This window comes from Heteronotia binoei, chromosome 21, assembly GCF_032191835.1.
Source record: "Heteronotia binoei isolate CCM8104 ecotype False Entrance Well chromosome 21, APGP_CSIRO_Hbin_v1, whole genome shotgun sequence".
Classification (NCBI taxonomy): Eukaryota; Metazoa; Chordata; class Lepidosauria; order Squamata; family Gekkonidae; genus Heteronotia; species Heteronotia binoei.
This window is the reverse complement of record NC_083243.1, coordinates 26,605,233-26,676,940: the sequence shown is the minus strand read 5'-3', so window position 1 is coordinate 26,676,940 and position 71,708 is coordinate 26,605,233. Positions and strand designations below refer to the sequence as shown.

At 46.4% G+C, this 71,708-nt stretch overlaps 1 protein-coding gene across 1 annotated transcript; it reads left to right on the top strand.

Moving 5' to 3' along the window:
• Positions 1 to 31,695: 31,695 nt before the first annotated feature.
• On the top strand, positions 31,696 to 64,587 carry TNFAIP2 (TNF alpha induced protein 2). Its single transcript, XM_060262682.1, has 12 exons — positions 31,696 to 31,820; positions 46,533 to 46,926; positions 49,589 to 50,216; positions 51,084 to 51,198; positions 52,891 to 53,013; positions 54,298 to 54,398; positions 54,503 to 54,601; positions 56,447 to 56,573; positions 58,036 to 58,158; positions 60,784 to 60,939; positions 61,985 to 62,106; positions 64,355 to 64,587. The coding sequence occupies exons 2-12, from the start codon at positions 46,557 to 46,559 to the stop codon at positions 64,494 to 64,496; spliced, it is 2,106 nt and encodes a 701-aa protein (XP_060118665.1). The 5' UTR covers positions 31,696 to 31,820; positions 46,533 to 46,556; the 3' UTR covers positions 64,497 to 64,587.
• Positions 64,588 to 71,708: the final 7,121 nt, after the last annotated feature.

The window sequence follows — 71,708 nt, the reverse complement described above, 5'->3', positions numbered from 1 at the left end:
AGCTGGCTTGAGGTTGACTCAGCCTTCCATCCTTCCAAGGTCAGTAAAATGAGTACCCAGCTTGCTGGGGGGAAAGTGTAGATGACTGGGGAAGGCAATGGCAAACCACCCTGTAAAAAGTCTGCCGTGAAAAAGTTGTGATGCAACATCACCTCAGAGGTCAAAATGACTGGTGCTTGCACAGGGGACTACCTTTACCTTTTTATGATTACACAAAACTGTGCACAGACTTTTGAGCTCATTGGCACTCTTCCTCAGGCTGGATGTTACAAAGTTTTTAAAAGGAGGTGGGAAGAGAAATGGCTGTTTCTTTGCTTCTCTCACTGACATCTGGGTAGCCGTTTACCTGACTGTGGTGAGGAAAATAAAAGGGAAGGCAGTGTCGCAGATGTGATGACGCAACTTTTACAGAAAACCAAAGAGTGTTAGTGAATAGCTCTAGGAATTGCCAAGCACACTATGGTTCTATCATAGAGTTTCTGGCACTTCCTAGAGCCATCCATCCTCATGCCATGTAGCATAGTGGTTAGAGTGTGGGACTATGACCTGGGAAACCTAGGTTCATATCCCTGCTTTGCCATGGAAGGTTGCTGTGTGACCTTGCGCCAGTCACACAGTCTCAGGCAAACCTACCTCACAGCATTGTCATGAGGATAAAACAGAGGAGAGGATCCTGTGAATTTAGCGGGGAGGTGTTTGTGAGTTTCCTGCATTGTGCAGGGGGTTGGACTAGATGACCCTGGAGGTCCCTTCCAACTCTAGGATTCTAGGAGAACAATATATGCCGCTATGAATCTCCCTTGAGGATAAAGGTGGGATATAAATAAAGTAAATAAAGATGTCCAGGTTTTCCCTGCAAGTAACATCATTGCAACTGTGATGTCACATCCTACCACGTCCCTGCCTCTAACCCATCCACCCATTGCCAGTCTCTGACATCTCTCGTGGCAAGATTTTTCTTCATTGGAATTGCAAAGACTTCCACAGCTTACAGTTCCAAAGTTTAAAACGTTAAAGCGCAACAGCTCCAAAATCTTAGCTCCAGACTCTGCCTGCAATACTCTTTTCTTCATGTTGGATCACCTTGCCGGATATCCATTACCAGGGCTTTTTTTGTAGCAGGAACTCCTTTGCATATTAGGCCACACACCCCTGACATAGCCAGTCCTCCAAGAGCTTACAGTAGGCCTTGTAAGAAGAGCCCTGTAAGCTCTTGGAGGATTGGCTACATCGAGAGGGGGGATATGGCCTAATATGCAAAGGTGTTCCTGCTACAAAAAAAAGCCCTGCCCATTACACATACATCGCTATCCCAATGCACTGGAATTCTATATGGGCATGGCCAGGGCATGTCTTTGAAAAGAAAAGAACCCTGTGTTCAAATATGTGCTGTATATGCCGTCTAGAAGAACCCAAGCACATAGTTCAGAAGTATCTTCGCTTAAGAGAATCCTGTGATTTCTGCTGACCACCCCCCCCCCACCACCACCACCACACACACACTTCAGTCCACTGTGCCCCCTGGCATTTTGTTCCTGGAGTCAGCAAACCACCTGGAACAGTCGTGTGGGGATCTCCAGAGGGAAGGAGGAATCAGGGACAGGAACTGCTCCTCTTAAGGAAAGTGTCCTTAAACGTTTGTGGCTAGATATAGGCTGGTATTTCTCAACCTCCTCTGCAGCAGGTGTGAGACCTTCTGTGCAGGTCACCTGAAGTCGCACACTGGTAGCAAAAAACCTGGAATTGTTCACTTTTACACAAGGACCAGGGCATGGTTTATCACTTCCTTATTCCACCTTTTTGCACTGTTTATGCAGCATCTTTTTGCATCTGTATTGCTTTCATTTTTAATTGCATTTTTTTCTAATTTTAGTTTCAGAGGGTAACCATATTGGTCTGCAGTAGAATAGCCAGTTTTGAGTGCAGTAGCAACTTAGAGACCAAGAAGATTTTGGGGTCAGCAGCTAGTTTCAAGGGTCAAATCTCCCAAGGGAAAACTTATACTTTAAAAATAGAGACCAAGAAGATTTGGGGAGTGGGGGTTGTTTAACAATGAATATTGGCCAGGGCTCTTTTGGTAGAAAAAGCCCAGCAGAAACTCATTTGCATATTAGGCCACACCCCTTGATGCCAAGCCTGCTGGGGAGTGGTGAAAAGCCCTAATATTGGCTCTTGAAAGCGTAACTTTTTTTCCCCTGTTTTTAAAAAGTTGGTCTTCAGGTACTCCTGGACTTGAATCCCACTGTTTCCTGATTTTGGAATCCAATCTTCTTACACTGTTTATTTATGTTTCTTGCCTTGCTGAATTTTGTAATCTGCCTTGAGTGCCAGTGAAAAAAGACAGACTACAAATCAAGCAAGGAAATAAATAGAAAGGTGGAGTGTCAAGAAGAAGACTGTAGATTTATACCCCGCTCTTCTCTCTGAATCAGAGTCTCAGAGCGGCTTACAATCTCCTTTATCTTCTTCCCCAACAACAGGCACCCTGTGAGGACGGTGGGGCTGAGAGAGCTCTCCCAGAAGCTGATCTTTCAAGGACAACTCCTATGAGAGCTATGGCTGACCCAAGGCCATTCCAGCAGCTCAAGTGGAGGTGTGGGGAATCAAACCCGGTTCTCCCAGATAAGAGCCCATGCATTTAACCACTACACCAAACTGGCTCTCAAGGCAACGAATAAGAAATCGAAACTTCCCTGTGTCCCTGACAGTAGATGACGTCTCCTCACTGACAGCGATCTTGCAGGAGGATACAGTGTGTGCTCAGATCAGATCCCTACAGCACCCTCCTTCATGGATCCCAGCCCTAATTAAGTAATTGAAAGATCTCAATCCCCCACTCGCATGCAAAAAAAATTACACACAATCTCTCAGTCTGCATACACTCCATGCTATAATAAAGACAGGAACTTTGCTGCTGAATAATAAACTTTGCCCAGGGTGGTTTGCCATGTTTGTGCTTAATCCAAAACACCCTGCATTCTTCTCGCTCAATTAAACACCTGCCCACACAGCAATCCTTCACTTAACAAGAGGGCTGCCTGATGATTAAGTGTAAAAGCTTCTGCAACATGTTACGATCTCCCAGAATGACTCACTCACAGGCCATTCCAGCAGATTACAGTTGCTCAGGCAGCTGGTTATCAGTACTATCCCAAGTAGAGTTAACACCTTCTGAAGACCACTCAAGTCAGTGGGCTTAGAAGGGTAGAACTCTGTATAGGATTGCACAGGAAGTTATCTGCCCCACCCCCCTCACAGGGTCGGGGAATGGTGTTCATAACAACAATTTCCTTTCTTGGCTGGATTGGCCAACGCGACTCAAGAGACCCTTCTTAGGGTTGCCAGCTCTCTGTTCAGAATTTCCTGGCAATTGGGAGGCAGAGCCTGTGGAGGGTAGAGTTTGGGGAGGGGGAGAGACCACAGAGGGTCACAGTGCTATAGATGCAACCCTCCAAAGCTGCCGTGTCCTCCAGGAGAACTTATTAGGAATGGGCACAAATCGGCTCACAAGTTTGTCATGAGTTTTGCCCAGTTCATGGTTCACAAAGTGATATTTGCAAACTGAAGAACATCCATGCACTTCCATGAATTTTGATGCAGTGAAGAGCAGAAAGCAGGGGTTTAAAGGGCTCCAAGCTCCCTGCTCTTAGGGTTGCCAATCCTCAGGTGGGGGCAGGTTTGGAGTTCAGAGGCCCTCATTCCACTTCAGGGTCATCAGAAAGGGGGGGGGGTGGAGGGAAATGTCTGCTGGGCACTCCATTATTCCCTATGGAGACCAATTCCCATAGGGTATATTGGAGAATTGATCTGTGGGTATCTGGGGCTCTGGAGGGGCTGTTTTTGAGGTAGAGGTACCAAAAAGCACCCTCCAAGTTTCAAAAGGATTGGACCAGGAGAGCCAATTCTATGAGCCCCAAAAGAAGGTGCCCCTATCCTTCATTATTTCCAGTGGAGGGAAGGCATTTAAAAGGTGTGCAGTCCCTTTAAATGTGATGGCCAGAGCACCCTTTGGAGTTAAGTGATGCTTGTGACAACCTTTCTCCTGGCTCCATCCCCAAAGTCCCCAGATATTTCTTGAATTTGACCCGGCAACCCTATCTGCTCTTCATCAAAACAGTTGAGCAGCAATGTCCCTTCTAACCTCCACAGTGTTGGAAGCAGAAATTCTACCTTGCCTGAGTGAAAAAAGCTAGTAGCATTAAAGATAGGATTGCCAGATCTATGTTGGAAAATATCTGGAGACTTTGGAGAGGGTGGGGTTTGGGGATGGGAGGGGCCTCAGCATGGTGCAATACCATAGAGTCCACCCTTCCAAGCAGCCATTTCCCCCAGGGGAGCTGATCTCTGCCAGCTGGAGATCAGTGGCAAAAGAGGGAGATCTCCAGGCCCCACCTGGAGGCTGGCAATCCTAATTAAAATTGTGAGTGAGTTTACATTTGACTGTCACATAGATTAGTTTTTTAGAAGAATACTTCCATAACCTTGAAAAAAAACCTCAGAATAAATTACTTTAACATATTTAAACTATATTTTAAGAATAATTGTAAGAGAAAACAGAATTAAGTCAAATTTCACCCATCCCTTTCCACTTTCTCGGCAGACCTGTCCTCCAGTGGGGAGCTCCCCGCAACTCAGCTGTTCAGTTTAAATGGTTTGGAGCCATTTAAACCCCTGCCTTTTGCTCTCCGCCACCTTTGGTGGGGAGCAGAAAGTGGGGGTTTAAACTTTAAATGGCTCACAAACAATATGGACCAGTTCAGTCCATGAACCAGCAGATCAGTTCACAGTTCAGTTCATGGTTCAGCGAAGAAGCAGACCAAGACCTCTCTGTGGACCAAAACCTCTCTGCAGTGCTACTGACGCTTATTGCATGGTGCTCTCCTCCTGTTTACACCACAATGTCTCACCTTCTGCCGGCCCCTGCCCCTCGTCCTCCGCCCACTTAAATCCACTCATCCCGCTCCTTAAAGTGGCTGCCGCTTCCCTGCTTCTGCGTCACGACCTGTCTACCTTCGAGACCGTCTTTCCCATATGTATCCCAGAGAGCACTACATTAAGGGTCTCAAAATCTCCTTAAGATACCCGCACCAAAAGAAGCTCGATTATCCACCACCAGAGCTCGAGCGTTCTCGGTAATAGCCCCCACTTTGTGGAATGCCCTCCCCAAAAACATCAGGGCCTTGTGGGACCTGCTACAATTTTGCAGGGCCTGTAAGACCGAATTATTCAAACTCACTTTCAATGGTTAGGGGGAGGTGACTAATTACCTTACAGCACCAACAATCTCACTGAGTTAATATAATGGAATTCAGAAACGTGCCATCTTGGACTTTTAATGAATGGATTAATGATTGCTGATGTATCAAAATGTTTTATAATATTATTTTATTTTTAATATTGTTAATGTTTTTAAACTGGTGTTAGCCGCCCTTAGCCTGTCAGGGGAGGGCAGGATATAAATCTGATAGATAAATAAATAAACCACAAACTGAACCTCAAAAATGCAGTTCGTGTCCATCCCTAGAACTGATCTCTATAGTCTGAAGATCAGTTGTGGTTCCGGGAGAACTCCAAGTCCCCACCTGAAGGCTGATAGCCCTGCGTCCCCCTCTTGATCCCAAGGAAATCAGCACATGAGCATGGACAGAGCCAGGCACGGCTTCAGAATTTCCCAGCTGTTTTTCTGACAGGGTTTCTGGAACTTCCCTGAGCGGAAATGGATGGTACTGGCTTTTGAAGATGCACAGACATGTCTTAGAAGTCCTTACTTTTGTTTATGTATATGGAGTCGAGCAGACCCCCGAGTGATGTAAATAGTTTCCTGCTATTCAGGAAGAATAGTCTGCCTTCATATTCCTGATGCAGTTCAAACATCCCATATGGAAGGGCAGTCTCTCTGCCAGCATTCTCCCCATACATTGCGGCTCCATAGAATTTTAAAGTCTTTCATGAACTAGCCCCACGTACCAAATGGATGGTCTCTCCCACCTGGCCCTATGTGTCAGGTATGGACTTCAGAGGAAGCGGGGAGGGATGGTCAGGAGCAGTGGGTCCCACCAAGAGCCCCTCATAGCATTCATTGCCCATGGACTCCAGAGAAGAGGCAATATGGGGTGTTCTCATGCATGTGAAATAATGTAGTTTCAATCCACTTCGCTGACAGTTTGCGAGTGGATTTTGCCATTTCGCACAGTAAAATGCAATGGATTTGAAAGTGCATTATTTAGTGTGTGTGAATAGTATGTGTTTGCTCACTCCCTCCAGATTAGTGTTGCCAATCTCCTGGTGGAGCCTGGAGATCTCCTAGCATTACACATAATCAGACTAGAGAGATCAGATCCCTTGGAGAAAATGGCGGCTCAGGAGGGTGGATTCTGTGTCATAACACCCCTCCTGAGCTCCCCCTTTCCCAAACTCTACCCAACCCTGGCTCCACCCTCAAACCTCCAGGAATTCCCCAAACCCAGAGTTGGCAACCCTCCCTCCAGACATATAATGAATGCATTCACTGCAAGCCACAAGACTAGTGCACTTCACCCCCCACCCCCCATCTCTGGAAGCACTTTTTCTGAATTGTCCTCTCCCATTGCTAAGGAAAACTTTCTCATCTTTGCCAAGAACTTTTCAACACTTTTCACTGTCTTTGTATCCCTTTCCATTGTGACTCTGAAATCCCCAGGGAGGATAAGGGCATCAGTGCCTGGAACTCAGAGGTGGGATTCCCCGGCTGAGCCGCAACCCAAACAAGACCCAGAGGTTTGATTACCTTTCAGCATTCACACTCGGTCTAATTTGGTCTAAATGTAGTTCTATTCCCCACCCCCTCCATGCTGCCTAGAATAAGCACGCCAGGATGTGCTGCATACGTATCAAACAAGATTTTATTCCAGAAAGGAAGTTTAAAGGAAGTTGTGGATGTTAATAAGGGAGGGAAAATTCACCCCTTTAAAACGAGCATTTAATCTTTAATTTTTTCAACAGCCCCAGGGCGAGGGTGTGTGTGTGTGTGTGTCACCATTTGCCATAAATGGCCCGTGTTATGCAACTCATTTCAGCAGAGTAGGGGGGCATCGTAGCTGCCTTCGCCAGAGTTAATCAGTGCAAGCAGGGTAAATATTTTCGGAAAGGCGGTAAAAGGATCACATGAGTCAAAAGTGTAATAACGCTTAGGAAATACTTTGGAGGGCTTGTCACCTCTTGTACATAATTCTGCTAATCCTGACAGGAAAGGAAAGATCTCCTGTGCAAGCACCAGTCGTTTCCAACTCTGGGGTGATGTTGCTTTCACAACGTTTTCATGGCAGACTTTTTACGGGATGGTTTGCCATTGCCTTCCCCAGTCATCTACGCTTTCCCCCCAGCAAGTTGGGTACTCATTTTACTGACCTCAGAAGGATGGAAGGCTGAGTCAACCTCGAGCCGGCTACCTGAAAACCCAGCTTCAGCCAGGGATCGAACTCAGGTCGTGAGCAGTACTACAGCTTTAACACTCTGCGCCATGGAGCTGACAACAGCCTTATAAAATGGGCCATGAATGTTATCCCCATATTGGCACATAGGGTTGCCAGCTATGGCCTGGGAAATTCCTTGAGTGCAGTGTACAGCCTTGGGCTGCCAACCTCCAGGTGGTACCTGGAAATCTCGATCTTTACAATTGACCTTCGGATGATGACCAAGGTCAGTTTATCTGGAGAAAATGGCTGCTTTGGAGAATGGACTCTATGGCATTCTACCCTGCAGAGGTCCCTCTACTCCCCAAATCCCACTTTGCCCAGGCTCCAACCCCCCAAATCTCCAAGTATTTCACAACTAGGGTTGCCCAGGGTTTCAGTGGGAGATCTCCAGTTTCAAGGGCACCTCTATGCCATAGACCAGCTAGTTGGCAGGGGAAACCCCCTCCCCTAAACAGGGAGGTAGTGTGGCTTAAATTTAAGCCCAAGTTAACCATAGAGTTTGCCCCAAAACCAAAGCGCCTCCTGCAACATCCCCGGTGTGATGATATCATTTCTGGGTAGAAGAAGAAGACTGCAGATTTATACCCCACCCTTCTCTCTGAATCAGAGACTCAGAACAGCTTACAATCTCCTATATCTTCCTATATACCCCCCACAACAGACACCCCATGAAGTGGGTGGGGCGGAGAGGGCTCTCACAGCAGCTGCCCTTTCAAGGACAACCTCTGCCAGAGCTATGGCTGACCCCAGGCCATTCCATCAGCTGCGAGTGGAGGAGTGGGGAATCAAACCCGGTTCTCCCAGATAAGAGCCCACTCATTTAACCACTACACCAAACTGGTGATGTCATTATGTTGGGGTCATCACATGACATCCTGAGCCAACCCCGGAACACCCTACAACCCCCCCCCCCCCCACCGGATGGACAAGAGAACCTGGCAACCTTCTTCCCAACCCAGAGCAGGCACTCTAGTGTAGCACGCAGAGGGTAGTCTTTAGCGAGGGGAGGGGAGGGGAGGAGAGCTCAGCAGGGATGTGGTGCCAATGGGCCCACTGTTCAAATCTGCCATTTTTACCAGGGGAACTGATCTCTGTAGTCTGCACATCAGTTGTAATTGAGGGAGGACTCCAGACTCCTCCTGGAGTTTGGCAACCCTAACTGCCGGTAGTCCATTCACTTACACTCTCGATAAGCGGAACAGCCAGCCCGAGGAGGTCAGGATCCCCCACGCACACTTCTGTGCAGAACAGTAAATTCTAGGAAGGCATTTTTTAGAAGGGGATTAGAGTCTCTTATTTTGTACTATCTAGACCGTAGTTTCAGAAGAAAGGTTTATTACTTTGAGACTTAGAAGAGGCTCTGTGTAACTCTGTACCTTTGATAGCACACGCTCAGAACAAACACAGCTTCTTCTGTGTTAAGTCCTAGTGCACTCTGCTGTTTTGAGACAGATTCCTGGCTTACCATATCAGAGAATCTAACATATACTATACCAGCCTTAGGGTGGAGTTCAACGTGATGGCCTCGAGGGCCTGATAACGATCAGTCCCTCCGTGTACCAGTCAGGTTCTCTAGTTCCTCCCCCCCTTGCCTCTTTTCAAGTGCCAAAATGACCTCCACCTCCATCCCCATGTCATTCCATCCTCTTCCCGTCACTCTGAGACTACCTTGGGTAGTGAAGGGCAGGGTATAAAAACAACTCTTCTTCTCTGCCTGAGACTCAGGAAAGCCACTGCCAATCTGAGTAGACAGTATTGAGGGACCTAGGGCTGGGATGGCCAAACTTCGGCTCAGAAGCCACATGTGGCTCTTTCACACATATTGTGCGGCTCTCAGAAGCCTCCCTGAGCCTGCCTAGGCGGGGAGGGCGGGATACAAATAAAATTTAATAATAATAATAAATAATAAAAAAGAAGCCCCCACTGCCCCATTGGCCAGCTCGGAGAAGGCATTTAAAGTCTCTTTAAATCACTTTGCCAAGCCAGCCAAAGGCTCGGAGAATGTATTTAAAGTTAAAGTTGTTTTCTTTCTACTCTCTCTCCTTCCTCCTCCCCCCATCTGTTTGCCTCTCTTCCTCCCTTCCTTCCTTGTGGCTCTTGAACATCTGATGTTCACGACTTGTGGCTCTCAAACATCTGACACTTATTCTATGTGGCTCTTAGGCTAAGCAACTTTGGCCACCCCTGACCTAGTGTCTGATTCAGTAGAAGGCAGCGCCCATGTGGGAAATATAAACCTTTAAAAAAAATTAAAATGGCATGGGTACAGAATCAGAGGCACACATACCTCCTCCCTCAGCAGTGATTTCTGCGTCATGTCTGTAACACATGGGCATTCTATACCACATTCTTCGTAGGGATGGGTGGAAGCAAGTGGTTCCACTCTGAAATGTTTCAATGACAGCTGGAATGTTCCTACAAAATGCTCCAGGCTTTCTTAAATGCCTGAAGGCCTAAAATATAAAATGGTAGCACCACCTCCTTGCCACTCTGAAGGTCTTCAGAGTGTGTGAGTTGGCCTGGTTTGAACTTTGCTTCACATAGTCACTGTCTTCTGACTTCAGAGTAACCATCACGCCCACACATAGGCCTACATACATATACAACATGGGGTTTCGTCACACAAGTAAAGCCCACAGTTAAAGGAACACAAACTGCTTATATTTATTTACTTCTTTAGAAAAAAATTATGCCCAAAGCAGCCAACAAAACAGAATGAAAACATAAAATATTAGAAGTTATCGATCAAAATCTGGAATCCAGAGCATAAAAACACAATTATGGAGCAGCTTAAAACAACAGTTTTCAGATTAGAAAGTGCATTACAAAATTGTGTTAAAAAATCAGCTGCTTAATCACATGCCTAGATGAACAGAAACATTCTGGTCTGGGCCCTAAAAAATGCAATGTGGACATCAGGCAAGTCTCAAAGCCGTGGCTGGCAGCTGCAGGTTGGAAAATAACTGGAGATATGGGGGTGGAGGAGTCTGGGGAGAGCAAGGTGTGGGCAGAGGTATAATGACAAAGAGTCCAGCCTCCAAAGCAGCCAGGGTTGCCCAGCTCCTGGGCAGGGTGAGGGTTCTCCCAGGGTGAGGGATCCCCTCCCGACGTTGCAATGATGTCACTCGTAAGTGATGTTATCGCACTAGTGACATCACGCCCTGGTCACTCTAGGAGCTACTGGGAAAACTCTATGGTTTTCCTGGATGCTCTAGCAATTTGGGAGGAAAACTCTATGGCTGGAGGCCATGGGGGTACTTTGCAACCCTAAAAGCAGCAGCAGTAGAAGAGTTGGTTTTATAACTTGCTTTTCTCTTCCTTTAGGAGTCTCAAAGAGGCTTACAAACACTTCTTCTTCTGCCCACAACAGGCATCTTGTTTATGAGGCGGATGGGACTGAGAACTTAAGACTGGCCCAAGGTAATGCAATAGACCAGGGGTGGCCAATGGTAGCTCTCCAGATGTTTTTGCCTACAACTTCCATCCGCCCCAGCAAGCATGGCCAATGGCTGGGGATGATGGGAGTTTTAGGCAAAAAACATCTGGAGAGCTACTGTTGGCCACCCCTGCAATAGACATCATGTGGAGGAGTGAGGAATCAAACCCAGTTCTCCAGATTAGAATCCTTTGCTCTTAACCACTACACCATGCAGCCATTTTCTCCAGGGGGATGGATCTTGGTCATCTGGAGATCAACTAGGGATGCCAGACCTAGGGCTGCCAATCCCCAGGTGGGGGCAGGGGATCCCCCGGTTTGGAGGCCCTTCCCCCGCTTCAGGGTCGTCAGAAAGCAGGGGGAGTGGAGGGAAATGTCTGCTGGGAACTCTATTATTCCCTATGGAGATTTATTCCCATAGAAAATCATGGAGAATTGATCTGCGGGTATCTGGGGCTCTGGAGGAGGCTGTTATTTGGGGTAGAGGCACCAAATTTTCAGTATAGCATCTAGTGCCTCTCCCCAAAATAACCCCCAAGTTTCAAAATGATTGGACCACGGGGTCCAATTCTATGAGCCCCAAAAGAAGGTGCCCCTATCCTTCATTATTTCCTGTGGAAGGAAGGAATTGAAAAGGTGTGCCGTCTCTTTAAATGTGATGGCCAGAACTCCATTTGGAGTTCAGTTATGCTTGTCACAGCCTTGATCTTGGCTCCACCCCAATGTCTCCTGGCTCCACCCCCAGTCTTCTGGCTCCACCCCCAAAGTCCCCAGCTATTTCTTGAATTGGACTTGGCAACCCTAGCCAGACCACCTGGTGGGGGCTGGTGTCCCCCATTGCTAGGCCCTACCTCTCTACCACAGATCAGGTAGCCAGTGTGTGTGTCGGGGGGAGGGAATTACCATCAAAATTAGGGAAGAATGGCTGCCATTTCAGAGCTGGATTAAACCCTGGGGAGGTGCCTAGTCAAAATCTTGGGGCCCTCTTCACAAATTACCTCAGAGTCCAAGCGTCCGCCCCACTGCCCATTGCTCCTACTGCAGCCTGCAGGCACCTTCTTCAAAGCCCCTTTTACTAAGCTGTGGGGGAGAGGCAGAGAGAGGCAAACTTGGCAACGACGCCAGCAGCCACCGCACCAGGCAAGTTGGGCAAAGAGTGACTCAGTTGCTGGCTGTACGTGCAGGCTGGGAGGACTGTAAGCAGGGGGAAAACTGGGGTGGGAGCCAGCCCGGGGCCCCTAAAGGCGTGGGGGCCCATAGGCCAGTGCCTACTTGGCCTAATTGTTAATCTGGCCCTGTCAGTGATGTGCCTACATGACTTCAACATGACCTGGAAATGACATAGGTATGTCTACCATAGAGGTTTTGCCCCCCAAAACAGTATATTGCTCCGATATCCCTGATATGCCTACATCATTTCCAGATCATATCAGAAGTCACATACAGGCCTCTCTTGGCGCAGGAGCTCACAGGAAAGGAGCTCCGGAACCTCTAAATTTTATTCTGTTCTTTCTTTCTTATTCCCCCCCCCCCCAAAAAAAAACTTGCTTCTGGGCTTCATTGTTCAAACCCTCTGTGAGAACCTTGATGAACTCTAAGATTTGACAAACTTCCTAATATTTTTCCCCACAGAAAATGAGAAAATAACCAAAACTTATAAAGCAGACAGATGGAAATTTTCATCATGCCACTGCGGCCACATAGGAGAAGGTAATTTTAAAAGTATGATGGGGGTAAGGTTATAATTCAAGAAGCATTTTAAGGTAGATGCTGAGCTGATATAATTTAGTACACTTTCTGGTGATGTCAGGGGTGTGTGACATATGCAAATGAGTTATGCTAATGAGCTCCAGCACCTCTTTTTCTACAAAATGACCCCTGGTAATCTGGGCACATTTTTGCAATGTGTGAAGAAATGCCCTGCATCCAACACATTCACTTCCCATCCTCCAGGTGGCACCCATAAGATCAATTATAATTGTAGAGATCACCAGGTGCCACCTGGAAGTTGGCAACCCTACTCAAGAGGAAGGGCATTCCCATAACTGAGGTGCCGCTACTGAAAAAGCTGCCACATCTCTCTGTGGAGACAGTTACAAATAAAACCCAATGCAGGATACTGGTACGTCTCTAAAATCCAGGCTTTCCATTGTAATCACTTCCCTTTGCCATTAGCATTCGTCGTCTTTGCTCCACTCGTAAAAACTGTTTCTTCCTGTCAGATCATTAGCAGTCCAACTGAGGAGGAAGACATTAAATTCCATCCTTTGGTCTGCAGAAGTCTACTCACCCAGATTACCAAAGCAACCCCAGTCAGTTCCAGGCAAGCCAACAGCTTTTTGTCAGACGGAAGGCCACATTTCCACTTACAAAAGATGTTCTTTGTGTGAGGCTCTCCCTTTGACTCAGTCCAAACACTATTCAGAGTCTCCCATAATACTCAGAGACAGAACAAATGAGTGGTGTGTGGCCTAATATGCAAAGGAGTTCCTGTTATTTACTTATTTATTTGTTTTATTTTTTAGCCCACCCTTCCCATAGGAGAGGCTCAGGGCAGGTTACATCATAAATTACGAAATTTTGCAAAAAAATCCCACTAGTTACTGCATTACAGATTGTAGACTCTGGTGAATGGGATCTTCTGTATATGGCATTAGCTATAGAAGCTTTCCTAAAAACCATTCTTGCGGTAATTAGTGGCAGCACAGCAGCTATGGGAACCAGGCCACTAGTACAAAATTTTGCATAGGCTACTATGCAGATTTCAAGAGCCGTCTCAGTTTCTCTTTTTGCAGTTAACTGTGCTATGGAAGGAAAACAAGCACATTGGTTTCTTTGTTCATTCATTCATTTAGGGAATTAAAGCAGCTCACAGAAAATCCCCCCAAAGTACTCCTGTCATCGTATAGAATGCCAGTTAAATAAAGAAAACCAACAAAACACACAAACAGCCCGTTTTATTCCTGGTCCTATTCCTCAGGCTAAGACCAAGGGTGGAGAGCCCTTTCACTTGCCTTTTGACCTGTGAAGGGGGACCCCTGAATAATTAATGAATACCCCTATAATAATAAATGAAAATATGTTTTTGCCTTCAAAAGAGGGTGTCTGATGCAATGTTGCTAGAAGCAGACAGCCTTCAGTGGGTGTGGATTCACAGATGTGTATTGGATAACAAAGAGGTCTCAGAGAAGCTTCTTGCTAAAGCTGATAACACATGGAGAGCAGGGAGGGTGGAGAATGTTGAGTTATATAAGCTTGGGCGGCCTGCCTGCTTGTTTGGGGGTGTGAATAAAAACGGTCTGAATAAGAATAACTTTAACTTGTCAGTTTGGAGGCTTATGGCCGGCTAGGTTCTGCTTTGGTGCCAAAGTAAACACGTTTTCAACATAGTAAGAGTGTGGACCACGTTATTTCTCTGCTTCACCTGCACCCAAGGGTTCATGCCTCTGCTAAGGTTGCCAACCCCCAGGTGAAGCCTGGAGATCCTCTGGAATTATAACTGATCTCCAAATGGCAAGATGAGTTCCCCTGGAGAAAATGGATGCTTTGAAGGATGGACTGTATGGCATTATACCCTGCTGAGGTCCCTGCCCTCCTCAAACCCTGCCCTCACTAGGGTCCACCCACAAATCTCCCAGAATTTCCCAATCAAGAGTTGGCAATCATAACTCTGACCATACCCAGGCTAAACACTTGTAAAGAGAGAAGAAGAAGAAGAAGAAGAAGAAGAAGAAGAAGAAGAAGAAGAAGAAGAAGAAGAAGAAGAAGAAGAAGAAGAAGAAGAAGAAGATATTGGATTTATATCCCGCCCTTCACTCCGAAGAGTCTCAGAGCGGCTCACAATCTCCTTTACCTTCCTCCCCCACAACAGTCACCCTGTGAGGTGGGTAGGGCTGGAGAGGGCTCTTACAGCAGCTGCCCTTTCAAGGACAACCTCTGCCAGAACTATGGTTGACCCAAGGCCATTCTAGCAGGTGCAAGTGGAGGAGTGGGGAATCAAACCCGGTTCTCCCAGATAAGAGTCCGCACACTTAACCACTACACCAAACTGGCTCTCCACAGAATCATAGAGGTGGAACTCCAGGGTAGAGTTGCCAATCCCCAGACAAGAGACAACATGTTCTTGAAATACTATAAGATTAATCAAAACCTCTTAAAGAAAATTTACAAACATATTCATTATTTTTACAGAATGAATTTACTTAGAAATTAATCCACACTCTCAATGGAGCACTTTGCGTTTTTAGACATGCAAATAAAAATAACATTGCTAGCAAAGATAAGCTAACACATAGTAGACCAATGTAAGGTTTGAAAGTCCATCACATAAGAGTCCACAAGGACGTGCTACTCAAGTGTAGCAATGTTGACACACAGATCTCTTCATGAGGGAAACAAGATGAATGATGAAGAAAATTTTCAAAAATAATTTGAAGAAAGGATTCAGATGCTGAAAAGAAGTACAATTGATAACGTGGTTCCCAGGTAAAATTACGTGTTTCGATTCAAACTTCCTCTGATCAATATACTGGAGAGCCAGTTTGGTGTAGTGGTTAAGTGTGCGGACTCTTATCTGGGAGAACCAGGGTTGATTCCCCACTCCTCCACTTGCACCTGCTAGCATGGCCTTGGGTCAGCCATTGCCCTGGCAGAGGTTGTCCTTGAAAGGGCAGCTGCTGTGAGAGCCCTCTCCAGCCCCACCCACCTCACAGGGTGTCTGTTGTGGGGAAGGAAGGTAAAGGAGATTGTGAGCCGCTCTGAGACTCTTCGGAGTGGAGGGCGGGATATAAATCCAATATCTTCTATCTTCTTACTTCCATAGTCTGCAACCAATGCTCATACACAATTTACATGCAGTTAGTCAATTTCTTCAAGCGGCATTAAGGAAAAGGAAAGGTCCCCTGTGCAAGCACCAGTCGTTTCGGACTCTGGGGTGACGCTGCTTTCACAACGTTTTCACAGCAGACCTTTTTATGGGATGGTTTGCCATTGCCTTCCCCGGTCATTACAAAGTGGTTAGTCAATTTCTTCAAGCGGCATTATTTTTATTTGCATGTCTAAAAACTCCATTGAGAGTGTCGATTAGTTTCTAAGTAAATTCATTCTGTAAAAATAATGAATATGTTTGTAAATTTTCTTTAAGAGGTTTTGATTAATCTTGTAGTATTTCAAGAACACGTTGTCTCTTGGTTTGTAGCCTTCTGGTGTTCTTTCCTTCTTTCCTTTTGGTGTACAAATTCCCAGGTGGGGGCAGGGGATCCCCTGCTTTGGAGGCCCTCCCCCCACTTCAGGGTCATCAGAAAGCGGGGAGAGGGGAGGGAAACATCTGCTAGGAACTCTATTATTACCTATGGAGACATTCTCATAGGAAATAATGGAGACTTAATCCGCAAGTATTTGGGGGAGGGCTATTTTTTGAAGAAGAGGCACCAAATTTTCATTATAACATCTAGTGCCTCTTCCCAAACCCCCCCTCCCCCAAGTTTCAAAAAGATTGGGCCAGGGGGTCCAATTCTATGAGCCCCAGAAGAAGGTGCCCCTACCCTTCATTATTTCCTATGGAAGGAAAGCATTTTAAAAGGTGTGCTGTGCCTTTAGATGTGATGGCCAGAACTCCCTTGGAGTTCAATTATGCTTGTCACACCCTTGCTCCCGGCTCCACCCCCAAAGTCCCCAGATATTTCTTGGATTTGGCAACCCTACTCCAGGGTGATCTAGTCTAACTCCCTGCACAATGCAGGAAATTCACAAATGTCTCCCCCCCCCCCCCCCACACACACACCAGTGGAACCTGCTCCATGCCCAGAAGATGGCAAAAAACCCTCCAGGATCCCTGGCAAAAATGGCCTGGAGAAAAACTGCTGCCTGACCCCAAAGTGGCCACCAGCATTTCCATGACTCAGCCTTGATGGAATTCTGCTGCTGCCCAGAAGCCCACAGGATTTGCCCCTTTTTCCCTACTGCTGAGCTGGAAAGGGGTGCACCAGACCCAGATTTCCTCCCGGATCTGTTACTTGAATAAGAGCATAAGGACAGAAAGGATCATCTTCAGGTACCACTATGTTCAGGCTTAGGGTTGCCAAGTCCAATTCAAGAAATATCTGGGGACTTTGGGGGTGGAGCCAGGAGATATTGGGGGCGGAGCCAGGAACAAGGGTGTGACAAGCATAGTTGAACTCCAAGGGAGTTCTGGTCATCACATTTAAAGGGACAGCACACCTTTTTAAATGTCTTCCTTCCATAGGAAATAATGAAGGCTAGGGGCATCTTCTTTTGGGGCTCATAGAATTGGACCCCCTGGTCCAATCGTTTTGAAACTTGGGAGGTACTTTGGGGAGAGGCACTAGATCCTATACTGAAAATTTGGTGCCTCTACCTCAAAAAACAGCTCCCCAAGAGCCCCCGAAACCTCCAGATCAATTCCCCATCATACCCTATGAGAATCGATCTCCACATAGGGAATAATGAAGTGCTCAGCAGACATTTCCCTCCCCCCCACCCCCATTTCTGGCAACTCTGAAGCAGGGAACTGGCCTCTCTACTCACAAGTTGCTGCCAGCTTCTTCACAGCAACACAGACACACCATCTCAAGAGGAAGCCTTTCAATCGTAGACTGAAGCCTCCGGAAGTGCAAAGGCACATGGTTCTTCGGGGGCCGGGCTTCCCCCCACCGGCCAGCTGACTGGGCGTGGGAAGGAGTCTGGGAAAGCGGAAGAACCCCCGCTGGGACCTGGGGATTGGCAAGCCTATGCAGGCTGCTTTTTACAGTGGCCCAGTCCCTTATTTTCCAGCATCCGTGAACCAAAGTTATGGTTCCATTTGTCACAATTTGCTAACAATTGACAGATATCAATTGATAGCCAGCATGATGTAGTGGTTAAGAGTGGCTGCCTCTAACTGGGAAAGCCAGGTTTGATTTCCCATTTCTCAACATGAAGCCTGCTGGGTGACAATGAGCCAGTCCCAGTTCTCTTAGAACTCTTGCAGCCCCATCTACCTCACAAGGTGTCTCTACTGGCTTGAGGCTCCAAGTATCAGATGCCATAAGTCAGGCAAGGCAGGGTTATTCAGTCCAGGGTCAGGGGCCCAGAAGTCAGGCAAGGCAGAGTCAGTTGCTTAGCATCTATTGTACATGTTGCAGCCACATTAAACTGCCTCTCTTGGCTGTTTTTGCCTAAGGGTCATGCTTGCAGCCAGCTGCTCAGAAGCAATTGGAAGAAGAAGAGGAAGATATTGGATTTATATCCCGCCCTACACTCCGAAGAGTCTCAGAGCGGCTCACAATCTCCTTTACCTTCCTCCCCCACAACAGACGCCCTGTGAGGTGGGTGGGGCTGGAGAGGGCTCTCACAGCAGTTGCCCTTTCAAGGACAACCTCTGCCAGAGCTATGGCTGACCCAAGGCCATGCCAGCAGGTGCAAGTGGAGGAGTGGGGAATCAAACCCGGTTCTCCCAGATAAGAGTCCACGCACTTAACCACTACACCAAACTGGCTCTCCAATTCTGCAACTACTCATCTTTGTTATCAGCAAGCACTTGGCATCGGGCCAGGAGGTGTGCACTTTTCTGTCATGTCTGTAGCTCTGTTCTCAGCCTCCATCTGCGGTGCTCTAAGGGCGTGGGTGATACTGATGGGCTGGGAATGACCAACTGAAGTTCACCTCCTGAAATCAGGGCTGGAGGGTGTCGGTGGTTCTGCACCAACTGTTGGCTGTGAATCCTGACAAGCTTGCAGCTCATTTTTCTACTGGACAGCTTATCCAGTTAACTCAAAGCTGGCTATATGGGCCTCCTTTTCTCTGAGTCCTCTTTTCCTGAGGAGTCCTCCCAATCGTTGAGCCCTGAGTGTGTTGTGGAAAGAAGGGAAAGGTGATTGTAAGCCATTTTGAGACTCCTGGTGGTACAAAAAAGATGGGTACAAAAATCTACTTCTCCATCTTAATCTTGTTTGTGAATATCTTTTACCATTTTAAAAACCATCTATGCCATCAGCCATCAGAACATGGAGGTCCATAATTCAACTGTGTAACAAATAAAACGCATCCTTTAATTTGTCCTGAATATATTAGCAATATCATTGAAAGACCCTGAATTTTACTGTGTTGTTAGAGAATGAAGTTTGGGGGTTAACTCTCAGTATACTGTTTGTTTTTTTCATAAACACTGATCATGAATTATTTTTATTTTAGATGAAAAGCCCCACATCCTAAAACTTGCTTTCCAAAGGAAGTTACATCATCCTGCTGATCATTTTATATCTTTTTGTAAGGCCTTTTCTGTTTTATGACTATCTTTTTCGAAGCGATGGACTTCAAACAAAAACTATGCTCAGTATTCCAAATGCAGATGTGACAAATTTATATATTGTTTCTTGCTCTTTTATAAAGATTTTAATAAATGTACTGTATTTCTTGTCGTTGCCTTGCACTGGCTCCTGACTGAAAGGTATATAAATCATCCAGTAAATGCATTAACATCATATCCAGCTCATTTACTAATAATTCCTAGCAGAATTTATTTATTTATTTTATTTATATCCCACCCTCCCCACCAAAGGCAGGCTCAGGGCAGCTCACAAACCAAGGGTCGACACAAACACATTAGTGTGACCAATACAATAAACAACAATAAAAACATAAAACATAAAAAACAATTTAAAACAATTGCATGTGCTACTGCCATAATTTCAGGCAGCAATTTAAATTCTGGTGGTTAGCTATACTCAGAGGTCTCAGGATCGCCATAGCGCAGTGAAGTAGGCCATTGGTGGTGTTCTTATGGACCAGTCCCATTGCTGCAGATGTTACCATTCATGTAAATGCTTGGCGGAAGAGTGCTGTTTTGCAGGCCCTGCGGAACTGTAAGAGCTCTCGCAGGGCCCTAACCTCCTCCGGCAACTCATTCCATCTAGGGGCAGCAACGGAAAAGGCCCTGGTTCGTTATTTGAGCTTTGCTTCTCTGATGCTGGGAACTGTCAACAGGTTTTGAGACCCGAAGTACTCACTGGGGCATGTGCAGGGAAAGGCAGTCCCTAAGGTATGCAGGGCCCTGGCCATATAGGGCTTTAAAGGTAATAACCAGCACCTTGAAGCGAATCCAGTACATTACCAGTAGCCAGTGCAGCGCTTTCAGCACAGACTGAATGTGTTCCCGTAAAGGAACTCCCATAAGCAGCCTGGCTGCAGCATTCTGCACTAGCTGGAGTTGCCGAATTTGGGACAAGGGCAGCCCCATGTAGAGAGCATTACAGTAATCCAGTCTTGAGGTGACCGTAGCATGGATCACTGTTGCCAAGTCGTCGCGTTCGAGAAAGGGGACCAACTGCCTTGCCATCCGCAGATGATAAAAGGCTGGCCTGGCAGTGGCAGCTACTTGGGCCTCCATTGTTAAAGAAGGATCCAAGAGCACCCCTAGACTTTTAACCTTGGACACCAGCGTGAGCTGCGCTCCATTGAAGGTCGGTAAATGGACCTCTGGTCCTGAACCACAGTGACTCAGATACAGGACCTCCATCTTCGTCGGATTTAATTTCAGTCCACTCAGCCTAAGCCACCCCGCCACAGCTTGCAATGCTGTGGACAGATCTTCTAGGGTGGAGTCAGACTGGCCGCCCATCAGCAGATAGAGCTGGGTGTCATCTGCATACTGGTGACAACCTTTTTCACAGAGCTGATGTGGTCTCCTCCCTGAAACCAAATATTTGTTCCAAGAATTCCATGTCAATCATTCCAAACCCTTGAGCAGTCCCTTGTGAATTTCAGGAATGGGAATTTCTGAAAGCCACAGAACTTGGAACCAAAATCTGACCTCAGAACGCTGGAACCTGAGCTGAAGGAAAGCAGTTGTATTTGCCAAAAGAGCAGTCTGTGTTTGTGGTGTGAGTTCATGACCCTCTGGTTATGAGCATCTATAAAATGTTTGGAAGCTGGCTTTGTGGGCAGTGTATTTTTGGAAGGCATGTTACCAACAACTATGAAGGGCCTAACTGCACAATACATTGCATTGTCCTTGTGTACCCCTCTCTCAGGTATCAACTGCAGGTCCAGTCCACCAGTCATGTGCTGAGAGTGACACTTTAGGAATTTCCCCATCTCTATGGTATTTATCATAGAGACTGGGGGAATTCCTAGAGATTCAGATTACCAAAGAGATTCAGGACTACCATAGAGAAACCACCACGGAGATTCAGATTTTAGTCCAGTAGCACCTTAGAGACCAAAAAGATTTCTAAGTTATAAGTTTATGAGAGTCAAAATTCCCTTCATTCTTGACTCTTGAAAGCTTATATCCTTGAAATTTTGTTGGCTCTAAGGTGCTACTGAACTTGAATCTTCTACTGCAGACCAACATGGTTATCCAACTCAAATTACCATAAAGATTGTGGAGATCCTTAGAGTACTGCAGGGGAGCCGTGAAGCCACAGCTTCCCAAACACTGGCCCTATCCACAGGTCTGGGAATTCTACCCTTCTGCAATGTTCCTGAGATGTTAGTTCTGTGCATAGATCTTCAACTGCATATCTGGTAGACAGGGCCATTTCTTTTGGTGCTGCAAACAGATGACTGGTGCTAACGTGAGAAAGAAGCAATCTAGAAATTTCACACTGTACTGACATTTCTGTCCTGTAATCAGCAAGAAGAAAAAGAAGACTGTAGATTTATACCCCCCCCCTTCTCTCTGAATCAGAGTCTCAGAGTGGATTCCGATCTCCTTTATCTTCTTTCCCCACAACAGACATCCTGTGAGGTGGATGGGGCTGAGAGAGCTCTCCCAGAAGCTGCCTTTTCAAGGACAACTCCTATGAGAGCTATGGCTGACCCAAGGCCATTCCAGCAGGTGCAAGTGGAGGAGTGGGGAATCAAACCCAGTTCTCCCAGATAAGAATCCACACACTTTACTACTACACCAAACTGGCTCTCTACACCAAGCAGGGCCAGTCAGATCTGCTGAAGTGGAAATGCCCTCAGGCTGGGATGTTGAAGCCTGAGAATGAACATGAGCCACAGACAAGGAACTGGAGGCAAGGTGCTGGCACACAGCTTCCCCTAGTGGACCAGTTGACCCAGCAAGGCAGCTCTCCCCAGCCTCAGCTTAAGTAAACTGGGAATTAATCAGATTCAGCTGCCCTGTCAGGTGGTGAGCTCCTGGAGCTGCACTATGCTTTGGTCAGGATCCTGCAAAACCCTGGTTCTAGAATAGGGTTGCATGCAGCCAGTAGAGTATTTAATCTCCTTTGGGTCACCTTGGCCTGGACCTTCTGCCATCCCTTTCCTGTAGAGTGAGAGCATCCTCTGGGGCAGGGGTGGCCAAACTTACTTAACATAACAGCCACATAGAATAAACATCAGATGTTTGAGAGCCGCAAGACATGAATGTCAGATATTTGAGAGCCACAAGACAAGGAAGGAAGGAAATACTTGGGGAAGGAGGGAGGTGGAAAGAAAGCAACTTTAACTTTAAACGCATCCTTCAAGCCGCCAGCTGGCTTGGCTTGAATAAGTGATTTAAAGAGACAAATGCCTTCTCCAAGTCAGCTGATGTAGTGGGGGCTTTGAAATTCACACAATATGTGTTAAAGAGCCACAGTTTGGTCACCCCTGCTGTGGGGGGGTTATGGGCCCAGGGTTGTGTACTGCCTAGCAGAAGGAATGGTGGCTATTTCAGGGGGTCAGCAGGCTCAGGCAGGAAGGCCTCTGGTGCTGCTGGACCATTGTTAGCAGGCACCTCGGCCATGTTAGACTCCCCCTGGTTCTGCTGGTCTTCTTCAGCTGGTTACCTTGGCTCCTTGGGCTTTTCCTCTGAAGACTTCAAGGCTGAGTCTTCGAGCTGATCAGCAGGAGTCACAATGCATGTTTTTTTCTGATGAAACAATAGAGAGCTGTGATTGAGCACTTGCTTGAGGAAAACCCCAAACGGGGAAAAGAAATAATCCTTCACTGTAAAGTTTTTATTAATCTTGGGGGTTTTTTCTAAAAAAACAAACAAACCAAAAACCCCTGAACAAGACATTAATCTGATGATAGGACAAGCGTGAATGCATGACGCTATAGAAGAAAACTTTTGGACACGGATGATTAGCTTGACAAGTTGCCCATTGTTTAAAAGAAGAGAACTAAATCACTCACTCATATCTTGTAGAGGAGGACTCTGCAACACATGTGGTAATAGTCGTTAGCCATGTATGACAGAAAGTAGTTTCTTAACAAAATGGTTACAGGAATTCACAAAAGGACTATCACGGTAGCACTATAGCCCATTTCAGATGGTTGGTTTTGGTGCTCCATCCACATGTCGTGGGATTGTGTGCCATCCATGATCCTCCCAATACCTACGATGATCATTCTGTGTAAATGAAGAAGAAGAAGAAGAAGAAGAAGACTGCAGATTTATACCCTGCCCTTCTCTTACAATCTCCTATATCAGGGGTGGCCAATGGTAGCTCTCCAGATGTTTTTTTGCCTACAACTCCCATCAGCCCCAGCCAGCATGGCTGGGGCTGATGGGAGTTGCAGGCAAAAAAAAATCTGGGGAGCTACCATTGGCCATCCCTGTCCTATATCTTCTCTCCCCACAACAGACACCCTGTGAGGTGGGTGGGGCTGAGAGGGCTCTCACAGCAGCTACCCTTTCAAGAACAACTCCTACGATAGCTATGGGTAACCCAAGGCCATTCCAGCAAGTGCAAGTGGAGGAGGGGGGAATCAAACCTGGTTCTCCAGATAAGAGTCCGCACACTTAACCACTACACCAAACTGGCTCTCTGTGTGACACACAGTGTTGGACTGGCTGGGCCATTGGCCTGATCCAACATGGCTTCTCTTATGGGATAATACATGTATTTTTCCGTGCATATGTCAATTTAGTACATGCAATAGCATACCCTCAAAAGTGCAGTGTTCAGTTTGCACATACCAAAGCTAAAAAAAGGCATGCTGCCATAGCCACACAAAATGGTGATTGCACACACCAAGAAGATGTTTCCGTTACAAACAGTTGGTGTGCCAGAACTGAACTTTTGAAAAAGAGAACATAAGAACATAAGAGAAGCCATGTTGGATCTGGCCAATGGCCCATCCAGTCCAACACTCTGTGTCACACAGTGGCCAAAAAAACCCAGGTGCCATCAGGAGTTCTATCCGTGGGGCCAGGACACTAGAAGTCCTCGCACTGTGCCCCTCCCAAGCATCAAGAATACAGAGCATCACTGCCCCAGACAGAAAGTTCCAACAATACACTGTGGCTAATAGCCGCTGATGGACCTCTCTGCTCCATATGTTTATCCCTCTATGCTTACAGAGCTTATAGAAGCAATGGAATTATTTTGACAGTTTTCCCATTTAGTTAAAAAGCTTTGAATATTTGCAGTCCAAGAGCTGTCAGCTCTGAGTTGGGAAATACTTAGAGATTTGGGGGGGGGGGGGGCGGAGGGGGTTGAGCCTAGTGAGGGAGGGCTTTGGGGAGAAGAGGGAGCTCAGCGGGGTAGAATGCCATAGAATCCACCCTTCACAGGAGCCATTTTCTCCAGGGTAGCCAATCTTTGTAGTCTGGAGATCAGTGATAATAGAGGGAGATGTCCAGGTGTAGCCCTAAGATTCCTGAAGCACTGGCTGAGTTCATGGCATCAAACCACAGTTTATCTTAATTACGGTCAGGGCTTTTTTTGTAGTAGGAACTCCTTTGCATATTAGGTCACATGCCCCTGATGCAGGCAATCCTCCTGGAGCTTACAGTAGGCCCTGTACTAAGAGCTATGTAAGAATTATGATCATTCAATAATTAGGAAGAGACATTGTAGCAGCATATTGGTGATACAATACGACTAGCAATCAAGAGTACAAGTAAAGACAATGTTACAACAATTCCATGACACAAACAGTCCACAATAAAAAAGAGACAAGGCTCTATAATGACTATCCAGGAAGGTGCTGTTGTATTTCTTCTGAAATGAAAGTGACACGCTTCCGGTATTCCGCATGTTTCGGTGGTGACAACCTTCATCTGACACACTTATTTTGATTATGTGGAACTTTAAATACACTCATAATTCTGTTGAATCAATTGATTTTGCTAGTGATACTTAATAGAACTTCATATTATCATCAACTGGTGTTGAATAATTTCCTATAGTAGTTGTATGATATGTTTACAAGGTATTCTCCAGGATTACTACCTGGAAGTTGGCAACCCTTGTCATTGTGAGGATAAACTGGAAAGCGGGAGAATGCGATAAACTAGGGGTGTCAAACATGCAGTTCGGGGGCCGAATCAGGCCCCTGGAGGGCTCCTATCAGGCCCCCAAGCAATTGGCTGTCATCTGCTTCCTTCTCCCTCTCTCTTGCTTCCTTCTGCATCATAGCTTCCTTTATAAGGCTTGCTCAATTGCACAGGAGCTACAGAGCAAAGACTCTATTTTCTCAATTGGCTGAGGTTCCTCCATTTGAGAGGAAGGGGGGGGAGGAATAGCTTACTTTGCCAGACTCTCTCAATTGCACAGCAGAGCTACTGAGCCAAGCCTCTCTTCCTTCTATTGGCTGAGGCTTGGCTCAGTCCCCTGGGGAAGGAAGGAAAGAGCCAGAGCTTCCTTTGCCCAGTTCCCTGAATCACATGGGAAAAATACAATGAAAGCATCTTTAAAATCAATGAGTGCTAACGTTTTAAGCATGTTTTAAGTTTTTAAAAATATATATTCGGGTTTGTCTGTGTTCTTTATACAATTTATATCTCTGCTACCTAAACTTAAATAGGTACACACATGACCTGGCCTGGCATGGCTCAGCCCAACCCAACATGGAGCGGCCCGACAAAGTCTCATTCATGTCAGATCCGGCCCTCATAACAAATGAGTTTGACACCCCTGCCATAAACCATTTTGGGTCCACCTTCGAGAGTAAAGTGAGGCTAAAAAAAATATCTGAAACCAAACACCCTTTAAGAACATAAGAACGTAAGAGAAACCATGTTGGATCAGGCCAATGGCCCATCCAGTCCAACACTCTGTGTCACACAGTGGCCAATATGTGTGTGTGTGTGTGTGTGGTGTGTATACACACACACACACATATATATATACTCTGTGGCTAATAGCCACTGATGGACCTCTGCTCCATATTTTTATCCAATCCCCTCTTAAAGCTGGCTATGCTTGTAGCCACCACCACCTCCTGTGGCAGTGAATTCCACATGTTAATCACCCTTTGGGTGAAGAAGTACTTCCTTTTATCCATTTTAACCTGTCTCCTCAGCAATTTCATTGAATGCCCACGAGTTCTTGTATTGTGAGGAAGGATAAAAAGTACTTCTTTCTCTACTTTCTCCATCCCATGCATAATCTTGTAAACCTCTATCATGTCACCCTGCAGTCGACATTTCGCCAAGCTAAAGAGCCCCAAGTGTTTTAACCTTTCTTCATAGGGAAAGTGTTCCAAAACTTTAATCATTCTAGTTGCCCTTTTCTGCACTTTTTCCAATGCTATAATATCCTTTTTGAAGTGCGGTGACCAGAATTGTACACAGTATTCCAAATGAGACCGCACCATCAATTTATACAGGGGCATTATGATACTGGCTGATTTGTTTTCAGTTCCCTTCCTAATAATTCCCAGCATGGCGTTGGCCTTTTTTATTGCAATCGCACACTGTCTTGACATTTTCAGTGAGTTATCTACCACGACCCCAAGATCTCTCTCTTGGTCAATCTCTGCCAGTTCACAGCCCATCAACTTGTATTTGTAGCTGGGATTCTTGGCCCCAATGTGCATTACTTTGCACTTGGCCACATTAAACCTCATCTGCTACATTGACGCCCACTCACCCAGCCTCAACAGATCCCTTTGGAGTGCCTCACAATCCTCTCTGGTTCTCACCACCCTGAACAATTTAGTGTCATCTGCAAACTTGGCCACTTCACTGCTTACTCCCAACTCCAGATCATTAATGAACAAGTTAAAGAGCATGGGACCCAGTACTGAGCCCTGCGGCACCCCACTGCTTACCGTCCTCCACTGTGAAGACTGCCCATTTATACTCACTCTCTGCTTCCTATTACTCAGCCAGTTTTTGATCCACAAGAGGACCTGTCCTTTTACTTCATGACTCTTGAGCTTACTAAGGAGCCTTTGATGAGGAACTTTATCAAAAGCTTTCTGAAGTCAAGGTAAACAACATCTATTTGTCCACATGTGTGTTCACTCCCACAAAGAACTGTAACAGGTTAGTGAGGCAAGATCTTCCCTTACAGAACCCATGCTGAGTATTCCTCAATAACTTGTGTTCATCAATGTGCCTACTCATTCTGTCCTTGATAATGCTTTCTACCAACTTTCCCGGTATTGAAGTCAGACTGACTGGCCTGTAATTTCCCGGATCTCCTCTGGAACCCTTTTTAAAGATGGGGGTGACATTTGCTACCTTCCAGTCCTCAGGAATGGAGTTCCTTACGTTTTCGCACACAGCTTACCTCGCAGTCACAATCCTGTTCCCTCCGCAGAGTCTGTCGGATTTTCCACCATCTGCGCTGGAGTTACAGGAAGTGCCGTGGCTTTTGCGTAACAAACGTAAACTGGGTTTTAGCGGTTTACGTTTGCTACGCAAAAGCTGTGGCACTTCCTGTAACTTCGGCGCAGATGGTGGGAAATCCGACCAGACGCTGCAGAGGGAACAGGATTGTGGCTGTGAGGTAAACTGTGTGTGAAAACGGTCCCTGTCTCATCATAAGGGCAAAAGCCCACCATCTAACTCTTAAGAGGCCCCCCCAGATTTAATGCTCCATTGAAACACAGTCTTTTGCGGGGGGGGGGCGGGGGGCTTAATTTTTCCTCTCATGTGTTTTATTGGTAATGAATGGTACCAGGCAAGAACTAAATTCCCTTGATCAAAGCCCTTTGCAAGGCAGCTCGGTTCCATCTCAAGCCTTGCACAATGTAAACTGTGAGTTTCCAGACCTCAGTTCTTACTCGTTAAGATAAACTTAGGGCTAGGTCAGCCACAGATAGCTGTCTGACAAATGTTTCATCCCTAATAACTACTGATGTTATTTATTTAGAACGTTGTAGCAAATATTTTTCTCCCAGTCAAGAGGACTCAAAGAGTTTGCATCAGACTGACAGCATACAATCTCAAATCACAACAATACAGAAAAGTAAAAAGGAGCACATCATCGGGGTTGGTTCATTAGTGGGGAAAAGATATTAGTGCAGCTCCAGGGAATACTGTAGTTAAAAGGGAGGCTTATCACAGCCAATTAATGGTGCGCATTCTGTGCGGATCTTGCTTATTACTTGGGATGCCAGATCTGATTATTTTAAGCTAAGCACTGTTCAACTATATTTGATTAATAGGTGGGGAACAATTTTAATTAGCAGACCTGAGACTTAAGGAAGCCCTCTATGAGTCTTTTTGGTTCTAGCATATTAATGTGCTAAAGGGAAAGAAAATATTATTGCTTTCGTTGTATTAAGTTGTCCGTTTATTTCTAAATGAGTTTATGAAGGTTTTTTTTATTAAATTGCTTATTAAATTGGGTTTGTTGTTGACTTCATCATACGTTAACTCCTTTATTTAAAAGTTGTTAACTAAATTGCAACTAAGGTTATCACTGATTCATTAGTAGAAAAGAATTTTAACAGCTGGAATGGCAAAGTAAGCATAAGCAGCTGTTTTAGTTCTAGAGCAAGTGAAATCAATGAGTTTAGACTGGAGTATATCTGCATATGACTGCATATCAATGTGCTAGGATATTTTAAAAAGGATTTAAAATGTCTTTATAGATCAAGATGGGTAGCAATGTTAGTCTGTCTTTAACAGTAGAAAAGAGCAAGTGTTCATTTGCACCTTGCTTTTCTTTAACAGTGTACCTAGAAAGTAAGGTTGCCAACTCCAGGTTGGAAGATACCTGGAGATTTAGGGATAGAGTCTTTGGAGGAACCTCAACAGGGTATAATGCCATAGATTCCACCCTCCAAAGCTCAACATGGCAAAAACAGAACATATAAAGAGGGTATGAAGTTCCAACCTAGGATCAGCATAGGGACAGTACATAAGCACCTGGTTTCTTTAAATGAAACTAAATCCTCAGGGCCAGATGAATTGCATCCAAGGGTTCTAAAAGAGCTTGCGGATGTAATTTCTGAGCCTCTGGCTATTATTTTTGAGAATTCTTGGAGAACATGAGAGGTGCCGGAAGACTGGAGAAGGCGAATGTTGTCCCCATCTTCAAGAAGGGGAAAAAAGAGGATCCAGGTAACTACAGACCTGTCAGCTTGATGTCTATACCTGGAAAAGTTTTAGAACAAATTATCAAACAATCAGTCCTGAAACATTTAGAAAGAATGGATGTGATTACTAAGAGCCAGCATGGTTTTCTCAAGAACAAGTCATGTCAGACTAACCTGATCTCTCTTTTTGAGAAAGTGACTACCTTGCTGGATCAGGGGAATGCTGTAGACATCGTTTATCTTGATTTCAGTAAGGCTTTTGATAAGGTTCCATATACTATTCATGTTGAGAAGTTGGTAAAATGTGGTTTGGATCCTGTTACCATTAGGTGGATCTGTAACTGGTTGACAGATCGCACCCAAAGAGTGCTTGTGAATGGTTCCTCATCCTCTTGGAGAGGAGTGACAAGTGGAGTGCCTCAAGGATCTGTCCTGGGACCTGTTTTGTTCAACATCTTTATCAATGATTTGGATGAAGGAATACAGGGAATGCTTATTAAGTTTGCCGATGATACTAAATTGGGAGGGGTTGCAAATACAGTAGAAGACAGAAACAGGATACAGGATGACGACAGGCTGGAAAACTGGGCTAAAACCAATAAAATGAATTTTAACAGGGATAAATGTAAAGTTCTGTATTTAGGTAGGAAAAATCCAATGCATAGTTATAGAATGGGGGAGACTTGTCTTAGCAGTAGTTTGTGTGAAAGGGATCTAGGGATCTTAGTGCATCATATGCTGAACATGAGTCAACAGTGTGATGCAGTGGTTAAAAAGGCAAATGCAATTTTGGGCTGTATTAACAGAAGTATAGTGTCCAGATCATGTGATGTGATGGTATCGCTTTACTCTGCTCTGGTAAGACCTCACCTGGAGTATTGTGTTCAGTTTTTGGCACATTTTAAGAAGGATATAGACCAGCTGGAATGGGTCCAGAGGAGGGCGATGAAGATGGTGAGGGGTCTGGAGACCAAGTCCTATGAGGAAAGGTTGAAGGAGCTGGGGATGTTTTGCCTGGAGAGGAGGTGGCTGAGAGGTGATATGATCACCATCTTCAAGTACTTGAAGGGCTGTCATCTATAGAATGGTGTGGAATTGTTTTCTGTTGCCCCAGAAGGTAGGACCAGAACCAATGGGTTGAAATTAAATCAAAAGAGTTTCCGGCTCAACATTAGGAAGAACTTCCTGACCATTAGAGCGATTCATCAGTGGAACAGGCTTCTTCGGGAGGTAGTGGGCTCTCCTTCCTTGGAGGTTTTTAAACAGAGGCTAGATGGCCATTTGACAGCGATGGAGATCCTGTGAATTTAGGATAGTTATTTGTGGGTTTCCTGCATTGTGCAGGAGGTTGGACTAGATGACCCTGGAGGTCCCTTCCAACTCTATGATTCTAAGCTTCAATTTTCTCCAGGGGAATTGATCTCTGTGATCTAGAGATCAATTTTAATTCTAGGAGATCTCCAGTCCATACCTGGAAGTTGAAAGTCATGCTAGAAAGACTCCTGTATATTTTTGTGACATATAAATAAAATTAAGAGGGCAATCCTAATCACTAGGATTAGAATGTACTTCTTCACCCAAAGGGTGATTAACACATGGAATTCACTGCCACAGGAGATGGTGGTGGCTGCAAGCAAAGGCAGCTTCGATAGGGGATTGGATAAACATATGAAACAAAGGTCCATCAGTGACTATTAGCCACAGCATATAGTTGGGGCAGTGATGCTCTGTATTCTTAGTGGTTGCGGGGGGGGGGGGGGGCGTGCAACAGTGGGAGGGCTTCTAGTGTCCTGGCCCCAATGATGGACCTCCTGATGGCACCTGGTTTTTTTGGCTACTGTGTGACACAGAGTGTTGGACGGGATGGGCCATTGGCCTGATCCAACATGGCTTCTCTTATGTTCTTAATGTGGTGTGTTTATTCAATGGGTAACATGTTAGCCCCAGAAAAATAGGTTTGCCATCTCTGGACTGCGAAATTCCTGGAGATCTGGCAGTGAAGCCTGGCGAGGGTGGGGTTGGAGGAGGGACCTTGGTGGGGTGTAATGCCAGAAAGTCCACCCTCTAAAGCAGACATTTTCTTCAAGGTGACGGATCTCTATAGAAGCTCCATCGTAATTCCAAGAGGTGATCTCCAGGCTCCACCTGGAGTGTGACCAGACTTTCACTATAGATCCCCTTCCTAAATATCGATTAAAACGTAAACGATCAATTCCTCCTCCCCAAAATCTTTAATGAGCCGACCGTCCTCTACGGCTTTGTGTTTCCGGCTCTGCGTGCTGCCAGCCAACCGGCGTCCCTCCCGCCCTTGGGACACCCTGATCCACGGTGGGGACCAACGCGTTGCGGCGCTCCGGTGACTTTTCTCCTCCAGGAGTCGGACGCCTTCGGTCTCCCACCTCCTGCCCCATTTCATCCCCCTTCCCGGGCTGTCTCGACGGATTCGTCGTCCGCAGCCGCGGAAATTCCGCCTTCCCGAGGATTTCCCCCAACTCCGGCTCATCTCCTCCGAGGCGGAGTTTCCCAAAGCGCTCCCACGCGGCGCGGAGGAAGGGAAAGCAACTCGGGCGCCGCCTCCCGGCCCGCTAGCCCACTATATAGCGCCGAGTGCGCACTTCTGAGCGCTTAGAAACTGCGCTTTGGAGACCCGGGCGGAGCGAGAGAGCTAGAGCGCGCCTACCCATCCGAGCCCAGCCAACGACCGCCGGCCGGCCTCTGTAAGTCCTTCTCCCCCGGTGGATCTGCGAAGAACTTCCTCCTTGTCCTCGGGGGGCTTCTGGTCTCTCCTTTCCCGCCGCTCTTTCTCCTGCCGCTTGCCACTTGTGTAGTCCCCTCTCGGTGACCTTGTAACCGGATGCCAGAAAGCCCTCGGTAAACAGAGCGCGTGTGCAGGTTCGGTATAAGGCAGTTTTACGCATGTGAACCACAGGCATTAAAGCAATTGTGCCGGGGGTACTCCCGTGCGTGTTTGTCACTTCATGCCTTGCATGGGTCATTTGCTAATAAAGGGTGGCCAACGACCACGGCGGGTTTTATGGAGGATTGATCAATATTACCCGTTCTCAGTAATGCCACCATGGTGCCCTTCCGCTTGTGCTTATGCTGACTGTTGGCTGCGCTCTTGCTCTGAATGCGGACCTAGTCATAGGATCATAGAGTTGGAAGGGACCTCTAGTGTCATCTAATCTAACCCCCTGTACAATGCAGGAAACTCACAAATACCTCCCCCTAAATTCACAGGATCTTCATTGCTGCCAGATGGCCATCTAGCCTCTGTTTAAAAACCTCCAAGGAAGGAGAGCCCACCACCTCCTGAGAATCTATAGAGATTTGCCAGCTCCAGGTTGGAAAATACTTGGCGATTTGGGGGTGGAGCCGGAGAAAAGCAGGGTCTGGAGACAGGAAAGACTTCCGTGGGGTAGAATGCCATAAAGTCCACCTTCCAAAGCAGTTATTTACTCCAGGGGAACTGATCTCTGTCTCCTGGAGATCAGTTGTAGTCTCAGGAGATGGCCAGCCACCATCTTGAGGTTGGTAACCCAGAGATCCTCCACCCATCCAGGATCTCTGGGTTACCAACCTCAAGATGGTAAGTGGAATGGCCAGATTTCTGAATTGCTAGAGGTAGCCGGCTCTGTCATGCCTTGGAGATCCTTCCCATACAAACAAATACTAAGAACCCTAGGGTTGCCAATCCCCAGGTGGGTGCAGGGGATCCCCTGATTTGAAGGCCCTCCCCCCGCTTCAGGGTCATCAGAAAGCAGAGGGCGGAGGGAAAGGTCTGCCAGGCATGTCATTATTCCCTATGGAGATCGATTCCCACAGGGTATAATGGAGAATTGAACTAAGGGTATCTGATACTCTGGGGGGGGGCTGTTGTTGAGGTAGAGGCACCAAATGTGCAGCATAGCATATGATGACTCTCCCCAAATTACCCTCCCAAGTTTCAAAAAGTTTGGACCAGGGGGTCTAATTCTGTGAGCCCCCAAAGAAGGTGCCCCTATCCATTATTTCCAATGGAGGGAAGGCATTGAAAAGGCCCTTTAAATGTGATGGGCAGAACTCCCTTTGGAGTTCAATTATGCTTGTCACAACCTTGCTCCTGGCTCCACCCCCAGAATCCCCAGATATTTCTTGAATTGGACTTGGGGACCCAAAGAATTCCCAAAGAAGACAGCTTCTTTCACAGCCTGATTTTTGGATCTATTTGTGTCACAACCAAATGAAGGGACAACAGCAGCCCAGCATAACTGAGGAGTGGTGCAATCTTACAGTTACAGATTATGTGTACATGTAATGACTTGAGGAATGTGGGTTTGTAGAAGTGCAGCTTGCACATGCCTTCCGGGAAAATGTCCTGTTAGATGCAGATATGTCCAACATTCACAGAAAGTGCCGCTTGCAAAGAAAAATGGGGCAGAAGGAGGGCTTGGCAACCCTAGCAGGGACTAACTTGGATTTAAATTTTGGAAAGTTTTGGGGATTTATTGCTTTTGGTTTTATAGTTTGTACATCATAAGAACATAAGAACATAAGAGAAGCCATGTTAGATCAGGCCAATGGCCCATCCAGTCCAACATTCTGTGTCACACAGCGGCCAAATATATATATATATATATATATACACACACACACACACACACACACACATACACACTGTGGCTAATAGCCACTGATGGACCTCTGCTCCATATTTTTATCTAACCCCCTCTTGAAGGTGGCCATGCTTGTGGCCGCCACCACCTCCTGTGGCAGTGAATTCCACATGTTAATCACCCTTTGGGTGAAGAAGTACTTCCTTTTATCCGTTTTAACCTGCCTGCTCAGCAATTTCATCGAATGCCCACGAGTTCTCGTATTGTGAGAAAGGGAGAAAAGTACTTCTTTCTCTACTTTCTCCATCCCATGCATTATCTTGTAAACCTCTATCATGTCACCCCTCAGTCGACGTTTCTCCAAGCTAAAGAGCCCTAAGCGTTTCAACCTTTCTTCATAGGGAAGGTGTTCCAGCCCTTTAATCATTCTAGTTGCCCTTTTCTGAACTTTCTCCAATGCTATAATATCCTTTTTGAGGTGCGGCGACCAGAACTGCACACAGTACTCCAAATGAGACCGCACCATCGATTTATACAGGGGCATTATGATACTGGCTGATTTGTTTTCAATTCCCTTCCTAATAATTCCCAGCATGGCGTTGGCCTTTTTTATTGCAAACGCACACTGCCTTGACATTTTCAGTGAATTATCTACCACGACCCCAAGATCCCTCTCTTGGTCAGTCTCTGCCAGTTCACACCCCATCAACTTGTATTTGTAGCTGGGATTCTTGGCCCCAATGTGCATTACTTTGCACTTGGCCACATTGAACCGCATCTGCCACGTTGACGCCCACTCACCCAGCCTCAACAGATCCCTTTGGAGTTCCTCACAATCCTCTCTGGTTCTCACCACCGTGAACAATTTAGTGTCATCCGCAAATTTGGCCGCTTCACTGCTCACTCCCAACTCTAAATCATTTATGAACAAGTTAAAGAGCATGGGACCCAGTACCGAGCCCTGCGGCACCCCACTGCTTACCGTCCTCCACTGCGAAGACTGCCCATTTATACTCACTCTCTGCTTCCTATTACTCAGCCAGTTTTTGATCCACAAGAGGACCTGTCCTTTTACTCCATGACTCTCAAGCTTTCTAAGGAGCCTTTGATGAGGAACTTTATCAAAAGCTTTCTGGAAGTCAAGGTAAACAACATCTATCGGGTCTCCTTTGTCCACAAGTTTGTTTACCCCCTCAAATAAATGTAACAGGTTAGTGAGGCAAGATCTTCCCTTACAGAACCCATGCTGAGTCTTCCTCAATAACCCGTGTTCATCAATGTGCCTACTCATTCTGTCCTTGATAATGGTTTCTACCAACTTTCCCGGTATTGAAGTCAGACTGACTGGCCTGTAATTTCCTGGATCTCCTCTGGAACCCTTTTTAAAGATGGGGGTGACATTTGCTACCTTCCAGTCCTCAGGAACAGAGGCAGATTTCAATGAAAGATTACAGATTTTTGTTAGAAGATCCACAAGTTCAACTTTGAGTTCTTTCAGAACTCTCGGATGTATGCCATCCGGACCCGGTGACTTATTAGTTTTTAATTTGTCTATTAGTTGTAGGACCTCCTCTTTTGTCACCTCAATCTGACTCAGGTCTTTCAACACCCCTTCCAATATTAGTGGTTCTGGGGCGGGCAAACACTTCTCATCTTCCACGGTGAAGACGGAGGCAAAAAATGCATTCAGCTTCTCAGCCATTTCCCCATCCTCCTTCAGTAATCCTTTTACCCCATGGTCATCCAAGGGCCCCACTGCTTCCCTGGCTGGTTTCCTACTTCTAATATATTTGAAGAAATTTTTATTGTTGGTCTTTATGTTTTTTGCAATATGCTCCTCATAGTCCCTTTTTGCCTGCCTGATCACAGTCTTGCATTTGATTTGCCACTGCCTGTGTTCCCTTTTATTAATCTCACTTGGACTGGTTTTCCACCGCTTAAAGGAGTCCTTCTTACCTTTTACAGCTTCCATTACTTTGTTTGTTAACCATGCTGGCCTCTTCTTATACCTGTTTGTGCCTTTCCTAACTTGTGGTATGTATTTTATCTGAGCTTCTAGGATTATAGTTTTAAATAGTCTCCAAGCTTCCCAAGGGTTTTGACCGTATTTACCTTTCCTTTCAGTTTCCTCCTCATCTCAGAGAATTTACCCCTTTTAAAGTTAAATGTGGTTGTGGCGGTCTTTTTGGGCAACTCCCTATTTATACAAACGGTGAAATCAATAACATTATGGTCACTGTTCCCAAGCGGCGCAATCACTTTTACGTCTCTCACTAAGTCTTGGGCATTACTTAGGACCAGATCCAGGATCACCCCACCTCTGGTAGGTTCTGAGACCATCTGCTCCATAGCACAGTCATTGAGAGCATCAAGAAACTCAATCTCTTTCTCTCGACCAGAACACATATTGACCCAATCAATCTGCGGGTAGTTAAAATCACCTATTACGACACAGTTTTTACGTTTAGCCGCTATCTTTAATCCTTCCATCATATTATAATCGTCCTCTCTCTTTTGATTTGGTGGGCGATAACAAACTCCCATAGTTAAATTTCCTTTTGGGCCCTCTATTTCAACCCAAAGCATTTCTAAAAGGGAATCTAATTCTCTGACCTCAGTCTTACTGGACCGTATATCCTCTCTGACATACAGAGCCACCCCACCTCCAACCCTTCCCTCCCTATCCTTCCGATATAACTTATATCCAGGAATCACCGTGTCCCACTGATTCTCCTCATTCCACCAAGTTTCTGAAATTCCCACAATGTCTATGTTTTCTCCCAACACTAAACATTCCAATTCACCAATTTTACTCCGGACACTTCTAGCATTTGCATACAAACATTTATAATTTCCCAGGCAAGCTAGGCCCACCACCTCTGTCCTGCCGCCTCGAGACTCTGGCAGACAGTCCATACTGTTTGTCACCATCACAGTGGACAACTCTGATCCGTTACTCGGTAGAAAAATAGAAGCCAACCCTTCATCTCTTTGAGACGAGTCCTCCCGAACCAGAGACATTCCATCTCCTGTCGGCTTTCCCCCAAGATTTAGTTTAAAAACTGCTCTGCCACCTTTTTGATTTTAAGCGCCAGCAGCCTGGTTGCATCCGGAGACAAGTGGAGACCGTCTCTTTTGTACAGCTCCCGCTTGTTCCAGAAAGCATCCCAGTGCCTAACAAACTTAAACCCTTCCTCCTTACACCATCGTCTCATCCACACATTGAGACTTCTAATTTGCGCCTGTCTCTCCTGCCCTGCACGTGGAACAGGTAGCACTTCCGAGAAGGCCACCTTGGAGGTCCTGGCCTTAAGTCTCCCACCTAGCAGCCTAAATTTCTCCTCCAGGACCTCACGACTGCATTTCCCCACATCGTTGGTGCCAACATGCACCACGACCACAGGCTCCTCCCCAGCACTATCAGCCTATCTACTACACGTGTAATGTCCGCTACCTTCGCACCAGGCAGGCAAGTCACCATACAGTCAATACGCGGTTTTGCCACCCAGCTGTCTACTTGCCTAAGGATCGAATCACCAACTACCAAGACCCCCCTTCTCCCCCTGCCCAGGGATGGTTCCTTGGCGCGAAAGGATACCCGCTCACCAACCGAAGAAGAGGTCCCTTCTGAGGGCGCATTCCCCTTGTCCTCAGCAAGGTGCCCTGTTCCCTCTCGACCCTCACGCTCTCTGGCAGCAACGGGGCTGCCACATTCAGAGTGGGGCTCATCTAATACGCCCCCGAGAGTCTTCCCCAATTGCCTAACTGACTGTCTCTGCTTCTCCAGGGCAGTCACCTCGGCCTCAAGGGCACGAACCCGTTCCCTGAGGACCAGGAGCTCCTTGCATCGAGCACACACCCAAGACTTCTGTCCTGTGGGCAGATAGTCATACATGTGACACTCAGTGCAAAACACTGGAAAGCCCCCACCCCCCTGCTGGCATTCTACCTTCATGATATATATATATATATTAAATATACAGTCCTCTTGCTGTTGTTTACGTGGCTCCCCTTCTGGAAGGTCAACTTACCTTATTGGGAGAACAAGGAAATCAGGGATCTGGGTTCCCGGTCCTTAGGAAGCCCCCAGGCAAAGAGCCACAGGCCAAGAGCCCTTTAGCTCTCGCCCTTCGGCTCGTGCCAAAGGCTGTGGGTCCGTCCTTCCTTCCTTCCTTCCTTCCTTCCTTCCTTCCTTCCTTCCTTCCTTCCTTCCTTCCTTCCTTCCTTCCTTCCTTCCTTTCTTTCTTTCTTTCTTTCTTTCTTTCTTTCTTTCTTCCTCCCTCCCTCCCTTCCTTCCTTCCTTCCTTCCTTCCTTCCTTCCTTCCTTCCTTCCTTCCTTCCTTCCTTCTTTTTTGTATCAGCAGAATACATTTTCAAAATCATTTTTAAAAAAAACTCTCAGCACCCAATGAAGGAGAGCATGTCATGGGACAAGTCATCAAGCCCCATCTCTTTTTAAAAAAAAAAAAACAAAAAAACCTGCCTTTCCAAAAAGAATCCTTCACTCATGAGATACCCAAATGATCGGTGTAAAATTCAGATGACCATGTTCCGCAAACAGAAAACAGGAAGGAGAGAGAGATGCTACAACACAAGCATGAGACACTCAGTTTAAGATTGACCTTGCAAAGAACTTCATGGAAGGGCATAAACTTTTTATGCGTATACAAAAAGATTTGAAGAGGTTGCTGTGTTTTACATTTTTTTTACTGTTGGGAAACACCTTTGAATTTTAGTGAAATTATAATAACAGTTTTTTTCAGTAAGCCAAAGGCATTTCCTAAAGCATTTCTTTCTGCCCCTAATAGGGCTTTCTTTGTAGTAGGAACTCCTTTGCATATTAGGCCACATAACTCTGATGTACCCAATCCTCCAAGAGCTTGCAGTAGGCCCTGCACTAAGAGCCCTGTAAGCTCTTGGAGGATTGGCTACCTACATCAGCGGTGTGTGGCCTAATATACAAAGGAGTTCCGCTACAAAAATGAGCCCTACCTAATTATACCAAGTTGTGGAGAGGGCATTCACCCATCATTTCACAAAAGAGTGCTTTCGTGTGCAATCTTTCTTAGTCATTGATGGCACTGGGCTGGTTTGACTCGAATGCAGCAGGGGCTTAATTCAGGTGAAGTTGAGCCTTTCCTTAATTGTTTCATGGAAATCAGTGTGACTCCCGGTCTGGAGATTTTTCTTTCTGAAACAGATCCTGACCAACGAGCTGGTGCCAACCTGGCAAGATGCATCAGTAGTGTAGAGCTGGCTCTTGCAGTGCAGTTATGCAGAATGTTTCAGCCAATTGGTATGTGTATATGCTAACACGGGCCAATGTGTCATCAAGGGTATATAAGGTTATGATCCTTTTGAAGGAAGGTAGAGCAGCTTGGTATTGCAGGCTTTGGCTTGGCTATGCTCTCAGTTCCTTGCAGTAAACTTTTCTTTCTTCCTCCTTCACCTGGACTTTGGCTGTTATTTTCTTTTATTGGCCAAGGACATTCAAATGTGCCTGAGGAGGGCAGCTTTTGGGAAGACCTCTGTGTGATACAATGCATACAGTCCACCTTCCAAAGCTGCCATTTTCTCCAGGAGACAGGGCCAGATCCAGGGGTGGGGGGTGGTGTAGAGGGGGTCCTTGCCCCAGGCACTGACAGGGGGGAAGCCAAATTGGGTATGGAGTCCATTCTAGTCTATGGGCCCATAAGGGAGCATCATTTTTTAATTTTGCCCCCCCCCTCAAAAAACTTGTAAATCCGGTCCTGCCAGGAGAAACTGATCTGTTTTCTGGAGGTCAATTGTAATCCCAGGAGATCTCCAAACACCACCTGGAGTTTGGCAACCCTAGCGGGGGCTAACTTTAAATTAGACTTTTGGAATGTTTTGGGGGGTTTATTGCTTTTGGTTTTATAGTTTGTACATCACAGGCTGTGGGCTTTTTCTTTCTTTTTTTCTTTTTTGCATCAACAGAATATGTTTTCAAAATCTTTTTTTTTTTTTTAATTCAAACCTGCAATTCTGTGCATACTTACTTGGGAGAAAGTCTGACTGAATGCAGAGGGATCTGCTTCCAGATAAACATGCATAGGATTGAGGTGCATGTTAAGTTCTGTTCTACAGCAGGGGTGGCCAAACTGTGGCTCGGGAGCCACATGTGGATTGTGTGGATTTCAATGCCCCCACCACCTCATTGGCTGGCTTGGAGAAGGCATTTGTCTCTTTAAATCACTTATCCAAGCCAAGTCAGTTGGCAGCATGGAGAATGCATTCAAAGTTAAAGTTGCTTTCTTTCCTCCCTCTTCCCTCTCCCATCTCTTTGCTTCCCTTCCTGTCTTGTGGCTCTCAGACATCCGATGTTCATGTCTTGTGGCTCTCAAACAGGGCCGTAGCCAGGATTTCATGTTTGGTGGGGCCCACAGCAGGATTTGTAGGGGGGGCAGGGGGGGCAGGGGGCCACCAGGTTTGGCAGCCCCAGGCTCTCGGCACTGTAAGCTGCCTTGAGTTCCACAAGCTAACCCTGCTTCACCTGGGCACTCATAGCAGCTCTGGTCCCCCCCACCCCTTTCTTATGTGCCCATCTCTCAGAGAGACAGAGACCTCTTTACTCTCCCCCCCCCCCCCCATTTGCTCTGCAAGGTGTGTTAGGGAAGGGGAGGGGGGGGAAAGCAAGAAGACCAGCAGCGATGCTACCACTTGTTCAGAGAGGCAGTGAGCAAAGGGGACAGATTGTGGGCCCTCCAATGGAGAGGCCATATTGGAAGGGGGATTTGAAAGGATGGGCCTGGCCCCTCCCAGGCCCCACTGTCGCTATGGGCATGCTCTCAAACATCTGACATTTATTCTATGTGGCTCTTACATTAAGTGAGTTTGTTCCACCCTCGTTCTACAGCTAGTCTAGAATGCAGTTGATGAAAGACAGCTCAGACAACTGGGTTGTCAGCATCAAGGTGGGAGCTGAAGATCTGCTATTACAACTGATCTCCAGAGAACAGAGGTCAATTCCCCCAGAGAAAATGGCTGCTTTGGAGGTTGGGCTCTACAGTATTGTACCTTGCTGAGGTCCCTCCTCTCTCCAAACCCGGCCTTCCCCAGGCTCCACCCCCAAAATCTCCAGATATCTCCCAACCCAGAGCTGGCCATCCTATATTAGGGTCGCCAGGTCTGTGTTGGAAAATACCTGGAGACTTTGGGGGTGGATCCAGGAGAGGGCGGGGTTTGGGGAGGGGAGGGGCCTCAGCATGGGACAATGCCACAGACTCCACTTTTCCAAGCAGCCATTTTCTCCAAGGAAGCTGAACTCCGCCGGCTGGAGATCAATTGTAAAAGCACGAGATCTCCAGCCGGCACCTGGATGCTGGCAACCCTACCCTACATACTACCCTTTCCTATATTTTTGACAACATTCCAGGTGAGGGAAATTATAGAGTCGTTACTCTTGACGTGTATTTCATGAGGGCATCTGCCTCCTTTGAGAAGCCAGAATGTCAAGATTTCCAAGTTTTCTGTCACCACTAAACAAACAAAAGGATGGTTTAAAATAGCCCGACACTTTTCCTTGTGACTGTTACAGAACCAAGGCAGCTGTCACTCACATGTCCCTGAACTGTTTGTTTGTTCCTAATAGCGATGCGTTTTCCCAACCTTATGAGGAATGCTGAGGGGGAAATTAAAGCTGTAGCTCCTTTGAAGCAAATAACATAGGTTTCCACTGGGTTTAGCAGGGTCAGCTGGTCATCTGGAGTGCACGGTCACTTTTGAAGGGGGTTGGACAGAAGCCAGTGTGGCACAACGGTTAAAGGGTCGGACAAAGATCTGGGGGACCTGGGTTCAAATCCCTAGTCAGCCATGGAAACTTTCTGAGTGACCCTGGGAGCCAGTTAGATTCAGGTGGGTAGCCAGGTTGTTTTGAAGCAGCAGTACAAAGTTCAAGTCTAGCGGCACCCTTAAGACTCACAAAGTTTTATTCCGTATATAAGCTTTTGTGTGTAAGCGCACTTCTTCAGACGCATTGAAAGAGAAGTCACCAGCCATTACATATAGGTTGAGGGTGTTATTGGAAACAGTGTTGGTCATGAAGTCTGAATGCAACTGAGAAAAAAGCAAGAGTACAGAAGCACCTTAAAGACTAACAAAATTTGTGGCAGGGAGGAGCTTTTGGGAGTCACACGTGACAGAAGTTCATCCCCTGCCACAAATTTAGCTAGTCTTAGGGTTGCCAATCTCCAGGTGGGGGCAGGGGATCCCCTGGTTTGGAAGCCCTCCCCCCGCTTCAGGGTCGTCAGGAAGCAGGAGAGGGGAGGAAAATGTCTGCTGGGAACTATTATTCCCTAGGGAGATTTATTCCCATAGAAGATAATGGAGAATTGATCTGCGGGTATCTGGGGCTCTGGGGGGGGATGTTTTTTGAGGTAGAGGCACCAAATTTTCAGTATAGCATCTAGAACCTCTCCCCAAAATACCCCCCAGGTTTCAAAAAGATTGGACCAGGGGGTCCAATTCTGTGAGCCCCAAAAGAAGGCACCCCTATCCTTCATTATTTCCTATGGAAGGAAGGAATTGAAAAGGTGTGCCGTCCCTTTAAATGTGATGGCCAGAATTCCCTTTGGAGTTCAATTATGCTTGTCACAGCCTTGATCTTGGCTCCACCCCTAATGTCTCCTGGCTCCACCCCCAAAGTCTCCTGGCTCCACCCCCAAAGTCCCCAGATATTTCTTAAATTGGACTTGGCAACCCTAGCTAGTCTTAAAAGTGCACCTGGACTCCTGCTCTTTTCTACTGCTAGAGACTAACACAACTACCCATCTGTAGGGCTTTGGTTGTAGAAAAAGCCCAGCAGGAACTAATCGGCATATTAGGCCACACCCCCTGTCACCAAGCCAGCTGGAACTGCATTCCTGTGTGGTCCTGCTCAAAAAAAAGCCCTGCCCGTCTGAATGCAGTTCAGGGAATTCCGCCCCGCGCACTTCTTTGAGTGGATGGGGAAATAGCTCCTCTCGTTATCCTTTTTCAGACATCCACTGCAGCGTGCACCACAGGCAGAAATAGCCTTCTCAACACCCACTTGGGGCAACGCTGCCGAATTAATATCAATTACCAGCTTGTAGAAACTGAAAGTAGAGCTGTTGAATCTGCTCTGTCCTTACCCAAGGGCGGTCCTGCTAGTTCATGGCAATAAAAACAGCCGTGCATCTTGTGACAAACTGATTTTAAACGGCATAGTGAGATTTTGGGAACTGAATCCCATTTCATCAGCTGCGTTATTGTCCTCGCTTAGCAAATAATGTAGGGTTGCCAGCTCTGGTTGGGAAATTCCTGGAGATTTGGGGGCAGAGCCTGGGAAAAGCAGAGCGTGGAGAGGCAGGATTTCAAAGGTCAGGGACGTAAATAATCCGGGGGCACTTAGTGGCCCCCTCCTCCCCACCGTAGCCAGAGGGACTCAGGGCACACAGCTCAGAGCACCTGCTCTTCCCTTCCCTCCTTTTAATCACATGGGAGGCAGGTGGCTGCTCCTGCTGCCCCCCTGCATGATTTAAACAGCCCGCCCTCCCTCTGCTACTGTCTTCTGAGGGGCTGTGGGGGTGAAAGCTGAGAGGGTGGAGGCCACCCCCTCCCACTCATGTGGCAGCAGGGTGGGAGGAGAGAGGGAAGGCTGGGGACCCTGAATAAGGTCATTCTGACAGGAATTTGGGGGCAGGGGCCCCCAGGCTCCCACCCCATGGCTACAGGCCTGTGGAGAGAGGAAGGATCTTAGTTAGGAAGTGGTGCCATAGAACCCGCCCTCCAAAGCTGACATTTTCTCCAGGGGAACTGATCTGCAAATCAGATGTAATTCTAGAAGAACTCCAAGTCCCCATGTGGATGTTGGCAGCATTAAGCAAACAGCAGAGTCAAAAGGCTATAGAACCAAGAGGTTGAGAATCTGTGCTTTTTGTAACAAGATGAGACACTGTGAATAGGGTTGCCAGGTCTGGCTCAGGAAATATCTGGGGACTTTGGGGGTGGAGCCAGGAGCAAAGTTGTGACAAGCACAACTGAGCTCCCAAGTGAGTTCTAGCCATCACATTTAAAGGGACTGTGCTCCTTTAAATGCCTTCCCTTCATTGGAAATAGTGGAGGATGGGGACACCTTTTGGGGGCTCATAGAATTGGACCTTGTGGGGGGGGGTGTTGAGGAGAGGGGCCAGATCCTATGCTGAAAAATTGGTGCTTCTACCTCAAAAAACTCCCCCCCCGAGCCTTAGATACCCAAGAATCAATTCTCTATTATACCGTATGGGAACCGGTCTCCATAGGGTATAATGGAGTGCCCAGCAGACATTTCCCCCCCACACACACACTTTCTGATAACCCTGAAGTAGGGGGAGGGCCTCCAAACCAGGGGATCCCCTGCTCCCAGCTGGGGATTGCAACACAACGGAGAAAACACGGTAAGGTTGAGGTCGTGGAGAAAACAGTGTTAAAAAAATATCACACTGGTGACTCTACAACAATTACGTAGTCTCTCTGAGAGAAAACTGCTAATGCCATTGAGAGACATTGGCTGCGTTTGCAATAACTTGAGCATTGGTTCCAGACAATATGGAATAATTGATCAGGCGAAGGTTGCTGCCGAAACACGCAGTGTTTAACCTAGGAAGCGTGTCATCATTATACAACATCACTATCCTTTACAGAGAGACTTTTCAGCACCGTCAGGAGTGCTTTATTGCACCGACAATTATATTCCTTCTTTTGTGGACTCTTTCATTAATATTGTGGATTGTTGAGTCTACGATTGTTCTACGAATTTCTATTGGAAGCTAATGTATTAATTGTTGTAATTGTATTATTACTCATTCGTGGATATTCGTGGATAGCAAATGAATTAATTGCGCTTCATAATTCTTATAGAATCACCAGTGTGATATTTTTGAACATGGTTTTCTCCAGGACCCCAATTGGGGACTGGCAACCCCACCACTGTGACTGGTGATAAGACAGTCTTTCTAGCATTTTTCCATCTGGGAAGTAGAGTTGCCAGCTCTAGATAGGGAAGAACTGAAAATGTGGGTGGTAGAGCCTGGGGAAGGAAGGATATGGGGAGGGCAGGGACCTCGGTGGGGCATGATGCCATTGAGTCCACCCTCCAAAGCAGCCATTTCCTCCAGGGGGACTGATTTTCTGTAGTCTGGGGATCACTTGTAATTCCAGGAGAATGCCAGGCCCAAACTGGAGATTGGCAACCCTAATCATAGCCCAGCATTCTAACCACAACACTAAGCTGTGATAGAAAATACATGGAGCGTATTGATTGCTTGAAAGGCACTATAGAAATGCTCAGAGACATGATTACCTAATAGGGTTGCCAGATCTGGGTTGGAAAATACCTGGAGACTTTGAGGGTGGATCCAGGGTTTGGGGAGGGGAGGGGCCTCAGCATGGTACAATGCCAGAGAGTCCACCCTTCAAAATAGCCATTTTCTCCAGGGGTCACAAGATATCGGGACCACGGAGGTGTAACTACTAGGAAAACAACAATGACACCTCTCTGTGGATAAAGTGCAAAAATACCTCCAATATACTATAAACATGTTTACTAAGCAAATCCAAACAATAGTAACATTCAAATCATATAGTACTTACATAGACATAATACAACCGCTACCCATGACACAACTACTGTCTGTATGTAACAACTTGTTCAGATTTCACAAAGTTTCTGATATAAGCAGGGGTCGTTTTGTAGAAAAATTGGTGGTGGAGCTCATCCAGGGATTGTTATGCAGCTGCACATACTATTCAATGGACAAGGAGGTGGATCTCTCAGAAGGAGGAGGTGGAACTCTCTGAAAGGTTCAGGAGCTACGCTTCTGTGAGCTCCCACTGAACCTGAGGCCTGGATATAAGTCTGACGAGAGAAGAACCGGTCCAATATAGTTTCGGATTAAACAATCCTTCTTCCTGGGACTGTCTTGTAGTGTACACAATCCAGTAGTGTGATAGTGTCTCAAATATTTTTACTATTCACTGTAATAGCATTATTTCCTGACTTCCTTTAATGTATATTCATTTGCTCGCAGAACACCACTGCCAATTTCCCTACATATCAGCATTGAAAGCAAATGAATATACATTAGAGGAAGCCAGGAAAGAATGTCATTATAGTGAATAGTAAAAAGATTTGTGAGACTTTGTGAAATCTGAACAAGTTGTTACATACAGACAGTAGTTGTGTCGTGGGTAGTGGTCGATTTTTTTCACTGTATTATGTCTATGTAACTACTATATGATTTGAATGTTACTATTGTTTGGATTTGTTTAGTGAACATGTTTATAGTATATTGGAGGTATTTTTGCACTTTATACAGAGAGAGGTGTTATTGTTATTTTCTCCAGGGGAGCTGATCTCTGCCAGCTGGGGATCAGCTGTAGAAGCGGGAGATCTCCAGATTCCACCTGGAGGCTGGCAACCCTACTTAAGTGCAGTATTTCCTCTAAGCTGTGGAGTCTTGTGATCAAAAAATCTACTTTGTGAGCTACTGGCATTAAAGTACAGCGTAAATTAGTTTGCTGTGGGGCCATTTTTCCTGAGGTAAAACAAAGATGTGTGAGCCAGAGGCTAAAAAAACTGCGAACTAGCTCACACTAACTCAGCTTAGAGGGAACACTGCTTCAGTGTGTGAAAATGTTGTGTGAATAGTGTGTGAAAATGTTGTGTGAACACGGCTTGAGTGTGTGAAAATGGCCAAGCAGCTTCAGGGAACTAACCTTTTCTGTACAACATTACGTTTAGCTGCTAGCTTATTTGTATGTTTGTTTTCTGAATGCAAGTCCCAGAGCCTGACAACTTTTTAATGTAATTTGCAGGCTCAAAGAAGGAAGACAATAAAAATGATGCAATTTTTCTACAGCACTCCTATCAAGCAGAGTCCCAGCGATAAAGATCTCAGGAGGGGAAGTGAGAGCACGCCAAAGCCCTCTACGTCCTCTGAATCGGAACCCGACAGCGTGTCAATTGAATCCTCGGCGGACGAGGCTCAGCTCAAAGACAACATGAAAACTCAGAATCCGAGAGAGGCTCCTGGCCTACAGAACTCTCCCTCAGAAATCAGCGGGAAAGGAACCTCAGGCCCTGAATCGAACAAACATCGAGGAATTAGAGACAAAATAATCAATGCCTTGTCTCCCATTTCCGTTGGAAAAGCTAAAATAAAACACAAGAAGAAGAACAGTAAACAGGAAGAAAGCAAGCCCATCACAGGTACTGTTTAAACGTCAGCCTATCCTGTGGAGAAGAATTATGCCTAAACACGTGGCGGCTGAAAATGGCACCCCCTGTTAACTTTCCTCAGGACTTTTTTATAGAAAAAGCCCAGGAGGAACTAGTTTGCATATTAGAAGAAGAAGAATTGTAGATTTATACCCCGCCCTTTTCTCTGAATCAGAGACTCAGAGCGGCTTACAATCTCCCATGTGTTCTTGCCCCACAACAGACACCCTGTGAGATGAGTGGGGCTGAGAGGGCTCTCACAGCAACTGCCTTTTCAAGGACAATTTCTGCGATAGCTATGGCTGACCCAAGGCCATTCCAGCAGGTGCAAGTGGAGGAGTGGGGAATCAAACTCGGTTCTCCGAGATAAGAATCCACGCACTTAACCACTACATCAAACTGGCTCTCACCCCGTGTCACCAAGCCAGCCAGAACTGCATTCCTTTGCATTCCGGCTTAAAAAAAAAGCCCTGAGTTTCCTTTCTTCTGTAATAAGAAGTAGCATTTACCATATGTCCTGAAGGTATTACATATCAGGCATTTCCTTACTCTGTGTACCAGCAACCAATGCTGGTGAACAGGGGAAAGGAAAATAGTATAGTAATATGAACTAAGAAATACTGAACACTTTGAAGTGGAAGGGGCAGGGGGGGAGGGGCTGACATGGGCTGCTGTTTACAGAGGTAACTTTGTGTCTCCTTGTAATGTTTAGCTTTGCCCCGTGGAGTCGTTCTGATGGGATTTAGTGCGTTTGTGGTCCCTGGATTTGGAAACAAACTTGTTTTTGTGCCAAGCAACATGGTCTCCCAGCAAATAGACGGTGTGGGGGTGGGTTATTAGGGAGGGGCCATGGCTTAGTAGTAGTAAAGCATCCGCTTAGCATGCAGAAGGTCCCAGGTTCAAATTCTGGCAACTCCGGTTAAAGGACCAGGCAGTAGGTAATGTGAAAGATCCCTACTTGAGACCGTGGAGAGCTGCTTCCTATATAAGTAGACAATACAGATAGGGTTGCCAATCCTAAGGTGGGCAAACCGGAAACTGCAGTGTACTGATTAGCAAACACTAGAAATAAACCACTGCTTTTTTATGTTGCAAATAAGTGCTTAAGCAATTTCTTTCATAACGATGCAATTATATTATTATCATCACAAACCGAAATTCATTAAACGTCCATAGAAAAATCAAAAAGTTATTTCACACCACTCTTGTAAGGTAGCACTTTCAAAACAAGAATGTTATTTCACATCACTCTTGTAAGGTAGTACTCTACAGTCCACTGTCTCACTTCTCCTTTGCTTGAAAGACGTAGACAGCACCACACTTGTATATGACTCCTCCTATGGGTAGCAGACCCAAATGCGGTGGCTACACAGGTCCTAGGTTCAGTTTTGTGTTTCGTTCACCTTCCACTGGACGCTTTCTTTTAGCTTTGGAACCGGTGCTAAAGGCAGTTGCTCACCCATTACAATACAATGTTACTTTGCAGCTTGCATGAATGCTTCTCACACATTACAATAAAATTACAATACAATGTTCTCACACATTACAATACAATTACAATACAATGTAATTGTACACATTACAATACAGTGTTACTTTGCAGCTTACAGGAATGGGAGAACCATTCGTGCAAGCTGCAAAGTAACATTGTATTGTAATGTGTGAGCAATTACCTTTAGCACCGGGTTCCAAAGCTAAAAGAAAGTGGCCAGTGGAAGGTGAACGAAACACAAAACTGATCCTAGGACCTGTGTAGCCGCCGAACCTGTCAGACTTCGGTCTGCTACTCATAGGAGGAATCATATACAAGTGTGGTACTGTCTACGTCTTTCAAGCAAAGGAGAAGTGGGACAGTGGACAGTAGAGTACTACCTTACAAGAGTGATGTGAAATAACATTCTGATTTTGAAAGTACTACCTTACAAGAGTGGTGTGAAATAACTTTTTGATTTTTCTATGGACATTTAATGAGTTTTGGTTTGTGATGATATAATTGCATCATTATGAAAAAAATTGCTTAAACGTTTATTTGCAACATTAAAAAGCAGTGGTTTATTTCTAGTGTTTGCTAATCCCCAGGTGGGAGCAGGAGATCCCCCAGTTTGTAGGCCCTCCCCCCGCTTCAGGGTCATCAGAAAGCAGGTGGGGTAGAGAAATGTGTGCTGGGAACTTCATTATTCCCTATGGAGACCGATTCCCATAGGGTATAATGGAGAATTGATTTGTGGATATCTGGGACTCGGGGGGGGGCTTTTTTTGAGGTAGAGGCACCAAATTTGCAGCATAGCATCTAGTGGCTCTCCCCGAAATACCCTCCAAGTTTCAAAAGGATTGGACCAAGGGGTCCAATTCTATGAGCCCCAAAAGAAGGTGTCCCTATCCTTCATTATTTCCAATGGAGGGAAGGCATTTAAAAGGTGCACAGTCCCTTTAAATGTGATGGCCAGAACTCCCTTGGGAGTTCAGATATGCTTGTCACAACCTTGCACCTGGCTGCACCCCTAAATATATCCTGGCTCCACCCCCAAAGTCCCCAGATATTTCTGGAATTGGACTTGGTGGCCCTTGATGGGCCAGTGAACTGACCCAGTAAAAAGCAGCTTCATGTGTTTGTGTGTTACTGTCACTGAATATTTTCATTTTGTTTTGCCAGTCGACCAGATCAGAGAGCTCATTCATGAGAAACAGCTATTTGAAGCCGGCCAGCATCTCCTCATGATGGAGAAAGAGTCTTACGACAAGTCAAGTGAAGAAGGAAAAGGGGCCAGTCGGAGCGAGATCGAAGCCATCTATGGCCTTTTGAAGCAAGAGGCCCTCCGCATTATAAAGACTTCCATCCGAATAGCACCCACGAATCCGGAGTTACTTCAGAACACTGTGAGAGCTATTACAGAACAAGTGAAGGAGGACAAGGCAGCCGCATTAGAAAAGGCATCAGGGAAAGTTCTGAGCGCTCGGCCCAGCCAATGGAAAGAGGCTTGGGAGGAGGCGATCCAGGAGTCCGTGGCTGAGCGCATGCAAGTGCCTCCGTTCGATGGTGTCGAAGGCCTCTCTGCGACCGCTCACAGCTTCCTGCACATGGGGAAGACGATGAAGGATGATCTCATCACAGTGGTGCAGCACATCAAGCCTCTTTACGCCAGTGATTTTCACGTGTGCTGCGTTTACGCCGAGTGCTACTACCAGTGCTTCTCTTCCCAGCTGGAGGCAATTGCTCATTATGAACTGGGCAGTGGGGACAATGCCCTCCTCCTCACCTGGGTGCAGAACATTTATCCCAAGTAAGTATTTCTATTGATGTGTTTAGACCCACATCTCCCCCAACTGGGACCCCAAATGGTGGCATGGATGCAGTTTGTGTGTGTGTGAGTGTGAGCGGGATGAATTGTTGTACCCATGTTGGTTCTACTGGGAAAGGGAAGCATGAAGGAAATCCCCTTCTTGCTTTACTGGATAGCTTGCCATTTGCGGCATACTTTAGTGAGTGTTTTTGAAAGGAGAACAGCGGCAAGAGATGGGTATTCCAATGCAAGTATTAGTTTTTAATGGTGCTTTCAGGGCTTTTTTGTAGCAGGAACGCCTTTGCCTATTAGGCCACACACCCCTGATGTAGCCAATCCTCCAGGAGCTTACAGTAGGCCCTGTACTAAGACCCCTGTAAACTCTTGGAGGATTGGCTACATCAGGGGTGTGTGGCCTAATAGGCAAAGGAGTTCCTGCTACAAGAAAAAGCCCTGGGTGTTTTTAAAACAAAACCAAAACCTGTCCTCAATTTCCCAGTAGCTGAACTCTTAATATGTGAGCAGTTCCTTGCATCCGTCTGCAGAAGACTACTTTTTTCATCCCGGTTCCTCCGGCTGTTTTCCCAGCCTGTACGAAACACGATACTTGCATTCCCACTATGGAATTTGTCAGTATCAGTTCTTCCAGGCTATGAACAAGCCAAGAAATGGGTTGTTTTTTTTAAAAAAAAACTGGGTATAAGTTTGGGTGGTTGTCAAATTTCATCCAAGTATTCTCTCATGCTTGTGGTGGTTGACCTACTTTCACATCTGCTTTTCATTGCTTTCTTTGGAAATTGGGGCAAATGGGCTCGTTGAACTGACATGGCTGATACATGATTTTACCCCCCCCCCTTCCCATTTCAGTGAAATAAAAAAGCATCCTGTCTTGGAGAAAGAGCTGGAAGAAGCCAACCTAGGAAGCCTTTTGCCATTAGAACAGATCAAACATCTTGAAGAGATTTACTTGATTAATGAGTCGGTAAGTATAGAAAAGATGTATATAAAAGTAAGTATATAAAAGAGCCCCGTGCTGCAGAGTGGTAAAGCTGCAGTACTGCAGTCGGAGCCCTCTGCTCACGACCTGAGTTCGATCTCAACAAAAGCTGGTTCAGGTAGCCGGCTCAAGGTTGACTCAGCCTTCCATCCTTCCGAGGTCGGTAAAATGAGTACCCAGCTTGTTGGGGGGAAAGCGTAGATGATTGGGGAAGGCAATGGCAAACCACCCCATAAAAAGTCTGCCGTGAAAACGTGAAAGCAACGTCACCCCAGAGTCGAAAACAACTGGTGCTTGCACAGGGGACTACCTTTACCTTTAAGTATAGAACAGACCTTGCAGTGAATATGAGTCCATTCAGCTATGCCAATCTGGTGTAGTTTGGTGTAGTGGTTAAGTGTGCAAACTCTTATCTGGGAGAACTGGGTTTGATTCCCCACTCCTCCACTTGCAGCTGCTGGAATGGCCTTGGGTCAGCCATAGCTCTCGTAGGAGTTGTCCTTGAAAGGGCAGCCGCTGTAATTGCTCTCTCAGCCCCACCTACCTCACAGGGCGTCTGTTGGGGGTGGGGTGGGAAGGTAAAGGAGATTGTGAGCTGCTCTGAGATTCAGAGCGTAGGGCGGGATATAAATCCAATATCTTGTTCTTCTTCTTCCTTGTTAATTCATTACATTTTTAAACCGTATGTTTGCACCAAGAAGCTCAAGTAGGGTTGTCAGCTCAGTGTTGGAAAATTTGGGGAAGAAGGGTGGAGCCTGGGGAGGGCATGGTTTGGGGAGGGGAGGGACTTCAGTGGGGTATAATGCCAGAAAGTCCACCTTCCAAACAGGCCATTTGATAGCGGTATGGTGCTGAGTCATATATCTTATTATTTTATATATATTATCTCATTTTTGTTGGTGGTTAACTTGAGCCCCATGGCGCAGAGTGGTAAAGCTGCAGTACTGCAGTCGGAGCCCTCTGCTCACGACCTGAGTTTGATCCCCGGTGGAAGCTGAGTTTTCAGGTAGCCGGCTCCAGGTTGATTCAGCCTTCCATCCTTCTGAGGTCGGTAAAATGAGGACCCAGCTTGCTGGGGGAAAGTGTAGATGACTGGAGAAGGCAATGGCCAACCACCCCATAAAAAGTCTGCCATGAAAACGTTGTGAAAGCAACGTCACCCCAGAGTCGGAAACGACTGGTGCTTGCACAGGGGACTACTTTTACCTTTAACTTAATATGATGTTGTTTAAGGGCTGTCAGTCATCATAAGTCCCTTTGAAAAAGTGGCAATTTTAAAAAATAAAAAATAAAAAAATCAAATAATTAATAAAATCCCCTCTCTGTCTTCTGTTCTCCAGACTAGACTTACCCAGTTTTTCAGACACTTGGTTGCTACTCTTTTGTTTGTCTACCTTGTTAAGAGATGGGGACAGGGCTTTTTTTGTAGCAGGAACTCCTTTGCATATTAGGCCACACACCCCTGATGTAGCCAATCCTCTGAAATCTTACAGGGCTCTTACAGGGCCTACTGTAAGCTCCAGGAGGATTGGCTACATTAGGAGGTATGGCCTAATGTGCAAAAGAGTTCCTGCTACAAAAAAAAAAGCCCCAGATGGGGAGGAAAGACATCAGAGTCTTGCCCTGTCATTCCAGCTGTTTATCTCTTTGTTGCTGTTTTCTCCTTATTCTGTCAAGGAATCTCTTAAACGCTGCCTGGCCAGATGTTTGCAAATGGAAGTCACAAGGTGGACGCAGGCCAGGGAACCAGAGAAGCTGGATGGGCATTTTCACAGTGAACTGTCAATCGATGCCATCCAGGTAATAAACAGTACCATCTACCGACCATCCATCTATCATCCTTCCTTCTATCACCTTTTCTTCTATCATCCATCTTCTAATTTCTAACATCCATATTGTTTCTAGCTATCCTTAAATAAATATTTAGACATGTAACTGTATACCTTAAACATCTGAATCACACATGTGTAATCAGGGCTTTTTTTTGTAACAGGAACTCTTTGCATATTAGGCCACACACCCTTCTTATGTAGCCAATCCTCCAAGAGCTTACAGGGCTCTTCTTACAGGGCCTACTGTAAGCTCTTGGAGGACTGGCTACATCAGGTTTGTGCAGCCTAATATGCAAAGGAGTCCCTGCTACAAAAAAAAACCCCTGCATGTAATTATGCCTTTAGCTGATTTTAAAACTATTTTAGTGTTCTAACAACTCATTTTTAAAAGATCCTTTTAACTGGAGTCAGCAGGAGTTGAAACAGTGCCCTGTGCTTGTCTCAGTGCAATCCGTTGGGCTGGTCATTGGGGCCATAATGTTTGGAATGCAGTTGTCTGAGGGAACACAACCCATGGGAGGTCAGGAATTCCATTCTGATTGCAAGGAAGGGTGTTTAGAGAGCAGCAGTGGGGTACTGTGGCCTTGAGATGTATAAGAATGCAAGTAGAGCCATGATGGATCATACCAAAGGGAATGACCATGGCTCAGTAGTAAAATATCTGCTTGGCATGCAGGGAGTCCCAGGTTCAGTCCCTGCCATCTTCACTTAAAAAGGGACCAGGCAGTAGGTGGTGTGAAAGACCTCAACCTGAGACCCTGGAGAGCTGCTGCCAGTCTGAGTAGACAACACTGACTTCCGTGGACCAAGGGTCTGTCTCAGCATAAGGCAGCTTCATGTATGTTTATGGATTCATGTGTTCAAAGGCTCATCCAGTCCAGGATTTGGTTCACACATTGGCCAACCAGCTGCCTCTAGGAAGCACACAAGCAGAATGAGTGCAGCTAGGGCTTTTTTTGCAGCAGGAAAAAGAAGAAGAGCCCTGTAAGCTCTTGAAGGATTGGCTACATAAGAAGGGTGTGGCCTAATATGTAAAGGAGTTCCTGCTACAATAAAAGCCCTGTGTGCAACAGCATCCTCCCACCCATGTTTCCTTGGCAACTGGCATATAGTCACTGGTACTGGAGGGAGCAGATGTCCATCATGACTAGTAGCCATAATAGCCCCATCTTCCATGACTTTGTCCAATTTAGCCAAATGGTAGATCCTAGGATGTTACTGAGAGTCACAATGTAATGTATTTGTGCTTTAGGCTGTGTATGGAGGACAAAAGCGAGCGAAAGACATCACGCCGGACCTGGGCAAGCAAATTGCCCCATTGCTTCTGGTGGAGCTCTTGACCTTTCTGCAAAGGTAGGATAATAAGCTCTTGGCTAAATACGTTTTGCCTCTTTGCCAGCTTTTCTTCCTAGGCGAACCCTCTGATCGTGCTTTCTCCCCCTTTGGTTCCTCTGCAGTTACAAGAGGGAACTGGAACGTTTCATTAAGGAGAACAAACAGTGCCGATATTTCGAGGCAACGGTCATTGCGAATATTAATAACTGTCTGAGTTTTCGGTAAGAACAGACCGACACTTAGCATTTATATAGCGCTTTCAGAGTTCAAAGAACCTTATGCACTGTACCATCAACTCAGTGTTAACAGATAAGAGGAGGCTGAGGCTTTCCTTCCAATAAATACCGGTCACCACTGCTACCCTAAAATTCTGGGGCACCTTGCTAGTAAAAGCCAGTATGGTCCAGTGGATAAAGCTCAAATCCTCACATCCATGAATCTCACTGAATAACCTTGAACCAGTCATCCTTAGTTAGCAAGACCCACCTCATAGGGTTGTTGTGAGGGGAAGAAAGGACGACCCCATGTATCTTACCCTGAGTACTTTAGGGGCAAAGAATGGGATACCCATTTAATAAATAAATAAATACAATAGGGTGACCAGATGTCCTCTTTTTAGTGGGCAAGACACTTTTTTTGGTGCCTGTCCTCTTTTGGACCCTTTCTTAAAAACTGATGAAAAAATCTTTTTGGGTTGGAAGGTTAGGAACGTTCCTAGTTAGTAGTGCAATTGCCACAGCTTAAATAGCACGGGTATTTAAAATGCGATTTTAAATACCCGTGATCACTTGTTTGATAAACAGTGATCACTTGTTTGAAGGAGTCAGTCAGGAAACGTGTCCTCTTTCTTTTGCTTTTCAAAATATGGTAACCCCAAATATAATGCAGCCTGAGGCACGATCGCTTTTTAAAACTCCTGTATAGAAGAGCTACATTGTTTATAAATAAATAAATACATTTATTTATTTAAAAACAATTTAAATAAATTTAAAAAAATATTTAAATAAAAATTATCTTTGCTTTTCATTCCATATCCTTATGTATTCAGCAGAAGAGAGATGCTTAGAGGCTCCTCTGGAGAATTCCGCAGTCAGGTGGTCTTGTTCTACAAAAAACAATGGTGACATCGGAGGATGTGGCCTAATGCAAATGAGTTCCTGCTAACAGCAGCTAAGATAGGGTGGCCAGCTGTCTAGGTTGGGCTATTCCTGAATATTTGGAGGTAGAGTCTGTGGAGGGCTAGGCTCAGGGAGGGTCCTCAGCAGGGTGTAGTGCCATAGAGTTCACCTTCCAAAGCTGCCATTTTCTCTAGGGTAACCAATCTCTGTTGTCTGGAGAGTAGCTGTAATTCTAGGAGACCTCCTGGTGTCCGCTGGTGCTTTTCTATCATTTCCAATCAAAACCAGAAGTGACATAGAGTTTTTGTGAAATGCTAGAGTGTCCCCCATGTTACTTCCTGTTTTTTCTGGAAGTGACATTGCCGGCACAATAATGGCACACTAGCGAATTCCCCCACCAAGTTCCTCTCAGGGGTTTGGCACGGCAACCTGGCAACCCTTAGGATCAGGTAGCTTTGTATAGGCAACCCCAGGCCTCATTTTGGGCAGGAGGTCACAGGAGCAGAGCTCCAAAACCTCTAAATTTTATTGTGCTCTTAATTGCTTCTGGGCTCCATTGTTCAAACCTCTTGTGAGAATTTTGCTAAGCTCTTTAAGATTTGACAGATTTTCTAATATTTTCCCCCACAAAAAATGGGAAGATAACTGAAAACATGAAGCAGACGGATGGAAATCTTCATCATGCCACTGTGGCCACATAGGAGAAAGTTATTTTAGAAGTACAATGGGAGTAAGGTTTTATTATGACTATTATAATTCAGGAAGCATTTTACGGTAGATGCTGAGCTGTTATAATTTAGTACACCTTCTGGAGATGTCAGGGGTGTGTGGCATAGGGAAATGAGTAATGCAGATGAGTTGTGCTAGTGAACTCCGGCACCTCTTTTTCTACAAAACGACCCCTGGTTCAACCCCACTTTAATTTGGGGGGCTGTCTCCTCATTTCAGAAGCCACACTGAAGAAAACACAATGCCGGGACAGGATAGTGTCCAACGACAGATTTTTGCTGTGCTTAAGGAAATCCAAAACGCAGGATTCAACGTGCTTCTTCAAGGCCTGTTTCAAGAGCTGCAGGTAAGTGGTGGCTCGCTCCCCCTCCCCACCATGGCTTTTGTTTCCTCCTCCCCTCTACCCATGCCAGCCTGGGAGTGGAGTGGACCCATTCCCCCCACCCATGCCAACATAAAATCTATTAGACTTCCATCCTACCCTTCATCTGTGGTGGTCGGGGTGGGGGGCAGGCGTAAGAGACCCAGTGTGATGTGGTGGTTAAGAGCAGCAGACTATAATCTGGAGAACTGGGTTTGATTCCCCCACTCCTCCTCCACATGAAGCCTGCTGGGTGACCTTGGGTTGGCCCTAGTTCTCTCAGAGCTGCCCTCTCAGGAGCAGTTCTCTCAGAGCTCTCACCTGCCTCACAGGTGCCTGTTGTGGGAAGAGGAAGGGAAGCCGATTGTAAGCCACTCTGAGGCCCTTTCAGGTAGTGAAGAGTGAGGTGTAAAAACCGACTCCTCCCCCTCCTCTTTCTTCCCTCCATTTTTATCCCGAAGACAATCTTTTGAGGTAGAGGAGGCTGAGGGGGACTGGCTGGCCCTGGGATAACAAGTTGGATTCATTATTTGAACCTGGGCCTCCTGGTCCATGGCTGAGCTGGCCTGATCCCATTAGCTCTCAAGAGCTAAGCAGGGCTAGCCCTGGAGACCACCAAAGAAGTCCAGGGTCACTATGCAGAGGCAGGCAATGGCAAACCATTGCTGTTAGCCTCTTGCCTTGGGAAAAAAACCCTATGGCAGGGGTGTCAAACATGTGGCCCAGAGGCCAAATCAGGCCCCCAAGCAACTGGCTCTTGTCTGCTTCCTTCTCTCTCTCTCTTGCTTCCTTCTGTATCTCAGCTTGCTTTACAAAGCTTGCTCAATCACATAGAAGCTACAGAGCAAAACCTCAATTTTCTCCATTGGTTGAGGCTCCTCCCCCTCCTGGTCCCTTGGGGAGGGAAGGAAAAAGCCAGAGCTTCCTTTACCTAGTTCCCTGGATCCCATGGAAGAAATACAAAGAAAGCACCTTTACAACCAACAAGTGCTAATGTTTTAAGGTTGTTTTTTTTTAAAAAAAATCTTTAGTCATGTTTGTCTGTGTCCTTTAAAAAGAGTATATTTCTGCTGCCTAATCTTAAATAGATACATACATGGCCTGGTCCGAAAAGGTCTCATTTGTGTCAGATCCGGCCCTCATAGCAAATGAGTTTGACACCCCTGCCCTATGGGGTCATCATCAACTAGCTTGAGAGCACTTTCCAACCACTGCAAATTCAACACTCAGCCATTAATCTAGATGGGTTGTTATTGAGCAGCTTGAGACAAGCACAGTCCTGAGAAGAGCTCAGTCCACTGAAGGGTGTAACTCTGTTTAAGATTACGCTGTTAATGTCCGTTGAGTCCTTGTAAATCACAAGTCGTGTTCAGCAGAAAGGAGTGAGGGGAGCACGGAATCTGCTTCCTGAAGTCTGAACAGGCCTCTCTGTCGTTACTTCCCTCAGGCTCTTTTTAAAAAGTTCACCCAGAAGACGTGGCTCTCCTGCACCGGCATCATGGACGAAATCATAGCCTGCGTCAGCAACCACATGTCCACATTCCAGACCCTTAAAAAGCCTTTTCGACAGGTAAAAGACACTGTGGAAGATATTAAGGGAGGAAAACCTATTAAAGATACTAAGGAGGAAAACATCTGTGCTTTTGGGGGAAGGGTTTTTCGGACAGACCAGAAGTTTTCTGTGCCAGTCATACACAACGTCTTGTCCTACTGTTGCCGCTGGTCAAGCAGGTTTCTGAAACCACACTAAAACCTGTTCATATATGTTTTTATTTAATTCATTTCTACCCTACCTACATCAGTCACCTCTCCTCCATTTTATCCTCACAACAGCCCTGTGAGGTAGGTTGGGCTGACAGAGTGTGACCTGCGCAGAGTCACCCAGCGAGTTTCCATAGCACAGGGGGATTTGAACCTGGGTTTCCCAGGTACTAACCTGACACTCTTAACCAGTAAATGCACCAGGAGAAATTATTCCTCTATCATGTCATCTTTAGCACTCCAAATATTATTTATCTGCCTTTGGGCCTAACTACGTTACTTTGCTCCTTTCAGTCCTCCTTGGGCCTCTGTGCTCCACACAAGCTTGTGAGCTCCCCACTGGTAACTCAAGTCCCATGCAGCAGGGTCTGTCCCAGACCATGATAAATGAGAAAAGGGACTTCAGCCTTCTCTCAGTACTATCAGGGCTTTTTTTTGTAGCAGGAACTCTTTTGCATATTAGGCCACACACCCCTGATGTAGCCAATCCTCCAAGAGCTTACAGGGCTCTTCTTACAGGGCCTACTGTAAGCTCTTGGAGGATTGGCTATATCAGGGGTATGTGGCCTAATATGCAAAGGAGTCCCTGCTACAAAAAAAGCCCTGAATCTATGTTCCTAACCTGAGACAGATCTATGGAGGTGTTATTTGCCCTATTGGATACTGTACGTGTATTGATGATGGGATGCACAGTCATCCTCAGTGGCATGGTCTCCTGAAGCAATTTCAGGACAGGGAAATGAAGGAGAGGGGAAGGCAGGGGTGGAATTCTAGCATGAGCTCCTTTGCATATTAGGCCACGCCACCCTGATGTAGCCAATCCTCCTGGAGCTTACAGTAGGTCCTGTAAGAAGAGCCCTGTAAGCTCTTGGAGAATTGGCTACATCAAGGGGTGTGGCCTAATATGCAAAGGAGTTCCTGCTAGAATTCCACCCCTGGGGGAAGGTTCTGCTTTTTCTCAAGTGCCTTAGTCCCAGTCAATGCTCCAATCTGTGGAGTCTTGTGGGCAAAAATTGTACTTTGTGGACTACTGGCATTAACGTTGTGAGCTACTGCATAAATTAGTTTGCTTTGGGGCCATCCTTCCTGGACTAAGACAAAAATGTGTGAGCCGGAGGCTAAAAAATAGTGAGCTCACACTCACTCAGAGGCAACACTGCTTGCCGCCAAGTTCCACCTCTTTTGACCCTTTGTGGTGTATTGTCCCCAAGAATTAATGTAGTCAGGTTGTTGCGTGTTTGTGGGTTCTAGCCCACTACTTAAAAAGCATTTTGGCCAAGGGCTTGACTACTGAGGTAAGTTATACAAGATAAATACCTGCTCTGTTAGTGTACGCACTGCTATGGTTTGTTTCCGATTCCAAAGGGGAAAGTGGTATATATACATTGAGTGAGCATGGAATGTATTGATGGACCGCTAGAATTCACGTTTTTAAAAAAATCGGTCCTGCAAGACTGAAATCCCCTGTTTAGGTCCTGTGTGACCCTAATCTTCTTCTGAGAGTTCCTAGTTTTTCTTCCTGCATCCCAGTTCTCCCAGTTTTTCTCCCTGCATCAGCCATAATCCAGATAATCAGAAAGTTATCGCTTTCTTCCATGCTTGCTCTTCAAGGGCCAGATAAGATCCCCTTGGAGTTCCTTTTCAATTATATCACAAGAGCTCGGAGTGTGTTGCAGGTGACCTAAGTAAACTCATAGGAGAAGAGCTGTTTGTTTGTCCCACTTTCCTAAAATAATCTACGGAGGTAATGAAACGACTCAGGCACACAAACCAGGGGAAAGCAGGAATTCCGTCATGATGCAAGGGTGTTGTTTCCATTGTGTTACTTCCCTGCCCTTCATCTATCAATCGTAATCTCGGTAAGCGGAGTATTTCTAAAATGCTTTCCGCAGCAGAACCCTGTGCAACCCTGCAGTTAGAGAAAGGCCCATCCCAAAGTTGAGTAATTTGAAAGCGTTTTCCCATTTTCCCCACATGCCTTTGCTAGAGGACTCCATTTTGCATGACTGACTTTTTGATTTGCTCAGAAGCCACACCCTGCTATATACATACGAGCAGCAATCTTTCTAAAAAAAGTATTTTAAAACATATTTTATTAACCTTTGATAAAATAAAATACAATATTTTAAACCATTCCCATCTTATCGATGTTTCTGTGTGACTGTCAAAAATCATAAAAGAAAACAAATTCTTAGCTAATATATAAATTGCCATTCTAAAAACCATGTTCTCTGAGTATTTCAAAATGAAATTCAGAATAAATACCATTTAGTGATAATATTTGGAACTTCACCTTGAGAGAAATGTAATCTAATATTGGAAACCATATAGCTTCAAAATTTGTAGCACAATCTTTGACTTGGTAGTTTTATAGCTCTGATACTCTTTCTCACCTGCATGTGATCTCCAAAGACTAACTCCTCCTTTTCTTTAGGCCATCATGGAGAAGATTCACCTCCACTTGATCCGAGAACACATCGCCAGGCTTGTAAAGAAGAAAGTCAGCTTGAAGACTCCAGAGCAGCAAAACAATTTGTCCAGAGTCATCCAAAACAATGCCTCAAGTCTGCGCTCTTTCTGCGTGGAAAATGTAAGTCAGATTGCTCACCATGTGCTTTTCGGAAGCAAAATGATGTCAGTCTATAAAACATAAATCCAAATGAAGAGCTGGATTGGGGCCTCATGGCAAGGGAAGAGGAGATTTCAGGGGGTTTTTTGTTGCAGGAATTCCTTTGCATATTGGGCCACTCCCCCCCCCCCGATGGGTATCCAGTCCTCCTGGAGATTACAGTAGGCCCTGTATGAAGAACACTGTAAGCTCTTGGAGGATTGGCTACATCAGGGGGTGTGGCTTAATATGCAAAGGAGTTCCTGCTACAAAAACAGCCCTGGATTTAATCCTTTAAGCTTACTTGGCTCACTTTTATTACCAGTTCTAAAGGAAAAAGGAATGTTTTTGAAACAGCCTTTTCCCTTTTAAATGCTGATTTCAGCACATTTGGGCATTCTCCCCACCCCTGCAATTCTGCATTTAGGACAAGTTTCCCCAACATGGCGCCCGCCAAAACTTCCCATGGTGCCCACCAAGCTTTTTTTAAAAAAAGTGGGATGAGACATCGTAAGACAGGGCTTGTTATTGGCTCCCCTCATTCAAAGGAAAGGATTTTCAATGGCTGCTAGTGGGGTGGAGGTACTGCATTTGGCCAGTTTGGTGAAGTGGTTCAAAACAGTGGGCTTTAATCTGGGAGAAGCAGGTTTGAATTCCCCACTCCTCCACATGCAGCCGGCTGGGTGACCTTGGGTCAGTCCCAGTTCTCTCAGAGCTGTTCTCTCAATAGCAGTTCTTGAAAGAGCTCTCTCAGCCCCACCTCCCTCACAGGGTATCTGTTGTGGGGAGAGGAAGGGAAGGAAATTGTAAGCCGCTGTGAGATGCCAAGTGACGGGCAGGGTATAAATTCAGTTCTCCTCCTCCCCCAGCAGCCATTTTGAGATGATGCTCTACTCTCCCTATCAAAATTCCATTGGTGCCCACAAGTTCAAAATGGCTGGGGACCCCCAAATTGAAGGTGGGAGAATTTATCGTCTTTACGATGGTCTGATTCAGTCTCTCTCTTCTTTGACGTCTCCTTTGCCAGGGCTCCAGTGCTACGTGGCTAGATCCTGTGCTCCCCAGCCTGGCAGAAATCATCAAGCTTCAAGATACAAATGCCATCAGGGTCGAAGTTGGCGGGCTGGCCAGTAGATATCCCGATATCAGGTGAGGAAAAAAGACTTCAGTAACATCGCTTGAGGACACTAAAGCAGAGTGTCTGCAACGGCATGGTTGTGGAAGTTGGTCACTCACTGAACAGGGGACGGCCTGTGGTTCAGGGGAAGAGCATTTGCTTGGCACAAAGAAGGTCCCAGGTTCAATCCCTGCCATCTCCACTTGAAAGGATCAGGTATTGCATGATGTGGAAAGGCTTCCCCGTGAGAGCCCAGAAAGCTGCTGCCAGTCCGAGTAGACACTACTGACTTTGATGGACTCGTGGTCTGATTCAGGGCTTTTCTTGTAGCAGGAACTCCTTTGCCTACTAGGGCACACCCCCCTGATGTAGCCAATCCCCCAAGAGCTTCCAGGGCTTTTAGTACAGGGCCTGCTTTAAGCTCCAGGAGGATTGGCTACATCGGGGGGGGGGGGGTGCAGCCTAATATGCAAAGGAGTTCCTGCTACAAAAAAAAGCCCCGGTCTGATTCAATACAAGGCAGCTTTGAGTGTGTCCACAACACGAGGCATCCTTATACCAAGACAGCTCATCGTTCTGTCCAGGTCCATCTTGTCTACTCTTAAGTAAAAGCAGCTCCTTAGGGTTTTGTCATCGGGGCTGTTCACGTCACCCACTGCCTGCTCCTGTTAACTGGAGACGCCAGAGGTTGGATCTGGGACCTTCTGCATGCCAAGCAGATGCTCTACCACTGAGCCATGTTCCCGGGGTCAATGCACCCCCACCTAACTCATTTGATACATGCAGGGCTTTGTTTGTAGAAAAAGCCCAGTAGGAACTCATTTGCATATTAGGCCATGCACCCTGACATCATCATTGTTTCATGCAGGGGGTTTTGTAGAAAACGCCCAGCCGGAACTCATTTGCATATTAGGTCACACACCCCTTATGTCAAGCCAAAAAAAGCGTTCCTACTCAAAAAAAGCCCTGGATACCTGCCACAGCCTGTCTGCACTTCACTCGGGCTACCCAGCCTGGAAATCTCGTCAGCATTCCTAGGGTGATGATCACATGTCTGTCATCCAGACAGGGCCTCGCTTGGCAGACAGACAGTTGAAAGGCCTTCCCCTGCACCGCACGCTTCCTGTTTTCATGCATGAACCTTTTACTTCCTCCTGTACCGGAGTGGCAGAACAGGAAAACATAGCCAAGCAGGTTCTGGCTTTACTGGAATAGATCAGCCCTTTTCCGCAGGGCGTTTGGATAACTGTCGGTGCAGTGATTTCCGCAATTTGCAGGGCAGGTGGGCGGGATCCCCAAAGTGATTGCAGCAACGGCTCGTGGGTTAGCAACTTTGACACATGAAGCTGCCTTCTGTTGAGTCAGACTCTTGGTTCATCAAGGTCAGAATTGTCTACTCAGGCAGGCAGCAGCCCTCCAGGTTGTAAGGTTGAGGTCTTTCCCATCACTTACTGCCTGGTTCTTTTAACTGGAGATGCCAAGTGTTGTGTCTTGCCAAGGATTGAACCTGGGATCTTCTGCAGGCCAAGCAGGAGCATTACCACTGAGCCACAGTCCCAGCTTCATCAGAAGACTGTCCTTCTGTTTCCTGGCTTCTCTCCCTGATACTTCTACAGCTGGGAGACCCATGTAGAAACTCCCTGAGATCCTTATTCTTGTTTGCATGGAACATTCTTTCTTCTCACCTGCAGTCAGGCAAACTTATTCAGGTGGGTAGCCATGTTAGCAGGGGGGGGGGTTGTAGCAGGAACTCCTTTGCATATTAGGCCACACACCCCTGATGTAGCCAATCCTCCTCTTAGTACAGGGCCTACTGTAAGCTCCAGGAGGATTGGCTATATCGGGGGGCATAGCCTAATATGTAAAGGTGTTCCTGGTCCAAAAGAAGTCCTGAAATCCCCTCTCTTCCCTTGCCATGAGGCCCGAATCCAGCCTTTTGGATTTATGTTTTATAGATTGACATCATTTTGCTTCCGAAAAGTACACGGTGAGCAATCTGACATGTTTTCCATGCAGTGAAACAGAATTTCCTGAACCATTACATGCCTCCACCCTCTCTCTTTCTATATGTGATGGTTGAGGAGATTCTGTTTCCCTGTATCTGAAGAAGTGTGCTTGCACAAGAAAGCTCATACCTTGGATAAAACTCTGTTGGTCTTAAAGGTGCCCCTGGACTCCAACTTTGCTATTCAGAATGAAGTTTTCATTCCTCTGTTTGTTCTCTGTCCTCTACTTCTCTTTCTGCTTTTCTGACACTTGACGTTTTTTTCTGCATTGCAGCAAGAAGCACCTGGCGGCCATCTTGTACTTCAAGGGCAACTTATCCAGCAGCGACACCAAAGGCATCCTGGGCATGCTGGACATCCATTTAAGCACAACGCTCCCTCCCACATCCTTGTTCTCAGGCATCAAGCCTTCCTAGGCTTGGGCAAGCCACGCTTCTATGCCACTGACTTAATGAACAATGTTTCCATTCAGGGAGCAACTGCACAAGCACTTAGTTCCAAACACAACTCGGGATTTTTTCCCCTTGCCCTGTATTGGGGGGGGTCGAGGGTGCTTGTCCTTTAATGCCCATGGGGGGAAAGGCTGAGATGGAACTGAGATCTTGTGATTCATTGCCTTGAAACAGCAGATTTTAAGAGTCCCATCAGCCTCCTGGCAGGTCCGGAACATTTCCTCAACTGCCTCGGTTTTCCCATCTGGGGAATGGACGCAAATCCTTCATATAGATGGTACTGATACCTTTCATTTTCGTGTGGTTTGTTAAAGCGCTTTCAGAGGACCTCAGAGTTTATACGAAGATCTCTGCTTTGGAGAGGGAATTTGTTTAAATTGAAGGGAAAATCACAAGAATAGCACTTCTGGATACATGCCTGTTGAGATTTTCTAGCAGAAATCTTCTGGGGCTTCTTCTTCCTCGGGAAACAAGCTCTTCTAAGCTATAGACAAGCAGCGATGAAAAGATGGCATGGTGGCATGAGTTACAGTGTTGGGTTCATATCCCCAGCCATGCAGCTCACTGGTTAATCTTGAGCCAGTCTCTCAGCTTAACTTACTTCACAAGGTTGTTGTGAGGACATCAGTGGGATCGGCCTTCTTGAGCTGCTTGGAGCAAGAGAAGAAGGCAGTCGTTAATAATATTTTCCATGGCCACTTTCACCCATGCTAAACAATGCGGTTTCAGTCCACTTCAGCCACCCTTTCCAAGTGGATTTTGCCAGGTCACACAGTCTAGTCCAGTTGCAAAGTGCATTGAAAGCACTTTGCTTAGTGTGTGTGCAGGTGCCCGTCACTGTAAATAGTTTCAAAATACAAACACGGCTTTGTACACCAGTGCGGGGTAGGGGTTAGAGTGACAGTTTAGAATTTTAGGAAACTAAAGTTCAAATTCCGCACTCTTCACGGAAGCTTACTGCATGTCCTTGTGTCAATCAGACGTTCTTAGCCTAACCTACCATTGTGAGTATGAAATGAAGGAGAGGAGAACAATTTAATCCCCAAAGGGAAGAAAAGTCTGGTAGAAATGAAGTTAAGAAGTAATCCTCTGTTTTAATTTCTGCTTTTCAGATCAGGGCAGTCTTTTGATACTCGTTTGTACTGTAGTTTTGTAATTCAAATTATTGTTATGGGTCTCCTCAAAGAGTTCTTCCGGAGAGGTGGCTTAAATAAATAAAACACTTTTTCTATAAAATGTATATGGGCTCATAATATATGCTTGGGAGTTAACTGACACACAGCCATTGGACAGCCTTCCCCCCCACCCCTAACAAATCTGAGAAGGACTGCCTCAGTTACTTTTAAAGGGCTGGATTCCGTTGGTCTCTGTGTGTAGAAGTGCAATCATGTTGCAACTGATTTATGGCAACTCTGCAAGGTTTTAATGGCAAGCGATTAAGCAGAAGTGGTTTGTTATTTCCTTCCTAGTGGCTGGCTACTAGCCATGGTGACTAAAGGGAATCTCCATGTTAACAAGCAGTCAGCCTCTGAATCCTTGAACCAGGAGGCAACATTAGGGGAAGACCTCAGCCTTTATGCTGTGTTTTTAGCCCTCCAGAGGAACTAGTCGGCTGCTGTGTGACAGAGGATGCTGGACTAGATGGACCACTGGTATGATCCAGCAGGGCTTAGGTTCATAACAGGGGAAGGCCTCGACTCCTATGCCGTTTTTGGCCCTCCAGAGGAACTAGTTGGCCACTGTGTGACTCAATAGACCACTGGTCTGATCTAGCAGGGCTCATGTTCTTATCAGAGGGAGGCCTCAGCCTCTATGACCTGTTTTTGGCCCTCCAGAGGAAGTGGTTGGCCACTGTAAGAACATAGGGGGAGCCATGTTGGATCAGGCCAATGGCCCATCCAGTCCAACACTCTGTGTCACACAGTGGCCAAAAAACCCAAGTGCCATCAGGAGGTCCACCAGTGGGGTCAGGACACTAGAAGCCCTCCCACTGTGCCCCTCCAAGCACCAAGAATACGGAGCATCACTGCTCCAGACCGAGAGTTCCAATGATACTCTGTGGCTAATAGCCACTGATGGACATCTGCTCCATATGTTGATCCAATCCCTCTTGAAGCTGTCTATTCTTGCAGCCACCACCACCTCCTGTGGCGGTGAATTCCATATCCACTGTGTGAGACATGGTGCTGGATTAGATGGACCACTGCTCTGGCCCAGCTGGCCTCTTCTTATATTCCTCTGCAAAGTCTCCTGTCCAAGTACCGACCCTGCTTAGTTTCTGAGATCTGACAAGAATAGAGAACACTAAACACATCCTTTCCGTTGGCCTGCTGAAACAAATCTAAACAGAAAGAGATGATCTGCCAAACTTTTTCATGGGTGCAGTGGACTCTGGAAACAGAGCAACAGGGGAGAAAAGATGCTTGAATACAGGTATCTTTTTGCCTCTAGGCTCTCCCTACGATCAGGCAGACTGGTGCAGCCAGCTGCGGATGCCACTTAAGCATAGCTTTTAATTTATTATTACATTTTTTTCCACGGCTGGTTTAACAATTAGGCACTGGCCTATGGGCCTCCACACCAGCTCCCCCTCCCCCAATTTCCCCCCTGCTTGCAGCCCTCCCATTCTGCATGCGCAGCCAACCACTGAGCCGCTCTTTGCCCAGCTTGTCCAGTGCGGCTGCCGCCAAGTTTGCCTCTCCTCTGCAGTTGTGTCCAAGGGGCTTTTGAGATAGGTGGCTGTAGCGGAGGCCACAGGTGGTGGAGTGGGCACTCTGACTCTGAGATAATAGGAACCCCCCCCCCCCCCAAGATTTTGACTGCCTAGGGCAGGGGTCCTCAATCCCCGGGCCACAGCCTGTTAGTAACCGGGCAGCCAAACCTCGCTGTCCCCCCTCCCCCCGTGGTGCCACGCAGCCTTGCCACCCCCTGCAGTGCCTCCCCCCCCCCCCCCCCCGCAGCACCTCCTCTTCCTCGCTCCGTTTTCACAATGTTAAGGCTGGGGAAGGGCCTGTGAAATGCCTTCTGGGCTCTGTAAGGCCAACCCCCCACCACCACCAATCAACTGATTGGCAGGGAACTGCAACAGCAGAAAAAGTCACTCTCCCCTTGCCTCCTTCCCACGCCCAGAGCCTGGAAGGCGCCTCATGGCCCCTTCCCCAACCTTAACATTGTGAAAGAGGGAGGAGGAGGCGGCACTGCGGAGGGGCGGGGCAGTGAGGCTTAACGGAGCCACAGGGGGCAGGGGAGTGAGGATGAATTCGGTCCTGGTGCTGGTCCCTGGTGCCAAAAAGGTTGGGGACCACTGGCCTAGGGGCCTCCACGGGATTTAATCTGGCACTGCATTTTTTACTACCAGAGGGAGTTATTAAGATTTGTCACCTGAGACAGCACGGTATTCTTGGGCTGTACTGCTCTTGCGTGGATGGGTCCAGGGACATTCTGAGATACCCAAGAAAGTCATTCAAGCATTCAAATGCCTCCCCCCAACACACATAAAATATAATCATTATACATACTTCATAATCTGCCTTGTGCCTCAGCAAGAAAGACAGACTATAAATAGATTTGTATTTATCATCAGAGAGGCCAGCTGCAGTTCTGCTCACGACCTGAGTTCGATCCCGGCGGAAGCTGGGTTCAAGTAGCCGACTCAAGGTTGACTCAGCCTTCCATTCTTCCGAAGTCGGTAAAATGAGTCCCCAGCTTACTGGGGGGAAAGTGTAGATGACTGGGGAAGGCAATGGCAAACCAACCTGTAAAAAAGTCTGCTGTGAAAACATCATGGAGTGATGATGTCACTCCAGAGTCAGAAAAAACTGGCGCTTGCACAGGGGATTACCTTTACCTTTTTCTTTTTTACCATCATGGGAAGAGATAATGATCTAATGCTTCAGCCAAACATTCAAACACTTGGCAACATTTACCCCAGATATCCCCAGGAACAAATCCAACACAAAATTAGAGGTAAAAGAAATGCCTAAAAAAGGTTTCAGGATCAGCTACAGAGATTGGGCATAATCCCATTGACCGATTTCAACTGGGCTTGTGCCGGATATGACCTGCGGACAGGTTCCTCAACAACGTTTAGTCATAGGGTTGCCAACGGAGGGTTGGAGTTCTACTGGGATTGTAACTGAGCTCCAGACGAAAGAGCTCAGTTCACCTGGAGAAAATGGCTGTTTTGGAAGGTGAACTGTATATGGGGTTGCCAATCCCCAGGTGGGGGCAGGGGATCCCCTGGTTTGGAGGCCTTCCCCCTGCTTCAGGGTCATCAGAAAGCAGGGAAGGAGGGAAATGTCTACTGGGCACTCCATTATTCCCTATGGAGACTTATTCCCATAGAAAACAATGGAGAATTGATCCGCGGGTATCTGGGGCTCTGAGGGTGCTGTTTTTTGAGGTAGAGGCACCACATTTACAGTTTAGCATGCAGTGCCTCTCCCTAAAATACCCCCAAAGTTTCAAAAAGATTGGACCAGGGGGTCCAATTCTATGAGTCCCAAAAGAAGATGCCCCTATCCATCATTATTTCCTATGGAAGGACGGCATTTAAAAAGCTGTGCAGTCCCTTTGAATGCGATAGCCAGAACTCCCTTTGGAGTTCAATGATGCTTGTCACACCTTGCTCCTGGCTCCATCCCCAAACTCTCCTGGCTCCACCTCCAAAGTCCCCAGATATTTCTTGAATTGGACTTGGCAACCCTAGCTATATGGCATTTTGTCCCATTGAAGTCCCTCCCTAAACCCCACCCTCCTAAGGTTCCATCCCCAAAATCTCCAGGTATTTCTACTGGATCTGACGGAAACTTGGGTGTGGCTGTAGAGGTCTATAATCCATTATAGCTGGATGGGCCTTGGTATTAATTATACTGGAGAGATCACTGAAAACTACAGAAAGACAATGAAGACTGACCAAAAGAAGTTACATACACACACACACACACACACAAAGAATAGAACATCTCAAAGCCTCAACAAGTCTTTCCATCGCATATGATAAAATATACCCTGCAGCTTTTATTGAATCATTTATCCTTCTTGGGAATCCTTAGTGCAGGGAAATTACACAGCTTCTTCCATCTGCTTCCTTCTCCCTTTCTCTTGCTTCCTTCTGCATAACAGCTTGCTTTGCAAGGCTTGCTCTATCGCACAGGAGCTACAGAGCAAAGTCTCTATTTTCTCCATTGGCAGAGGCTCCTCCCTTGGGGGGGAGGGAGAGCTTACTTTGCCAGGCTCTCTCAATCACACAGCAGAGATACTGAGCCAAGCCCCACTTCCTTCTATTGGCTGAGTCTCCTCCTCCTTCTGGTCCTCTGGGGAAGGAAGGAAAGAGCCAGAGCTTCCTTTGCCCAGTTCCCTGGATCCCATGGGAGAGACACAAAGAAAGCACCTTTACGACCAAGTGCTAATATTTTAAGCATGTTTTAAGTGGGTTTTTTTAAATCTTTAATTGTGTTTGTGTGTATCCTTTATAAAGTTTATATCTCTGCTACCTGGCATTACATTTTATGCCACACATGGCCTGGCCAGACAAGGTCTTATTTATGTCAGATCCGGCCCTCATAACAAATTTCAACATCCCTGATTTAGGCGATGTTAGCAGCACACAAGGATCTAGAAAGGAAATGAGCAGTTCAGAAAATTGGGACTTTCACACTCCCCTTTTCAAGGATGGGATCCAAAATGAACATTTCCCCAAAGCTGGGGATTTCTGTTCCCATGGACAAAATCCAAAAGGAACATTTCCTCAGAATTGAGGATGTCGTCCTTCTACCCTTTGGGTTTACAACAGCAAACCATTTTGAAAGATTAGCCTCTGAGCTGTATCCACCTAGCAGGCTTCTGCAATTACCATTGACTGGCATTCAGGGACATATTGCCTGCAAAACCAAAAACATTTTCAAAAGCCTTCTGTACAAGGCTTCTAGGTTCTAGATCAGGGGTGGCCCAACTTGCTTAACGTTAAGAGCCACATAGAGTAAATGTCTGATGTTTGAAGCCACAAGGTGTGAATATCAGATGTTTGAGAGGAGGAAGGAAGGAAGGAGATGAGGAGGGAGGGAGAACAAGGTAGAAAGAAAGCAACTTTGACTTTAAATGCATTCTCCAATCTGCTGCTGGCCAGGCTTGAAGAAGTGATTTAAAGAGAGAAATGTCATGTCCAAGCCAGCCAACAGAGTGGTGGAGGCTTCAAGAACCACACAGTATGTGCGAAAGAGCCACATGTGGCCAGGGTAGGCGTGTGGGAGTAGGCCATGTAGGCGCCTGCCTAGGGCACTGCATGGCCTACGGGGTATCTCTAGGTGCCCCTCCCCACATACCAGCACGCCCACTCGGCTTCCCTGCACCGTGGGGAGGAGGAGCAGCCTGGCATTTGCATGCCAAGCTCCCTGAGAGGAGCCCAGCATGCAAACGGGGCCAAATCCGGCCCCGCTTCGCCTCCCTGTGCCACGGGGAGGCAGCACAAGAGCGGGCATTTGCTCGCCGGGCATTTGCTCAACAGTACTTAACTTCCTTGGAAGCCTCCAAAGAGTGTTGTGGAGGGGGAAAGCCTCCTCACAATGACATCACATAGTGACATCACTGTGGTGCGTGTGCGCTATGTGCGTGCAAAAAAAATAAAAAATGAGGGAGCTGGGAGGGTGGGGGCCACGGCACTGGGGCCTGCCTCTAGCAGCTGAACTCTCAGTACTAGCCCTGCATGTGGCTCCTGAGCCACAGTTTGGCCACCCCAGTTCTAGACCAAATCAAGCCTGAATCCTCCTTAGAAGATAAAATGACTAATTTGAGGCCGTCATACATTATGAGAAGACAAGGGTCACCAGAAAAGACAATCATGCTAGGAAGAGCTGAAGGCAGCAGGGAGAGGAAGACCCAGCAGGAGGTGGATTGACTCAGCCGACTCAGCCGTGGCCCTCAGCTGGCAAGGCCTAAGCAGGGCTGTTAACGGTAGGACATTTGGGACGACATTAACTTGACAGTACTTCACACACACACACGGCGACATTAGGAAGAGCTTCCTAACAGAGCGGTTCCCCAGTGGGACAGGCTTCCTTGAGAGGTGGTGGGCTCTCCTTCCTTGGAAGGTTTTTAAGCAGAAGCTCGATGGCCATCTGACAGCAATGCTGATTCTGTGAGCTTAGGCAGATCATGAGAAGGAGGGCAGGAAGGGTT

Bases quoted from the DNA above. Each gene is read 5' to 3' on its own strand.
- TNFAIP2 (XM_060262682.1), top strand. From the start codon at position 46,557: ATGATGCAATTTTTCTACAGCACTCCTATCAAGCAGAGTCCCAGCGAT. The intron at 50,217-51,083 runs GTAAGTATTTCT...TTCCCATTTCAG, and splicing joins GTGCAGAACATTTATCCCAA to TGAAATAAAAAAGCATCCTG. The intron at 62,107-64,354 runs GTGAGGAAAAAA...TCTGCATTGCAG, and splicing joins AGTAGATATCCCGATATCAG to CAAGAAGCACCTGGCGGCCA.